Source organism: Diceros bicornis, chromosome 17 (assembly GCF_020826845.1).
Source record: "Diceros bicornis minor isolate mBicDic1 chromosome 17, mDicBic1.mat.cur, whole genome shotgun sequence".
NCBI classification, from domain to species: domain Eukaryota; kingdom Metazoa; phylum Chordata; class Mammalia; order Perissodactyla; family Rhinocerotidae; genus Diceros; species Diceros bicornis.
In genome coordinates, this window is record NC_080756.1 from 52727500 (window position 1) to 52799588 (window position 72089).

Below are 72089 nucleotides of genomic sequence, written 5' to 3' on the forward strand. Positions count from 1 at the left end.
TGGATAAAATCCTATCTTTGAGCTTTGTTTGCAGAATTGGAAAAACATGGTTCTGTAAATCCAGTTACATCATAAGTATTCACTTGGCCCTTCATTATCTGTCTGTTTCTCCCCGAACACTTTTTTTTTAAAATCACTCATCCAGGTAGGCATCGTGTGATTAGAAATTTCTTGGCGACTCTAACAATCAATCAGTGATGCAGGAGATAAACATCTGAGAACAAGAAGGATAATTTCACTTGTTAAGCAGGTTGTTCTTTTATGAGGAAAAGGTGATTTTCCTTTCCATGGATTACAACATCAGGAACTGAATGGTTTTGTTTATTTTAAAACATTAACTGCTTATACGTTATTGGTCTTGGGCAGTACTCTTATTTGTAGTATAAACATTTCATAAAGGTCAACTAGAATTTCAAGATGTTCTCAGGAACTCTGAAATAAATTTTAAATTTCTGACATTTAAAATAAACTATCATTAATTATGCAGCTGGAAATATCAAGAAAATGTTTTCTTATTGCTTAAAGAATTTGCAAAACAAGTAACGTCAAAACAACATTTCAACATTGCCTCAGATTCAACTCAGTGGTGCTAGGGAAATAAAGCAATATTGCCTCATGTCACCCAGCTGGAGTAGCAGAGGAGCCAGATCTTCACCACTCTTTCTCCTACTATAGGCTATCTTCTTTCCCTTTGTAAATGGTTTTCCTGTACAATTTTAACAATGTCCATGATATTAAATATTATCAACATGGTGTAATGATTCCCAAATCTATTATCCACATCTTTAACTTTTTTCAGAGCACCAGATTTATTAAACTGTCTACTGGGCATCACTTCTTTGTTGTACTGCAGTCACCTCACATTTAATACATGCCAAACTTTAATTATTACTTCGTTTATTTTGTCTTTCCTGTCTTGCCTAATTGCAACAGCATTCATCATCAGTGTCAGTCTCACCTTCTCTCTCTTCTTCGTCAGCATATCAAAACTGCCTCGAGTTCTAACAGAGTAAAAAAGAAGTGTTTCTTGAAGAGATATTGCCATTGTTCAGCCCTTACCTCTGTAACCTAGGATATCTTTAAGTAGACTCATATATGTTTCTCTTACCCTTATTTTACTCTCACTCCTTTCTGTTTTCCATGGAGTAGAGTTATGATGTTTATTGCTCTTCAAAACAACTTTCAAATTCCTTAGCACAAGAAAAAGACTTTTCAGAAGCCAACCACAACCTTTTTCAATAGGCTTATTGACTGTCATTTCACACCACACTTGTTTCTCCACCAAAACTGAACCTACTGTTATTTTTAAAACACACAATATTTGATTATAATTTTATAATTTTCTTCAAAAAGCTGTTACTTCAGGAACAGTTTCTTCAGTTTCCACTCTGCCTGGAAATGTCATAACCACGTTAACATTTCCAACTCAAAACCTCCTTATTAAATTCTTTTCCAACTTTTCCATTTATCACTTTAATGTGATTCCATTGAGTGTTGCTCATAGTTTCATTATAGTATGGTCTTTGTATCACATGGCGTTGCAATTTATGTTTCCATATCCTGCTGAGTGAACTATGGTAGGGAAAGAAGTGGTCTTACTCTTCTGTTTATCACCAGGACCTGGTCCAATACTAAGTCCCCTGCAACATACATTCTCATGGAGCCCTATAGTTCTTTCTCCTCTATAACACTTATCATGAAATTGATGAAATAATTAATTGGGAAAGTAATTATTTAGCCTCTACCTTTCCTGAAAGAATGATAACTTCAACAACTGATATTCATCTCTTCATCTCCACAATTTACCATACTTCTAGCAGATAGTGGGTACTTAATAAATATGTACTGAATGAATGAGTGAGTAGAGGTATTTCCATAGCAGTGAACACCAATAAGCTAGACAGTATTGAATCTGTCTAGTGATGATGATGTAATATCTATTTCTATTATATATCCCCTTGCTCAGCAGAAACCTATTGAGAATTTAGAACATAGTACATTAATCCATGTCCTTTTGTATTCATACATATGACTATACCCCTTGATCTTATTTAATTTAAGATTTTTAAAAGAAATTCTTCCTAACGACTTACTGCCTGGCTGATCCTATAAAAATTAATGACTTTTTCTGATACTGTGTTTTTCTTGTCTATAAAATGAGAATAAATAATACATTTAAAATTGTATTTTCTGAGGCTTAAATGAGATATTGTCAATATCAGCACCTAGCACACTGCCTGCTACATATTAAGTATTCAGTAAATATCCTCCTTCTTCTGCAGTTCCTCCTTTCCTTCATCTTCACTCTCTTTCTTCCTCCCTTTTTCCCATCTTCCATACCTCCTTCCCTCTCTTCCTTCCTTTCTTCCTTCCTACCTTCCTTCCTTCCTTCCTTCATTTCTTTCTTCCTCCCCTCCTTTCTTCCTTTGTCTACTAAAAGGTAAACTTTAGAGAATTGTGTCTTATTCATCTTCTTATCTCTAGAACCTAGAACTAATGCCGATACATAGCAAGTACTCAGTGGATATTGTTAGATTCATATCTGAATGTTCTGGGATAACAGCCCGTTAATCTGAAGACTATGTAAATCAGATAAAATTATTTGGGGGTATGTTAGTCAACTAAAATATTTAGGGGAAGAGATATCATGAAAACATGCTAGTTTCCGAGATGATTTAAAAGATTAGTGCATAACGTATATTTTTGTTAACAGTAAATTGCCTTGATTAAAGTTAAGGCAAATAGAGTCCTTTATTCAGCATAAAATTTTACATTTGGAAAATGCAAATATTTTAGAGAAGTTTCATTACTTTAGGTTTATTGGCCTTGGGAATAAAGAATCAATTGCTTTGATTTTATAAACAATATGCCTTTTGGTGCTGTTTGTCTTGAACGCTGATGAGTGAAAGCTGGTGAGCTTCAGTTGTTTTGGAAGCTAGTGATTTCATTTATCTTATGAGTATAGAAAGTGGAGAGTAGAGAGCGTTTCTAATAATAAGGCTGAGGGGCTATCAGAGGAATGGGTATTAGTCAAAAATAGAGACTACCAACTTGAGATTCCAAAGGAAAGAAATTAAATCATAAAACTGAGTGGGCAGGTCAACAATTGAGGATTAGCTCTGTACCAGAGATTTTAAGAGAATTGGCCTCCAATGCAGGCTTAGAGGAGGTGGAAACAAAAGTCCTAAATATAGGAATGGGGAATGAGCAATGTCTCAATTCTACTGAGAGAACACCATGGTCAGAGTTTTCATGAACACAATTCTGCACTGCAATACGAAATGTAGTCAACAAGGAATCCTTGTTCTCACACTCCCTGGGCCTCATAGCTGCCTGTATTTTCCTACTTCCGTTACACCTCCTCATCTATTATAGTTGGTTTTGTTGTCCTTTCCTTTGTACACGCTGTTGCAATGTTGCAAGCCTATTTCTAGAAGACTGAAACCAATTCCTGTCTTTCATTGCCCAATGTAACATTTTTCAAGCCAGACTTCTTAACTTCATCAATACTTGAAATGGAAAGGAGGTTAAAAAGACCAAAAAAACACAAAAATCAAGACAAATGGGAGAATTAACACACTGGAGACTGCCAAGAGATTACCCATTTCTTAGGTATGGATCATTTTTCTTGTAGAAGTGTTTTGCAATCAAAATGATAGTAAAGCTTTTTTTTTTTTGCCAAGAAGTGACTAGTATGAGTATACACTCACACATTTATTACCTTTTCTTTCATTTTTTCTTGTTATATTTAGTGTCAAAAAGGATATTGAACATTGTGAAGAAACCTCACTAAGAATATAATAGTAAACATTGAACACATACCAACATTATAAATGTTATATTCTGTATGAAATTATAAAAGAATACCTTAGTTTCAATTATATTTAAAATGAGCTCATGTTGAGATTTTTTTTTTTTGCATCTGAGTTTTAGCAACATCAAATATGCTACTTCTCTCAGAAGCCTGGAAAATTTACCTTGGGAATCGGAATGATAGCTCTTTGGAGAGGTATTTTTCTTCCAACTGCTAATTCCTATGTATTAATGCTTTTGATACTGAGGTCAGCCCTGTGAGTGAGGTAATAAATTAGACTGATGAACTCCTAAGGGTTACACAACTGCTTTCTTTGTTTTTGTCTTTCTTCCTGTCCAACCTGTCATGCTGATTCTAAAAACAGCAGCATCCAGTGAACTTAGGAAGGAAGCTGTATGTAAAGTGGCACCCCAGGGGAAGTAATGGAAGAGATTATCTAAATGTGATTGGTGGCCCCATGATACTTGCTCCAAAAAGTAGTTGATCCTTCATTGTGTGTGACTATAAAAGCAACAATATACAGAGAGAGGCAGAGTAGAAGGAAGCAAAGAAAATGGAGTGTTGAGGCAGCTGATTTTGAATAAGAGAGAGAGACCGGGACCGAGACAGAGAGACAGAGAGAGAAAGACTATTTATCTTGAAGTCTTTATTGTTCAGGCATTGGATAAAATGGTGCCCACCATTTTTCTGAGCACCTTTTTGCTTCATTTTACTGTTGCTGTGGCTTCAAAACCGTAAGAGAATATTATACTCTCTATTAATATTAAAGTACTAGCAAAGTGACCTTATTAAATACGTCCTGTGTTAAAATTTGATTATATTTTGCCATTTTAACTTCTGAGACTGCTGGCTTGCATTATACATTTTAAACAAGTGTGTGAAGGGAATTGACACCTTTTTCTTAAAATATATCTCTCCACATACTCGTTTATTGTAATACTGTCTATGAAAAATGTGTATGTTTCAGGAATATCTCAATAAGCTAAAATTGCTTTTTATGCATGCTCTGTATTTCTCCTACACTTGTTTAGAGTGTTGGTTACTTTCTTTGCATAGGCAATATATCCTATGGATCTCCTCTGTGATACAGAGTCATTCTACAGAAAAGGCTTGTCTCCACCTTATAAATCTTAATGAATCTGTATCCTTGAGTGTTATCTTAGAATATGATGGATTCAATACCACCATTTTTGACCAGTCAGTGGAAGAGGATAACTTCTATGCTTGTGCAAATTTCAAGGTGAGGTAATGAATTTGCCATTTCAGAGCTTAAGATGAGAAGATAAAATTATTACTCAAAAATTATCTTTAGAGAGATAACAAATCTTGATTTTGGATGAATTGTGGAAGCTAGGGAGGAAAATTGGAGAATTCCTCAGAGGCAAGAAATAAAAGGAAATTTTACATATGCAACAAAACTTGTGAAATATTGCCACTTCATTATATGGAGTGATGATAGGACATAGGTACTGTGTTTTAGGTAGTAGAACTGTTTAACAATATGAGGAAAGAGAATCTAGGTAAAGGGTTGCAGGATTGGAACTCAGGGCAACCAAAAAAGAAAATAGAAGGCAAGAAGACATAAAAATAAGTTTATTAGAAACTGTCTTCCTGCTAAATAAAGGAATTGTAATAAGTGATCACTAAGTCTCTTGTAAAGAAATAAGGGGATTACAAGGCTCTCAGCCTGAGAAGCCAAATTAAGAGATTATTTACAATCTTAATGCCTAAAAATAATTTTCCCATCCTCTGCTCTTTAACATAAACAGGTTTCTCAGAAGTCCTCGGAACAGTTGGCTTTTGTGACATTGTTGGCTAAGGGAGATACTCTTAAAATTTATGAGAGGAGATCTGTAGCACTTACTTCAGAAGAGACGGTAACCTTTGTGCAGACAGATAAACCCATCTATAAACCTGGAGAGAAAGGTAAGTCAATATTCATGTTTCCTTTGTATCGTTTGTTGACCTTAGGAACACAGTCTTCAAATTTAAAGCAATCCAAACACATCAATTTTAGTCTTAAATATATTCTTACTATTATGGCATCATGGATTTCTAGAATTTTTACTGACTGTCTAGGTCAATTATGAAATAGTGCCCTCTAAGTCCAGTAAGTGAATGTGTTGCTTTTTAAAATTTTGCATGCCACTTTCACAGTTTATGAATTTTAGTGACAGGCTTACATTATACAATGGTTATAAGCATGGGATATGGAGCAAAATTATTTGTTTTGAATTGTTGCTCCATAATTTACCAGTTGGGCAAGCTAATAAAACTTCTATTTAGACTCAGTTTCTTCATCCGTAGAATAGAGATAATAAGTGTCTCACTTGAAGAAAATTGTGAGAATAAAATAAGATAGTCAATGTAAAACAGTACCCAGCACACAGTAAGGACTCCAAAAATGATATTTATTATCATTATTATTATTAATACCAATAGAAGTAATCATAAATCTGATAACCTAAGCAGAGCCCTTCTATTTTCTTTATTATTGTTGTAAGTAGAAGGTAGCAGAAAGAACACCAAACTAGGATTCAGAAGGGTATGGTTTTTGTCTTGGCTCTGTTAATACATTATCAGCTTTGCCAAGTAAATTATGTTCTTTGAGATCTTTGGTTTTTTCATTTGTAAAATTAGAGAGTTGGAGGGCAGCATCTATACATTTGTTCTAATATTATATATTTGTATGATTTATTGAAAAGAATCAAAAAAATTCATATAGTGAGTTTTTGCTGCATTATATCATCTCTTCTAGACTTATTAAAATGCTGTGATGACAAGTATGTATACAAAAGTAGCTAAAATGTTTTTTTTGGAAATCTGCTAAAATTAATTTAATGTTTAAAACATCAATATATTTTTCCAGGAAAATTATTTTTAACTCCTATCATACATGTTCCACATTTGTCTTTCTATGACTAATTCTTTCACCAATTTTTAAGATAGCTCTATGGGCTTGTTAGGGTAAAAGTTTCTGGTGGTGACATCAGCTAATGTTAGGTTTGGTAACAACAGAGCATCGTCAACAAAGGAAACTACAGATAGGCAATAAGAGATGTTTCCAAATGGAACCCAGATCTCAAAAGGTCAAATCAGAGAGGGGAGAAGGGAGTGCAATATTCTATAAGAGCAAGGCAATTAATTTCTATGTCTTTTTACAAGAAATCATACCTGAGAGAGAAATAAGAAAAAAAATATTGTCCTCTCTTTCTCTTTTTTTAGTTCGAGTTCGCATTGTGACACTGGATACCAAGTTCATACCTATTGAGGATCTGGTGAGTTCAATAATTTCTAATGGTACAATGAAATTTAAACAAATTAAACAAATCCATTGCTACATAAAGTGTCATCAGGAAGCTTTCCATAAGTATGGAGATAGGTTCCAACAAGGAATACCATATAAGTATAGTTTCAATGCTAAACATCAAATTTAAACATAAAACTTTCCTTTATAGTGAGTTGATTTATCCATCTTTGGATCTTTTCATCATATAAAGAAAAAATGGGTTGCATGGAACCTGCTTTCCACTTCCCAGAAGAGGTTTGGGATCTCTTTGACATTTGGGGTTTTCTTGGCATCTTTAGCTACAGAAATTTTGTCCTCTGGGAAAGAAAGGGCTAAGTCTCAACACTTAAAAAGTCATATAATTTTGTAATGAAATATCTGCAAAGAATACAAAGAACACATTATTACAAAATTAACCTGCATTTTTTCCCTTTTCAGTTTCCTTTGATCACACTTCAGGTAAGAGATCTGCTTTTTCACACCCATTATTTTAAATATTCAGATAAACAGTGATGTGTCTAGTTTTCATTATGCATAGTCAGAAATTAAGATATCTGAAATAAGGGAAAGAGAAATCTTTATATGCACACACAAGGAAAGGCATCAGATGAAAATCTAAATAAAGGGCTGCCACTTGAAGTGTGCTGTGTGGCAAATGCAGTCACATAGGTTTTTCATGGAAAATAAAGATTGTGCTCTTTCTAAGGAAGGTTTGTGTTTAAAATTGCTTATTTTGGGCTGCTAGTCCTTCTCAATGGTAATTTAGCCACATCTTAAGGAAACAGAAAACATAAATCACCTAAAAATTTAGAAAGAAGCTAGAAGGTGATACTATTATAAAATAGACTCTTTGTTTTCAGAAAATAGTTACTAGAGTCTCCTTCTACCAGTTAAAATCTCTAGTGTAGTGTAGGGGCTTTCAAATTTATTTGAAATCTTATGCAGGTCACTAAATAATTTGTATCAGTCAACTCCAACATATGTATTTTAATCTTTACATACAATATGTACCATTATTATTAACTAATTCTAAAGGTTAATACACTGAGATATAGGTTCATCATTAATGATTATGTGTGTAAATACATACTTCAAATAGTCTTCATAATTTGAATGTTTTTTACTTTGTTATATGAGTGACAAATAGCTCATCTTTCTAGTGGGATAAATAGCAGGTCAACCATTTTCATATTTTCTGCATTATTAGTAATCCATAAGTAGGATTATCTTCACTTTGTAATTCAGTTAGTGCTGTGTTTCACTGAAAGCAACAGAAAGCTTAACTAACATTGGTTTAAATGAGTAAAAGGTTTATTGTTTTCACAAACCACTACATGTGAGTGTAAGTACTTCAGAGTTAGGACAATAACAGCATAACTTTACCAAGGACCCAGGCTTCTTCTACTTAACCTCCCTGCTATCTTCAATGTGTTGTTTTGTTTTCAATGCTAGCTAAGTCTGATTCTTTTAGAAAGAATTTCTACCCAGTAAATTTAAGTACTTATGCTTAAATTTAATTGGCCAGAACTTGGTAACATGGGCTATCCTTACTTAAAGGAAATCTAGAAAATTAATTTAGCTTTGTAGACTTTATTGTAGAGGAAAACAAAAAAAATCAAGTCAGTAGTGAATAATGTTTTTGGTTCTTTGTAGAAATCTTTTTATGAAGATTTCTTTAATCACAACTGGAAGATATCAGTAAATTTATTGATCCAGACTCATATAAGCTCAAATATGCTAAAAGCAAATAAATGAGAAAGGGTGGCATTACCAATCCTTTTTCATTGTAGAACTTCCACTTAACAGCTCTTGCACGCAGTGTGTAATTCACGACTAACTTACTTACAGACCAAATGTTTATTTTACAGATGTTTATTTACCAAATGTCAGTACCAGTGACAACCTTTATAAGCATGGGTTAGGATAAATATCTCCTTGTGCACCTGTTGCTATGGGTCCACTCTACTTTGGAGAGCACTACTCTGGAGTGTGAACATTGAGTTTAAATTCTATATGCAGCTCTGGTTCAGAAAGATCAAAAGCATTAGTGATAGATTGTTTTTTCTTATCCTTTTTGGGCTTAAGAGAGATATACCTTAAGATTAAATTTGAACACCTGAGGAAGTTATGTAGTTTTTACAATTTGAAATGTTATTTCGATAAAATGGTAGAGCTTTTTTACTTCCAATAACTACAGAAAGTACCCACAATAGGGAAGGAAAGGATAATACTCTCATATGACGTCTGTTTTTATTTCTTCTTTATTTTCTAGGATCCTCAAGACAATAGGATTTTTCAATGGCAAAATGTGACTTCTTTTCAAAATATTACCCAACTCTCATTCCAGTTGATTTCAGAACCAATGTTTGGAGATTACTCTTTTGTTGTGAAAAGAAAATCAGGAAAGATGGTGACACACCAATTTACTGTTGATAGATATGGTAACCAACTGCTACTTATGGTTGTCCTATATAAATGAAGAGTTCAAAGGACTACAAAACAGCCTTATGTTAGAATTAGGCAAAAGTAGGTGAAGCTTGATTTGGTTTTCTGCCATCTTCCTTTCTTGGCCTTTTCTGCTTTATTGTCTCTCCTTTCTTGCTCCTCACTCCTTACCCTGTATCCTTATTCTGACACCTGCCTTTTCTCCCTAGAAAATATCTTGTTTTCTAGAATCCAGACAATCTTCTAGGAAGGATCTAAAGGATTACAATAAATAAAATATGAAGTTCTGAGAATAGGGAAGAGAAAAGAAAGGGGAATAATTACTCATTAATGAGACATCATCACTCACTGGTGCCCCACAGAATCTGGGGCAATTGTAAAGCAGTCTATACAGAAGCACACATAGGAAAATGTGCATGGAAGCATATTTAGTTACATGATGGCAATAAGTTTTGCTTACCGGTCATTGTGGGGCCTGAAATATATTTCTCTTTGTTTCCAGTGTTGCCGAAGTTTGAAGTTAAGGTCAGTGCGCCACAAACAGTAACTATTTCAGATGATGAATTTCAAGTGGATGCATGTGCTGAGTAAGTATTTATTCAGGAGATTTGACTCCACAGGTTAATACAAGGCTCAGAGACAGAGAGAATCAGAAACGAGATTAACCATGTAACTTTAATTATTTATACGCTTACAGTAAAATTATTAGAGAAGTAATGAATTCTCATTGTAGAATATTTGAAAAATATAAAGAAAAACATAAGAAATTACCTATAATTAATTATACCAACTGCCATTAACATTGTGATTTATTTTCCTCTAATCTTTTATGAATATTTTCTACAACTGCAATCATACTTTTCTACCCACTATAATTAAGAAAACACGTCTCCATATTATGCCAATCTGTTCATGAATTCCGATTGCTTGCTGCATAGACATATCTCTGTGAGGCTATACCACATTCACTTAATGATTCTTTTACTATATAACGTGTAGGCTGTTCTACTTTATTTTCCTAGTAATAAATAATGTTACAGTCTATGTCTTTGTGTATAAGTGTATAAGAAGTAGCTTTTGAATTAAAAATTATTTACTTAAGATTTCCAAAACTGAAATTACCAAATTAGACAGAATGTGTAACACTCTTTTAGTCTTTTGATTGCCAAATTGCTCACTAAATATGTTGTGCCAATGTACTATTTCAGCAGCTGGTACAAGAGTACCTGCCTCAGTGAATCTTCACCATCATTGGGTGTTTTCATTAAAAAAAAAAAATGAAAGAAAGAAAAGAAACTTTTGAGAATGTTGTAGTGGGAAAAAAAGGCATTTTATTAATTTAATTTAAATTAATCTGAATCCTCTTTAATGTAAAAAAATTCCTCAGGATTCGAGAAATTTTGATTTTCTTTTTGGGAAATTATTTCTAATGCTTTTTATCTTTTTTTTAAAGTGTGATTCCTTTTCTCAAATCTCTAATAATAATAAAAAATAGCTAATATTTATTGAGTGCCAATTACTGTGCTAAGCATTACATTTTTTATATTCTCACCACAATGCTATGAGATAGGAGCTATTATCATCTCTATTTTACAAAGAAAAATAATAAGACACAGAGTATTGAAATATCTTATCAACATTAATGGAGCTTTCTGATGGCAGAACTAGGATTTAAACCTAGGCTATTTGGCTTCAGAGCTACTCTCCTAACCAAGACCTCTGTTTATATGAACAATTAAAAATATTAATATTGGCATATTTGTTAAACACCGTTTATTTAATTGATGATATGAAAATTACTTGCTTTGAATATTTTCAGCAGGATATTAAAGATACATTGGGTAGAGAGCCGTTAAATAAACATGCGTGGGTAGTGCTTGAGGATGCTACAAAGAATCTTGGAAAACAGTTTTTAGTCTTCTTTTTTTTTTTTGATAGTAGTTAAAATGTTCTTTGGACTCTAGGAAAATAATCGTAATATTTTTCTGAGTTTCAACGAAGAATAGCTGAATGCCACAATTTCGTAAATATAATACAAGAGAGATTGTAAATTGTCTGTGTTAAAAATAATGGGAGAATCAATATAAGCTTGAAGAAATCCAGAATCCTAAACTGGCTTCACTAGAAAAACCCTACACAAAGCCAAAATCGTCTGTGGGATTAACATCTGCCCAATGGTATCCTGCCCAATGGTATGCCAAAAAAGTCCAATACATATATAGGAAAAACAAAATATTTATCAAGTATCACCTTCATAAAAGACTGGCTAAGCTAAATGCTGATATGATATTGGGACTTCTTGAAACATCTTTAACGTTATATTCTACTTAGATTTGACATCAAATAGTATCTCAATATCAGCAATAATAATATTCTGCAACAGGACCATGCGGTTGAGACAGGAGCTATGCTCCCTAGCTGATTATTTCTGGGCCGGCCATGAGAACACAATGAATGAAATCAGTATGTCTAGAAGTTAACATCGATGAATGAACTGCCTACCTCAAGTTGTATAATACTGTGTCTGTGCATTGTTTCTTTAATATTCCCTGGGACTTAGCTTGGAACACCTAGAGAAAACAGCAGCAAGTTAGATTATTTTAGCAATCTACCTCAGAGATGAATTAAGCTTTTAAGAGGGAAGAAAACTGGCCTGCAGGCAAAGACATTTTAATAAACTGCATTAGTAGCCACCAAAAGCTTTTCAAGTCACAAACGAAGGGAGAATGTTTATTCTGACCTGTATGAAAATTTAAGCTATGTATTTCACAAACATATGTTAACCTGTAGATAATACTACGATAAGAGTTTTATTTTGTGAATAAAAGACAGTAAGAAGAAGCAATAAGATAATATGTTCAGTTATAACATTTGTGGCCTTATCTTAGTCTTGCCTCTATTTTACATGTAATTGATTTTTAGAGCTGACCAATGATTTAGTGTTTTGAGTTGAATCAAAATCTCAGAAGCATTAAGAATTTTCAAATAGAGACACTAGTTGAGTGGAAAGAGCATGGACTATGGAGTGAGGAAGATCTGAGTTTGAATTTCAGTTCCATCAGTTAGAAAGTGGAGAAGTGAGTTACTTGATCTCAGTTTACTAATCTGTAAAATGAGATAACATACCTACATCTCATGGTCACTGGGAAAAATAAATGAGATAATGTATGTAAACACTGGATATATACTTATGTCCAACAATTAGAAAAAATGTATTATAATCAATAAATTTAACTATATTCAGTTTTACTATATACTAAGTTCACATTTGTTATCTGTCTTTCTAAGTCTTAGTGGAAGGAGTCCTCAAATAACGAAAAAATTCAAATCAACTTTGTTTGCCTTTGATTGAAACTTTTAAAAACTTGTGGTTTTTTTGTGTTTTAGGAGAAAATGAGATATTTATTTAACTCCACCCCATTAGACATTATACTTTTGGTCAAAGCATGTCAAGCTTATGCCAATCTCCATACCTTTTATATTTATTGAGAAGTAAAACGAGATTTTTGTTTAAAACATTAATCTAGAAGTACTTCAAGGTCCTGAATAATCCAAGTTTTATTTATATACCTATATATTTTCTGCTAAAGGAGAAAAGCCCTGCAAATAATTTTTATAATATTTCTATCAGATTACATATAATTTTAAAAACTCAATTTAATCATTAACTCCTATTCACTGAGAGTTTAGATTCTACATTACCTTGAATTTGACTTTTAAAAAAGCAGCTGAATCCTTCTAATAGATCAAATGCCTAATTTAACTTAAATTCTGTGGGGAAGACAGCACCAATAGATGATGATTCCTAATTGAATTTGGTCATTGGGATAGTCATAGTTTAGAGATTTCATACATAATTTCTGAAGAAGACCATAAAATATTACCATGATGTTGTTCATCTGTAATTACCAGTACACTTTCTCCCCCTAGGTACACCTATGGCCAACCAGTGCAAGGGAAAGCCCAAATCCGAGTGTGCAGAGAATTTTCTTCCTCTAGGAATTGTGAGAATGACAACAATGAAATATGTGAACAATTTATTGCACAGGTATGGATCACGATCTTTACTCCAAAAAAAAAAGTCTTGTTCATTTTCATTATTATTTTCTCTTTGGTTCCATTTATAAAAGGGACTTACTATTTTCATTTTGTGGATAATGGAGATTACAGCTAGATAAGGTGAAGAATGAGGAGAAAATACAACGTTTAACAACAGTCTCTTGTCCTCTAGGCCACGTAAATTGTTTTTTACCTATATGGTCATAGAATTTTTAGAATTTGAAAGATCTTATTGACTTCCTCGTTTCATATACTGTCTAGGTGACCTCCCCGACCTTTCTTTGGAGAATCGTTAATCATCCTTTAAATAAATGAATCCCTGATAGTGCTCACCATACAACCTAGAATTGTCCTTATGAAAGAAGTTCATGAAAACATCTGCAATTTACTTTTGTTTAGATTTGAAGTTTATTTTTGAAGCCACCATTTGCTTTCTTGATCTGTAGCATCTTAACTTTAAGTGAACAGCTCTGCCTATCTCTTTGAGGATCGTCTTTGGAATTAAAAGTGAAATTTGTATACACCACACAGTTTATATTTTAAGTCTGATTGTACTGAAGTTATTCACCAAGTTTGGTGAATATCCTTTAGGTAAATATCAATATTTGGTAAAGATGGGCAAAAACCTGTCTTATAGATAGGAATTGCAGGCTAAGAAAGGTTAAGTGGAATTCTTCCACATCAGCAGTACATTATCCCGTGGTGTGGTTATAATGTAATTTAGTTAACCATTTTACCAAGTGATGGGTGTTCATTCAGCTAATGTTTTATTGATTTCCCCAGTGTAAAAAAATAAACAATCTGCTGAAAGTATCTTTATATAGGTTTTATTTAAACGAAATAGATTCCTTTGAGTGGGTTTTCTGAAGCAAAGTAGATAGATAGATAGATAGATAGATAGATAGATAGATAGATAGATAGAATCATAAATCATTTTAATTTAGAAAATATTAGCATATTGTTGTCCAAAAAAATTTTAAACATTCAAATTTCCATCAGCAATATATGAGAATACTGTATTTCCCAAATTACTGCCAGCAATATATATAGGAGTTTAAAATTTTTGCCATTTCAATTGATGCAAATTTATTTTGTTTCAATTTGCATTATTAGTGAGTTTCAGCATATTGTCATATTTTAGTTATCAATTTGGGTTTTTTCTTTTGAGAACTCGATTATCCCAGTTTTTCTTGTTCATGTGAAATTGGAACTTTCTTTTATTATAAATATTACCCTCTCTCCTCTAAACAAATTTTTTTTACAAATATGTTACTTAAATATTGACTTTGTGGTATTTTTGGAATAATAAAGTTTCTAATGTATATGGGTTCTTAGCCTTAGAAAAAGCACTCAGCTGCCACTGTGTTGTATATGTAGCTATCTAACTATGCTTTTAAGATTTTTAAAAATTCTCTAATCAACATAAAATGTTTTTGATTATGTTCTAAAATAAGGAATTTTGTTTTCTTCCAGATGGACGTTCAGTTGTGTTAGCACCTAATCTTGTACAATATTGCTTTCTCTCTCTTTATTCTAAATCATGCTCATAAAAGTTTCATCTATTTTATTAACCTTACTCTGACTTTTGTTTTATTGTTTTCTTTCTAAAATTATTTTTGTGTTCCTAAAAATTTGTTTTAGTTTTCATCTTATTAATTCTTTTCCCTAAAATTTAGGTAATTTTGTTGGTTTTAAAAAATATGTTAGTTGCTTCTTTTTGTTAAAAACACATTCAGTGTTGTACATTTTCCTTTAACCAGGGCTTAACACCATAGATTTTGATGCAAAGCATTTTTTCATTGACACTAATATTTAGATTCTTATTGACTTACCTCATATTTTCTCGTTGACTCGAGGATTACTGAAAAATGTTTTTCTCTTAATTTCAAAGCAGTTAAGGTTCTTCTGATTACTTTTTATTATCTCACTTTAATTTGATTGTGTTATACTTAGACAAAGTAAAATTACCTTTTTTGTCATTTTCGTTAGTATAGTTGATAATTCAGAGGAGCATATACTCTGGAACCAGAATGCCTAGTTATCTACACCACCTTCTACCTGTGTGACCTTGGGCAGATTATGGAACCTACCTGTGCTTCAGTTTATTCATTCATATAATGGAGATAATGATAATGTCTAGCTCATATGGTAGTTTTTTTTTTTTTTTGGTGAGGAAGATTTGCCCTGTGCTAACATCTGTTGCCCATCTTCTTCTTTTTGCTTAAGAAAGATTGTCCCTGAGCTAAAATCTGTGCCAATCTTCCTCTACTTTGTATATGGGATGCCGCCACAGCATAGCTTGATGAGCAGAGTGTAGTTCCATGCCCAGGATCCAAACCCGCGAACCCCAGGCTGCCAAAGTGGAGCTCGCAAATTTAACCACTACGCCACTGGGCCGGCCCCTCATATGGTACTTTTGAGGAACAAATGAACTGATATATCCCTCTAACATTTTAAATTTGGAATTAATAAACACTTTTTATTTTAAAATATAACTAAATCTATATATCTCTAATTACTGACATCACCAATGAAACATTATCTATAGACTTTTCCTTATTTTGAATGAACAATTTTCCTTAAAAAAGTGTTTCAGTGTTACACATTTGAAGAGTGCTTCTCTTCCATCGGTCTTAGTGCCTCTGAAGATATGAAATTTGTAAAGTATGCATTCCCTCCTTACCTTGTTTTAATTGCTGAGGAAAACTCCCCCGCCTTTTCCTTTGTAATTCTTTAGTAATTTCAACAAGTTTGTGAGATGGAGCTGTGGGAGATCAAAATTTGGCCACCCTGAAATATATCTCTTTACCTTGATTGTTTTCTCTGAAGGACATTTGACCTCCCCCACTAACTGCCTAAAGAATTTGACATGGTGGCTCCTTCCTGGAACAGATCTTCCATCTGATGGCTGTAATATAATGTAAAATAGATGTTAGAATAGAAAAAGCACCAACAAGCCCTTCTTATCAGAAATTCTGTCTCTCTGGCCACATTCTCTGGATGGCCCTGCAAGGAGTTGCCAGACAGACATTTACATTCATAAGGGAAATCTCCATTTGTAAAGGTATCTCCCTTTCTGTTTGGAGAAGAGAGGGGGATGAGCTCATTTCTAGTGACTTATCAATGTGGAAGATGAGGCCTTGGGGCTGTATAATAAACCTTACTCTTGTTTACTGTGCTTTAGTGGTAATCTCCTGTAATTGACTCCCCCACCCCCAAAATCCTCCTTTGTCATTGGCTGAAAATGATATTTAAGACGAGAATTTCTGCTATTGTGTTGAGAAACGCAGTGTCCCTGCTTTCTCCCATGTATACATGTTATTAAACTTGGTATTATTTTCTCCTGCTAACCTGTGTTGTTGATTATTTGGCCAGCCAGAAGAACCTTAAGGGAAAGGGCAGAGGGAGATTCTCCCTCTTCCCCCGACAGAGCCATCGGGTGGTGGGGGGAAGTTATGTATCTGTGCTAAAACTCCATATTCTTTTATGACTTGAATCCCTAACTTTTTTTTGTTATACCTTTCCTTTGTTTTTCAGTTGACAAATGGTTGTGTTTCTCAAATTATAAATACAAAAGTCTTCCAACTCTACCGTTCTGGACTTTTCATGTCATTTTATGTCACTGTAACTGTTACGGAATTCGGGACAGGTAATGATGGTGTTTTATGCACAGCCTGGGGATACATGCAGCTCACTGGGGAGAAGTTAGCAATACTCGCTAACTACATATCAGGAATTGCTCAAGACGATAAAGTGGAGTACATTTGCCAATAGGTCAACATGAGGGTTGCTTTTGAATAAGATTTTCCTAATAATATTTAAAATAAAATTGTTATGTAAATGCTACATGTTTATGCTTTTGTGCTTGCATTAATCAGACAGAGGATCTTCCCTCTGAATTAGTAGAGCAAAACTAATAAGTTAGGTATTTCTTTTTAACTTTATGTATATCAGTTGATAATCAATTGCCAGGGTCTAGTATTTGATTTAACACAAGAATTCACAAACTGTAGCTAGAAGGTCAAATCCCGCTCCTTGCCTATTTGTGTAAATAATGTTTTATTGGAACACAACCACATTCGTTTACCTTGCTTAAGAGCTACAACAACAAACGTGAGTAATTGGGCCAGAGACCGTGTGGTCCACAAGCTTAGAATAATAGCTATCAGATCCTTTACAGAAGAATTTTGTCAACCTCTGATTTAATACAAACTGGGACATTTACAAGTAGAAATATTATTAGTGAGAAATTTACAAGATTGCACACAGTGAGTGCTCAATAAATATTTGTTAAAAGAATGAAAAAGAGGAAAGTGAAATTTAATTTGGGATGGGGAAAACCAGATTCAATTACTAACTATTTCTTGTTACTTAAAAATGATTAGGATAATACTATTTATAAAGTATTTTATATAAATATATTGATCAATATTGTGATGGCATTCATAATAGATAAGTTTGTCACATTTATGTTGGTACTTAGCTAGATGTGTTTGCCTCTGCTTATTACATGCTTTGTTGATATCACAATGCATTTCTATTTGTTTTGATATCAGATATTTTTCGAATCTGGTAAAAGTCTAAAAACATAGGTATCTTGCAGGCTAAAGAAAGGTTTCAGGAAGTGAAAGCCTTCTTCTTGAGATGTCTATAACATTCTTGGTCATAAAGAAAGTTACAAGCCAGAACTGAGTAGAATGGGAAGAGGAAGGAAATTAAGAACGCTTTTTCCTGCTTCTGATGCAAATATTTTCATATTAATTATATTATTCAGTTTGATGTATACTATAACCACATTCATACAGAGTAATCTGGAACATTCTCCAAAGCACCCATATGTCCCTTTCAATGTAGGACAAGAATATAATTCTGTGTATAGAAGTTTGCACATGTACCCTAAGCTGTTTGTTCTTTTGAAATTCTTGATCAAATGATTCATCCTCTCTGACACTGTTTTTTCTTTTCTTACAGGTGTGCAGATCAGTGAAAAGACTTCCATTTCTATCACTCAATTGCTTGGGAGTGTGAACTTTGAGAACATGGACCCTTTCTATAGAAGAGGAATTTCTTATTTTGGAACTGTAGGTTTGGCTAAAAAAATACATGTTCTCATTTCATTTTCTTGGATCATAGATTGCCTTTTGAAAATTTCTGGACACTTTTTTCCGACTTTCAGAACACATTTGCAGCATTACTGCATCTCATATACTGGAAAAAGTCCTAGGTTGAAAGAAAGTGATAGATAAAATTATAGCTGTTTCCATATTATATATTTATTTATAGAACATCTTTCTGTCTTATTGGAATTTAGGAAAATTCCAAATATATGATCACATTTATGAATAGAAAATTCTTTCTCTGTAGAAATGTGACATTTTGTATTTTAAGAATTAATGCTTCTTTTGTTTTTGGACAGCTTAAATTTACTGGTCCTAATAATGTACCGATGGTGAACAAGTTATTGCAATTGGAGCTTGCTGACAAACTTATAGGAAATTACACCACAGATGAGAACGGTGAAGCTCAATTTTCCATTGACACTTCAGATATATTCGATCCAGAGTTCAACCTGAAAGTAAGACATCAAAGAGCAGATGTGATTCCACAGAGGATTTGAATGTCAGGAATTTTGAACATTAGCAATCTCTTAAAAGACAACTTGTATTGAGAATATATTTTAACAAAGTTTTAAAATTGAGGGTATTTTATATGTTTGCTGGTCATTAAATAATACATGAGAATACTTATATGAGAGGATGAGATAATAGCCTATTATAATTGTTATAAATTCTCTAACACAATATTTTCCTCTGAGAAACTAGAAATAGCTCATGAAGATGATTTGGCTTTTTTCCGTTGATAATTGTATGCATAGATAGGGGAGATATGATGATTTCTCTGTCTCTGCATCTTAAACAGAATTTTGCAGTTAATTTGTCAGTGTTCAAATGTAGCTGAAAGACACAAGGCCTAAGGCCTTCTGACTTCAATTACGAAGTAAAAATAAACAATTCATTGTAGGCCTAATGAAATATACATACAATTATGGTCATGTTTTGTATACAAAAAGAGGAGAGTGCTATTATTATTTTACTTCCTATTTTACTTCCGATAACTTAATGTTGAAATGTCAGCTACAAGCTAAGATTCCCCTTTACTTTGAAGAGATAAGAAGCCTTCCATTCTGTGATAATTACTGTGCTTGGAAGGTCTTGATAGCTCTAAAATCCTTTGCCTTCTTTTGTCATATCAGGCCACATATATTCGACCTCAGACCTGTTATCTTCCCAGCTGGTTGACACCTGAGTATGTGGATGCTTATTTCACAGTTCCACGCTTTTACTCCCGAACCAACAGCTTCCTGAAGATTGTACCTGAACCAAAGCAGCTTGGATGCAATCAACAGAAGATTGTGACTGTGCATTACTTGCTGAACAGTGAAGCATATGGGGATGATTCCAGTATAAATTTCTTTTATTTGGTAGGTCTCAGTTGGTGGATTCTTGGATCTTGTCTAATTGTCTGCTTAGCACAGTCTAGCTTAAAATGTGTACATCAGTCATGCCATGTTAATCTGAGTGAGCCAACCTTCTCACTTTGCTGGTAAATACGATTGGATCCATTGAAAACAAACACAGAAACAAATAAACAAACACATAAAATGATCCAAGGCAATTTCAGTTTCCCTAAGGTTAACAAACTTACTATTCAGAATCTGCTATTTTAAGCATTCAATGGTAGCCCATGTCAAGTATTTATGACCCTTTGTGGGAGTAAAATATTAGGCAGATGCCAGGAAGTAAAGTGGAAGGCAGATTTTGATAAGCAATAAAAGGATTTAGCCCTTTTGGTTCTGTCCCCATATTTATCCATTTTTTCTCTATTAGGCACATTGTCTGGGGAAGAGAGAGACTCTCCCTCTGCCCTTTTCCTTAAGGTTCTTATGGCTGGCCAAATAATCAACAAGACAGGTTAGCAGGAGAAAATAATACCAAGTTTAATAACATGTATACATGGGAGGAAGCAAGGAAACTGCGTTTCTCAACACAATAGCAGAAATTCTCATCTTAAATACCATGTTCAGCCAATGACAAAGGAGGATTTTGGGGGTAGGGGGAGTCAGTTACAGGAGATTACCACTAAAGCACAGTAAACAAGAGTAAGGTTATTATGCAGATTTAAGGCCTCACCTTCCACATTGATAAGCCTCTAGAAATGAGGCCATCCCCCCCTCTTCCCAAAACAGAGAGGGAGATACCTTTACAAATGGAGATTTCCCTTATAAATGTAAATGTTTCTCTGGCAACTCCTTGCAGGGCCATCCAGAGATTGTGGCCAGAGAGACAGAACTTCCGATAAGATGGGCTTTTGGTGCCTTTCCTATTGTAACATTTATCCTACGTTATCTTTACAGCCATCATGATAGAAGATCTGTTCCAGGAAGGAGCCACCATGTCAAATTCTTTAGGCAGTTAGTGGGGAAGGTCAAATGTCCCTCAGAGAAAACAATCAAGGTGAAGAGATAGATTTCAGGGTGACCAAATCTTGATCTCCCACAACATTGAAAGATGAAAAGCTACAGACTTGTAACTTAAGACTCCTAATTAGAATCCTCTTCTGTCTCATTTATCATGTAAGCTAGTTTATCTTGGACGTATTGTTTAAATTCTCTAAGCCTTAGCTTCCTCAGCTGTATATTTGTAATTGGAAATAATCAGACTTAGCTCCTAGGGTGAGAAATATGTGTTGACTCATTAATCAGCCCCATGGATATCTCCATTTACAAGTAGAGGGACAGAGACAAAGAAGTGAAATGACTTGGCTTATTCAAAGCCAAACTGTCTAAACAATTTTAGAGCTTTATGGACCCCCTTGGACAGTGCATTGCATATTATTCAACAAGTTTCTAGTACATAATAGGCTCTCAATCAATTGTAGTCACTTTCTCTGTTATTTTCCAAGTTGTGCAAAGTCCATTTTTAATATTTGTTTGTTGAAGTTACCTTATCTTATGGAATAGAATTATCGTTAGATCATTCATTATGTAATAATGACATGATATCATGTTAAATAATATAGTATCACTTATTGTGTTTTTTTCGTTCTGCACAGATAATGGTAAAAGGAGCTATCTTCCTCAGTGGACAAAAAGAAATCAGAAACAAAGGTGTATATAATACATGCACTTTGTAATATGTACTCTCCTTCCATTTTTCTTTCTTTTTAAGGAAATGTTACAGTGATAGAGTCAAGAAGTTAGGAAGAGTGCTTAACATTATGATTTGTGGAGGGCAATAGTTAGCGTGGCCCAGGATAACCTACTAAATATTTTGGTGAAGGAGATTTCAACCTGTTTCTATTATTGCCAGGTTATCAATACATTATAGAAAAGTGATGTCCAAAACCCAAATACTGTTATTGCCTAAATTATGCTATCTTCTTTATTTGTACATATAGTTCTCATCATTTAATTTATTTACCTTTAAAGTAAGCCCAATTTGCTCTTTCTATTCATATCATTCTCTTTTATCTAAGTGAACCCAGTGAGCCAGGAAACTTTTGTCACTGTATCTGTTGATGACATCTCCTATTTACACAGCCTGGAATGGAAACTTCTCGTTCCCTATCAACATCAGTGCTGATCTGGCTCCTGTGGCTGTCGTGCTGGTCTACACCATTCACCCCAGCGGGGAAATTGTGGCTGACAGTGTCAGATTCCAGGTTGACAAGTGCTTTAAAAACAAGGTGAGGTTTCTTCTATGTCTTGCCTGTCCTAATTGAGAAGGGTGACCAGTTTTCTCCCTGTTACCTCCTTCTTATCTGACTACTATAACCTTTACACCGTAATCTCACAAGAAATTTCAGTATAATTAAATTATTAGGGAATCAAAGATTCACCAAATGGAATGAATAACTTTTGGCAGCAATGCTAATGCGGGGATGATAGGATGTTGAAGGAGTTGTTCCTGAAGGAGAGTTGAGGGTGAGAGTGGGCAGGAGAAATAGAGGCACAGAAATCTATGAAGATTTATTTGGAAAAGTTTGAATACATTCAAATTATTTTCATATAAAATTATCTTACTCTCATTCCTTTTCTTTCTCTACTTCAGGTTAGCATAAAGTTCTCTAAGGAGCAGGGCCTACCTGGCTCTGATATTGGTCTCTGTCTTCAAGCAGCCCCTGACTCATTCTGTGCGCTCCGGGCTGTGGACAAAAGTGTTCTTCTCCTGAAATCGGAAAAGCAGCTGTCAGCTGAAAGTGTAAGCTCTCTGCTGCCCTCATCGTCTTCATTTTTATCTGGACTCCTCTAAGTCTTACCTTTCAGATGATGTTTTTCCTTGAGATGGAACATGTTGACAATATCAAATATTTTCTTCCTTTGTTCCTTCACGGGTTATAATACTTTTCTTGGCTGACCCAGTACTCATAACAATGTATAAAATTCTGTAGATAATTATCAAGTTAGGGATTATATAACAATGTGATTTTAAAAAAAAATCATAGATGTAATCATATATATGGAAACAGAGTTAAAATATCTGTGCTGAAGAATATGCTTGGATACAGTCTGAAGTTATTATCTGCTAATGGATCTTATATTTTCGAAAGCATTTCCAGACCAGCAATTCCAGAATTTCACGTCAAAATTATTTTAGTTAATAACTGTTGGATATTTTCCCTTTATTTTTAACACAAGTATATATAAATATTGAAATGTATGATCTATTTAAAAGTAATTTAATAATTTAAAATTTTTCTTATTATTAAAATTATACCTATTGTCTTAATCCGTTTTGGCTGCTATGATAAAATACCACAGACTGGGTAGCCTTTAAACAATAGAAATTTAATTTCTCACAGTTCTGGAGGCTAGAAGTCCGAGATCAGGGTGCCAGCACGATCGGGTGAGGTCCCTCTTCCGGGCTGCAGATTTCTTGTATCCTCACATGGTGGAAGGGACAAGGGAGCCCTCTCAGGCATATTTTATAAGGGCTTTAATCTCATTCTTGAGGGTTCTGCCCTCAGGACCTAATTATCTCCCAAAAGCCCTGCCTCCTAATACCTTCACATTGGGCATTAGGATTTCAGCATACGAATTTTGAGAAGATACAAACAAACATTTAGACCATAGCACAGTGTATTGTAGAAACTGTACGAAATTCACAAAGGCATAAAGAAATAAATCTTTAAAATCATTCATAATCTTAACAATTACACATATGTATATTTTTTTCCTTTATTTTTATTTTTTTATTTTTTTGCTGAGGAAGATTAGCCCTGAGCTAACATCTGTTGCCAATCTTCCTAGTTTTTTTTTGCTTGAGGAAGATTCACCCTGAGCTGACGTCTGTGCCAATCTTCCTCTACTTTATATGTGAGTCGCCGCCACAGTGTGGCTGACGAGTGGGGTAGGTCTGTGCCTAGGATCTGAACCTGTGAACCCAGGCCACTGAAGCGGAATGCACCAAACTTAACCACTACACCATGGGGCCTACCCCCATATGTACATTTTTGTTGTAATTTTTTAAATCTCTTTGCTGAAGGCATATATATTTTACAAATGAGATCTCACTGAAAAATGCAATTTTGTATTCTGCTTTTAACATTGTATAGTAAGTCTAGTTTTAAATATAAAATTATAAAAATTAATTAGTACCTTGATACCCATTAATCATGACATAAACTATGTATTTTTTCCAATGTAAAACTTAAATACATTTAAATTTTTTATTGGAGCTAAGAAGCTTCTAACTGATTTCAGAATCTGGAGAAGCATCAATAAACAAAGAACAAATTTGTCTATAATTGTGGAAAATGTACATATACTTCCTTTTTCTAAGAGTTTCATGGATTCAGAGTAAATAGCTTCTGCTCATTCTTTCTACAACTAGAGGTAGCAAGGTCTTAGAAAAACTGCCTTGAGGAAAAACCATCAAGGGGCCACAAGTAGAAAATTCCAGAGGCATTTTGCCAGACCAGAGTATTCAACTGTCTCAGAATATAAGAGCTAAAAGAGGTTGCCTTAGTTCATTATCAATAGCCGTATTAACAGTATAAATCAAATGATGTTGTATAAATGAGTATATTCCAATTCATATTACTTATATGTTTAATTTTTAGCTTTAAATAATTTTAAAAGGTGTAAGAATTATACAGAGAACTCTCATGTACACTTGACCCAGATCCACTAATTTCTAACATTCTGCCACATTTGCTTTCTCTTTCTCACTCTGTCTTCCCACCACACACACACCACAAATATGAACACAACATTTAAAGAAATTTTCCGAACCATTTGAGAGTAGGTTGCATACCTCGTCACATTATTCCTTAATATATCAGTGTTCAGATTCTAAGAGCAAGGGTATCCTACATAACAGCAATACAGTTATCAAATTTAGGACATTTAACATTGATTCAATTCTTTGGATATAATCTGCCAACCATGTTCAGTTTTTGTCAATTGTCCTCTTTACCACATTTCTTTCATTTAGTACAAGATCCAGGACGAAATCACATACTGCATTTGGTAGTCAGCTCTCTTGAGTTTTCATTACTCTGGGACAGAATCTTTCTTTGTCCTTTATGAAGTTGACATTTTTGAAGAACACAAGCCAGGTATTTCTTTTTGCCTGATGTTTCCCAGCATTAGGTGCAAGTTATGCATCTCTGGCCAGAATACCACCTACGTGTTCTTGCTTAGTTTTCAGGGAATCACATCCAAGGCACACATGATCCATCTGCCCATCATTGGTGATGTTAATTTTGATCACCTGATAAAGATGTTTCCCTCTATCTCCAATGGCTATTTTCTTCCTTAAACCAATAACAATATGTGCTTATGAAGACTATTTGTACATCCTGCTCCTTATCAAAATTTTCTCTTAGATTTAGCATCCGTTGATAATTCTTTCCTAAATCAACATTGGTATGATAGTTGAAATATGGTGAGTTTCCAATTCTACCTCTTTCTCTTTACGTATGGATGCAGGCATTTCTATTTCTCGAAGGCTTATAATTCACTACTATCCTTAATTATTTTTATGCTAAAATTGTTCCAAGCTTTCCCACTGTGAGCATCTTGCAGTTGGTCCCTGTGTCCCTCGGACATGCCCAGATCATGTTTTTAGCGTTTGTCAGTTTTCTGGCACAAGATGTTCTAAGCCCGTCTTGTACCTTTTTTGCACTAGCGTTGAAAACAATTTTTCCAGGGAGGCCTAGTTCCTTAGACTATGGAATAGTATTTATCTAATTTATCATTTTTAAAAAATTTAATGGCTATTCAATTGATCCAACATCATCTTTGCTCTGGTGATTTGAGCTATTACCTTTACCATACACTATATTTCTATCTATAGTTATGTTTATTTCTGGACTTTATATTCTATTCCATTGGTCTGTCTATTAATGTGTCAGCACTACACTATTTGAATTGTAGAGGCTTTTAGGGTGTACTAATTTTTGGTAGGAATCGACTCCTCATCCTCATTCCCCCAGCCCTTCTATTTTTGTTTCCCTAGCTATTCTTCCATATTCAATCTTCCATATCAATTTTATTTTCAACTTGTCGAACTTGAGAAAAAAGTTTACTGATGTTTTTCTTGTGATTGCATGGAATTTATAAATTAACTTACCTGCATCTTGATGATAAGCTGTCCTAATTAAGAACAAGGAATGTCTTTTTATTTGTTCAAGTATACTTTTGTGTCTTTCATGAATTTTAGTTTTAAATAATTCTCTTTATATAGTTTCATGTTAAGCTTATTCATAAGCATTTTAACATTTTTATTGCTATTGCAAATGAGGTTTTTCTCTTCTATTATATATTCTAACTGGTTATTATTTGTGGATATGGGAGCTATTTTTTGCATAATAATTTTATATTTTGCTAACTTGCTGAATTCTTTTATTGATTGAATTAGTTTTATCAATGGTTCTCTAGAATTTCTAGACATACTGCCGTGGAGGTTACTGTAGAGGCAGTTGTCTTTCTTTTTTTTCCTAAGGAGTATTCCTCTATTTTTATTTTTTAATTTTGCCTAATTATAGTACAATGTTAAATTGCAAGGGGAACAGCATCCCTGTCTCGTTCTGGACTTTAGTAGAAGTGACTGGTAGAACCCGTGCCTGGTGCTTTTGTGTATGGTAGTTTCTTAATAACTTTCTCTATTTCTTTTATGGAAATTCTCTCTGTACTGGTGTCCGTTTTGGGAATTTATGTTTTCCTAAGAAATTAAGCCTTTTATATAGACTTTCCAATTGATTTTTATTGAAAAGTGCAAAGAAATCTCATGGTATTTTAAAAATATGTTCTCTGTACGAATAGTTACATCTTCTTTGTCTTTACTTTTTATTCCTCTTTATGTAATTTTTATCTTGTATATTTGTACTTTCTTTTCTTCCCCTTATTGATTAGTTAGTGATTTCCCTATGTTGTTGATTTTTTTAAAAATTAGGATTTTGATTTGTTAATGCAATATGGGTTTTTTGGTACTCTCCCACATTAATTTTTTCTTTTATCTTTATTATTTCATTACTGTTGCTTTCTTTTGTTGATATTATTTTTAGATTTTTGTTTAGAAATTTACGTACTTTTCATTTATTTGTATTGGTTTAGGTGTTAAGGCCTATGAATTCTTCTCTGATATCTATTTTTAAAGTATCCCATAGATTCTGACATGTAGCAATTTCATCATTATTTTTCAGAAATTCTATAATATTTGTGTTTAGCCTTTTACTGAAAATTTACTTAGTGGAACATACTATAATTTATATGTAGACAGGCCTATTTTGGAATTTTCTTTTTAATTTCAAGTTATATTGCCTCATGATCAGCAATATTTCTATTTATGGAGACTAACGATGCTTTTTTTTGTACTCAATATATCAACAGGTTCTGAGAATGCCTCACGTGTATTCAGAAGAATATGTAGTCTCTTTATAAGTTTGTTTTGTATCCATAAGATCTGATCATTTAGATCTTTTCTATTCTTATTTATTTTTTTAAATACACTTGACCTGTCTTGTACTGAGAGTAGTGTGTTAAACTATCCTATTAAGAGTGTTTCTATCTGTTTCTCCTTGCATCTTTGATGGTTCTGTTTTGTGTGAGTGGCTGCTGTCTTATTTGGTGCATAGATATTTGTAACTCTTGTGCCTTTATTATGAAATGAGGGTTTTAGCAGTATAAAGTGTCCTTCTCTATCTTATGTGATGCCTTTCGGCCTTAATTCTACTTTTTCCAATATAGGGAAAATTGCAACCTCTGCTTTCTTATTATTTTCACTTACCTGCCTTTTAGTTTTAATATTTTGAAATGTTGTGCTTCAGTAGTTTTTCCTTTGTATAAAGTAAAGCATTTGGGTTTTGCTTTTTTTTTTTGCTGAGGAAGATTCACCCTAAGCTAACACCTGTTGCCAGTCTTCCTCTATTTTTTACATGGGTTGCCCGCACAGCATGGCCCCTGACAAGTGGTGTAGGTCTGTGCCTGGGAACCAAACCCAGGCCCCCGAAGCAGAACGTGCCGAAATTAACCACTAGGCTACCAGGCCGGCCCCGGGTTTTGCTTTATTAAAACATCTTTTTCTTTTAAATGAGAATTAAGTCCATTCACTTCTACTAAATGATTGATATGTTAGGTCTCAACCCTATCATATTGTTTTTGATATCATTACTGTGCTTTATTTAAAATTACTTTATTTCTTTAGCTCTGGGTTATTTTTTTTCTTTGTTGTAGATGTTTTAAAATTTCGTCTTGTATTTAGCTCAGGTTTACTTTTTATCTTAGTGGTTATCTTTGTATTTATATCTTTTATAATACCCTAATCTCACTTTTTTTCTTGCCTAATCCTTAAATCTAGCCAGTCATTGTTAAGTAGCGTCCTTTGACTCCTTCCTGTTACCTACATAATAGTCGATAATCTTATTCTCCTTTCCCCTTTTCTCTCACTTTAAAGTTGCATCTTTCCTTCATCATCAGAACACATAATGTTTACATTCTATTTTCTTCTTCATATCCACAAAGCTTTGCCAGTTTCCTGTCATCTTTTGGTTGCGTAAAGCTCTTCCATACCAGCCTCCCGCACATGGGTATAGAACTCCCTGAATCTCACATATTCAAAGTTGTTTTACTAGAGCTTTGTTGTGGAAAGGACAGGTTATCTGGATATTAAATCCTTGGTTTTTACTTTCTTTAAGTTTCTTGAAAAGCCTACTCTACTATTGCCTTGCTTTGAATATTGCTTTTAAGAATTCCGACGTTAAGTGTAATTCGTTTGCCCTTGTAAATTATTTGATATTTTGCCTGAAGTCCTTGAAGGCTTTTTTTCCCTTTTGTATTTAAAATTTAATGGTTTCAGTAAGATATCTCTCAGAATTTATTGTTTAGAAGAAGTTTTGCCAGGTAGTTGGTGGACCCATGCAATGTGTAAACTCAGAACTTTTATCTCCAGAATTTGTCTTAAATTATAATTGTAAATATTAGTCTTTCCATTGTCTTTTTTTACCCTTTCTAGAAAAACTTTATGAATATGTTGGATCTTCTTTGCCTGCTTTCCAATTCAACCACTTTGCCTGTGACCCATTTTAATTCATTCTTTCTCCCATTTTTATTCTTTTTTCTTTTTTTCCTATGCTGCTGTATAATGTTTTCGTTCAGTCTATTTTTTCTTGAGCTCCTCATACTTTAGACTTTACTTCTGATACAATTTTGGCTGCTTGCTCTATTTCTGACTTCAATAAGTTCTCATTTTATTTCTTTCTAGGTTTTGTTCATTTCCATTCTTTTTTTATTGAATTTCTAATTCATGGTGTGTTTCTAAATACCCCGAATGAACGTTTAAAAATATTTCATTTGCATGACGTACTTTTGTATGGCTTTTCTCTGTTTATTTATTTATTTAGTTTGTTAGTTAGTGACTTTAGCAGAGAAGTTTCATCAGCTGCAATGTTTTGATTTGCATTTTCTCTTTTATCTTACAGCAGCTTTGCATGGAATTAATTTTTTTCCAGTTCTTGCTATTTTATGGATAGTGCTCATAGGTAAAGAGTGCCCTTTCCTGTTATAATGAAGTGCAATTTCTTTAATAAAAAATGTTGTGATAATGGAAATAAGAGTGGAGATATTGGCACATTTTATTTCTCTTTCGTTTCTGCAGTGTCCTAAATTTTATCCTCTTACACCCTTTCCTCCTTTAAGTGCCTTGTTTCCAAGGGTCTCCACGTCTCCTCTAATGATCTGATTATGTCCCACCAGCCATGCTTTTTGGAAGCTGCCACTTTTGGGCCCATTTATTTCAAGCCTCTTCCCTGTGTCCTATATTGGGAACTATCGAGTCCAAGGACTACGATTCATATTTTGACAATGTCATTCTTTCTTTTATCTGGAGTTTATTTGGTGTGTATTTCCTCTAATTTCTCCATGTCAGTCTCCTCTATTTTCACATAGTCTTTTAAGCTTTCTCTCTTCAGATTTCCATACCCTCAAATTTTCAACAGCAGTGAAAGCTCTGTTGGAATTTTGTGTTTATTTTTCTACTAGCAAGTAATTTGAAGGTCATGAGATTATCTGTACCCTAGTCATGTTAAAGACACAAGTCATCGTGTTCTTTACTTGTTATTACTTGTTCTTTTTGATTTTATGTTTTCTTTGAAGGATATGTAAGAAGATTTAGAATCATTTTCCTCCAGACCTGAGAGTCCTATCATTATAATTGCAATGAATTGTCTGTACACTAGCCCTTGGATTAATCTATAGATCTTCAGGCATCTCTTTCTTATGTGCTATCCTAAATCCTGCACCAAAGCTGAAAGGTTCTGTGAACATGGCATTGATCGCCTAAAACAAAAATGAAAGTTTCCTCTTCTGGAAGAATAAGTTGACTCAAAAGTGTTGGGTTAAATGTAATGGCTATGCTCTTAAAGAACAGAGCAAGAATAAATAGTATGGCAAAAAATTCGCCAATTTTGTAAAAACAGAAGTGCCTAAAATCATTGGAAATCATGTGATTTTTCTCACAGGTATACAACCTGCTTCCAAATATAGAACTACATGGTTATTTCTATCATGGTCTCAACCTTGATGATGGCAAGCTAGACCCTTGCATTCCTCAGAAAGATATATTTTACAATGGTTTATATTATATACCTGTAAGCAACAACGGGGATGGAGACATCTATGATATTGTCAAGGTAAGATCACTTAAGATTTTAAAAATTCTTTCACCTCAAGTTTAACTTTAGTATTCATAGTGCATACCTATGTTTTATTAATTACATAGTTTTCTTCCTATTCCTTGAGATTGGTGTCAGTAATCTGCTTAAAGAGCACTCAAAAATTGTCTTATAAAAAGGAGATACTAATTTTTGTTGATTTTGTCTCTTTTGTTGAAAATAAATTAAGTGGCAGCTGAAATTATAAAACCTCAAGTTCAGAGTAATGAGACAGTCTCCAATTTATTGCAATAAATCTTATGCAGAAATCATCAAATCAAGAGACTAAAATATAGGCTGAGCTCCCTCAAAACCTAGGCTATTAATTAGACATGCTGAGGCCTCCACAAAAGGACCTTTATAACTGAAGTCACAGATGTAGAAGAAAAGGGGGATAGAATTAGACACACTGTAGTTTAAATCCCAGGTCTCCAAATTACTGACCATGCCTTATGTGTGTGTGTGTGTGTGTGTTTGATGTTAATTAGGGTAATGATAGTGCTATCTTGTAAGTATTTTTCCCTTAGAATTAAAAGGAGAATGACGTAAAATATGTAGTAAAATTTTAGCATATAATATGTGCTAGATACATCATAGTGATTATCATTTTTCCTCTAAGAGATTTTCCATGCATCAAATAGAAATGACTTGACTTCTAAAATACCAGACCCTTACTAGCAGAGGAAACATATATATTTATCATCTATTTATCATTATAATATAGCTGATAGGCCTTTTTTAGGTTTTGTAAGAAAAGAATGCACAACTTTTCTTTTGTTGTTTGTTTCTTTGAAGGATATGGGTCTGAAAGTCTTTACTAATCTCCATTACCGGAAACCAGAAGTATGTTCAGTGGAGAGGATGCCGTTGGTGAGGCCATTATATCTAGGACCAGGAGGCTCTGCACCGATGTACAGTGTCCCATCTAGAATTGCATTGGGTAATCTAGAATTTTGTATCTGGGAGATGGCCAAAGGGATTCATAGAATTGGGTGTATTTGGGATAAAATTATAAAAAATTGAGATTTTACATGTGAATTATGCCATGTTTTTGGTTGCAAATAGACATCCTGCAGTTGAATAAAGCAGAATAAGGTAGGCTGGAAATGGTTTTGGCTAAAAGGAAAAATTGGCTTCAGATATGAGAGGAAGTTTATTTTTATTGGTAGAACACAGTATCAGAAGTGTATAGGAGTAGGCGATGTGTGATGATGCAGGAGGATAGTCATTAAATGTGAGTATCAAGGGCCGGCCCCGTGGCTTAGTGGTTAAGTGAGCGTGTTCCGCTACTGGCGGCCCGGGTTCGGATCCCGGGCACGCACCGACGTACCGCTTCTCCAGCCATGCTGAGGCCGTGTCCCACATACAGCAACTGGAAGGATGTGCAACTATGACATACAGCTATCTAATACTGGGGCTTTGGGGAAAAAAAGGAGGAGGATTGGCAATAGATGTTAGCTCAGAGCCGGTCTTCCTTAGCAAAAAAAGGAGGATTAGCACAGATGTTAGCTCAGGGCTGATCTTCCTCAAAAAAAAAAAAAGTGAGTATCAAAAAGGAGAATGAGAAGCCCTTAATACCCATATTATGTGCCGAGTTCAAGGCCGAGGACATTTTGATTCTCAAATAGCCAGACAGGTGGCATCAGAAAAGTGTGTTCACTAGTCCATTTCCTATTGGAAGGACTGTAAACACAAAACTCCGCTGTAGTCTTAGATGAATAAGGTAAAATTAGGCAGATTTCCAATACAGAGATTTAGTCAGGAAAGCAAAATGAAACTAGGCCATCAAAACAGAACCAAAATCAAAGCTGTATTCCAGATCTGAAAATACTTAATAACATTCCTTAAATCCCTCTGGCCTAACATTGAGAGTAGTCCAGTAATTGAAGTGGGGCTGATCCTGAAGTCGGGTATCAGAAACTCCACTTAGGAAAAATGAAAGTCCTGACAGCTTTATATGAGAGTAGACTCCATGAGCATTCAAGAGGCCCCATAGAGTCCAGAAGTTGAAACCATTTTGAAGTCCTAGTCAAGAGGTTGAAGGTATCTAGTTTTCTGCTACTAGATTAAACCATATTTAGTAAACTTTATCAGAAACATCTAAACTTTTTAATATCTTTGAATAAAATGTACTGAACCCCAATCATTCATGTTAATCTCTCCTTTCTTCAGTTATTCATTTATTAATTCACTCAACAAACATTTATTGAGGCCAGGAACTGAGTTACGTATTATAAATACAGTAGCTTACTGTATACTTTCCTAGAATTTTTAGTCTAACAGCAAAACAAGTAATTCCAAAAACCTGGGAAGACTGCATTAAATGGAAATAATATGAATAGAAGAGACTTAAATTTCTCAAGGGCCTATTATGTCCTCCTGGAGGAAGTAGCATTTGTGCTGAGACCTGAAAGACGAATGATAATACATCACAAAAAGAGTTAGAAGGGCATTCCAAGCGAAGAGGAAAGCACTATGAAAGATAAAGTTAGAAACTAAAAGCACTTCAGAATGGCAGAAGGTATGGTTCAAGGATGAGCAGGAGGGATAGACAGACAGATCATGAAGACCTTGTAAGCCATTTAAAGAGTCTGGAACTCATTCTAATGCAATAATGCATTATTACTACCGGCAAGTTGTAAGCAGATAATCCAATATGTGTTTTTAAAAGCTATTTCTGGCTACTCTGTGGAAAAGGGATTTAGATTTGAGCTAAGACTTTCTGTATGAAATGTTATAAATGCTAGTAATTAAATTGAGAGACACAGGTGTTCGGACTACTATAAAAAGACAGTGGAAACAGAGAAACATGGATGGATATGAGAGTTATTTTTAAGCTGTTTTCATTTGGTCAGTTATGGGAAATGCAGGATAAGGGGTGGTGCCAAGGACAATTCTTAAGTTTCTGACTTGGGTAAGTGGGTGGATTTGCAACCTTTCACGGAAATAGGAAATACTGGAGAGAAGCAGGGGCAGGATATACAGTAGTCCCCCCTTATCTAAGGGGATACGTTCCAAGACCCCCAGTGGAAGCCTGAAACCACAGTTAGTACCGAACCCTACATTTAGTGTGTTTTTTCCTATACATCCATACCCATGAGAAAATTTAATTTATAAATTAGGCACAGTAAGAGATTAACAACAATAGCTAATAATAAAATAGAACAATTATAACGTTATACTGTAATAAAAGTTACTATAGATCCTAGCAACCTCAGCGTACAATTTTTTTTCTTTCTTTATTAAGTTGAGAACTTTCACCTTTTCACTTACAGGAACACTTTGTGGCTTCTCTTTGGTGTATCTGAATTGCCAGCATCACTACTCTTGTGCTTTGGGGCCATTATTAAGTAGAATAAGGGTTACTTGAACACAAGTACTGTGATACCCTGACAGTTGATCTGATAACCTGATAGTCGATCTGATAACCAAAATGCTGATGCTCAGATCTCTCCCAATATTAGGGTGAGATGTACATCTATTGACAACGAGCCCCAGGAGCAAATCCCTATATCGCTTCACACTAAGCATGTGTGGTTAAAGACATAGATTAGAGGTGTGTGTCATTCAAACACATATTTTTATTCTTCCTAAATAAGACATTTTTCTTTTAGCTAGTGGAGTCATGGAGGAGAATTTTAACCCCGTAGAACAGGCTATAACGGAAACAGTAAGAACAAACTTTCCAGAGACATGGATATGGGACCTCGTCAGTGTCAAGTGAGTTTTTAACAGTTTTCTCTCCTATGTGACTTTATTTCTATTTCCTTTTTGTTTTTATTTCTTAAACTTTATTTCTGGGTATATAGAGCAGTACCATATTTGTAAAACATATAATACAATTTATTTGTATGTACTGACCACATATTTTATTTTCTTATCTATTAACTTCACACAGATGGATATGAGCTGCCTCAATTTTTTTGAAAATAATGTGGTGTTTAAAGAAATGTGACATTTTTAAGGTTAAATTTTATAGGAATCCAGCTCTCAAGATTTTTATTTAATTCCCTGTACAAACGCTATAACTCATTTTTAGCCTTCAGTTAACGCCTTTTTGCTTCCTCTGGACTACATTTAGCTTCCTTGTTTAGACAAAGAATGCATTTTGCCAATAATGTTTCCTTGTAGTTCCTCAGGTTCAGCAAATCTTTCATTCCTCGTCCCTGACACCATAACCCAATGGGAGGCAAATGGCTTCTGCGTGAATGGTGATGCTGGATTTGGCATTTCGTCAACAACTACTCTGGAAGTCTTCCAGTCTTTCTTTGTTGAAATGACTTTGCCCTTTTCAGTTGTTCGAAATGAACAATCTGATTTGATTGTCAATGTCTTCAGCTACCTGAATTCATGTGTAGAGGTAAGTTGTTCCCTTTGATCTGGAGACAAAATCTAACAAGGCCAAAAGATTACTTGATATTTTTCTTGAATATTGCCATATTCTTTTTATTCTCAAATGCAAAATGGTACTATAAAGTGATAAGACTTGTTTCTATATTCCTTAAACAAAAACAATTGCTTTAAATGACAGCAATGATTTAAATACTGCTTTGAGAATGTCATTTTGTAATGATGTGTGTTCTACCATATTTATCTTCTTGTGAGAGGAATCATTTGGTATTTTTTATTTTCACTAACTTAAAATAAATACAACAGAATTTTCTCAAGATGGGAAGAGGAATAGTAACAGCAAAGTATTTAGAGTGCCACTCTCATTTCCATGACTGTTTTTTTTCAGATATCTGTTCAACTGGAAGCGTCTCCGAATTTCGAGGCAAATATCAGCACCCCCAAAAACAATGGCAGTGAAATTATCCAAGCTGGAGAAAGGAAAACATATGTCTGGACTCTTAAACCTAAGAAACTAGGTAAGCAGCTATATGTCTATGCCAATCTTTCTTGGAAAACCAGCCTATTTTTACTGCCTCCATTTATTTTCCTTAAATCTTCTATACAAACATAATTTTCTCCTTCACATTTTTAATTCTCCTCTTTTTGAATTCTCAATTAAAAATTCTATTTTTATAATCTAATTTCTGGTTGCTAATGTTTGTGTAGAGCAAAACCACCCTTCATAATGTGATTGAAATATAATTGCTAATTATATAACCTGTCAAATACATACGTCATATCTCAAATGAAGGCAATATTTTCATTAATGCTGCCTAATTCCTTCACTTCCCACCTGCTCCTTCACCTATCATCAAGAACCTGTGTGACCTATACAAAAATTGCTTCTCGATCACAATGATTGCCAGGATTTGCAAATTTGCTAAATATATTATGAGACACCAAAAACTTGGGTGGAGATCAAACACTGAGAAGAGTATTGTTTCAGTGCATATATTGCCTGCAATATAGAAAAGTAAATTTGAAAGTATCTTGTTGAAAATATAAGGGAAGGGAAAAGTTAAAAAGAGTCTAGTAAACAGAGAGTGCTAGAATGGCACAAAATTATCACTAATTTTAAAAATTGTCCTTAAAATTTCTTTTACTTCATGTCCCATAGTCAGTATTATTTTAGCAGCAAAGAGTATATTGACGAGATCATTTTAGTTCACCTGTTATGTTGGTCTGCCTAAGACTAGTTTTTCTATTAGATTTTAAGTTTCTCAATTTTTCTAACTACACAAGGTCTTCAAAAATCTTACCCTGTCAATTGAGATAGAACACTGCACTGATTTGCATAGTTTTACGGCATTAAGTGGAGGACACAGTTCTAAGAGTGCAGCACCAAGATTTTCTAAAAAAGAAACAAAGGAAACAAAACACACCAACAAACATAAAACAAGAACAGTATATTGGTTATATATATTGGTATATAAGCATACAGGTAATACTAAACAAAAGAATTATCTTTTTCAATCGTCTAATTTTACAAATAAGGAAACGAGATCAGTTTTATGTGACCTGTGATATCACAGGGAGTTAAAAACAATGGATTCCTTGCTAGCACTTGATTTAAATCCAGTGTCCTTTCCACTATGTCGTATTTTACTATTTTTATTTGTTTGATCTTGGGAAAAGTTAGGAGCCCTGGTTATCTGATGTTACATCTCTATATTGTCATATGTAACCTTTATAAACGATCAATATCAAGGAGTTGGCTCAGTTGGCTTTGCAGAATATTATTTTTCCTTAAAATTTCTTAAGTTCTAAATAAGTAAGTGAACCACTTATTTAATATAAGGACTCTTGAAATAGGTAAAAGAGATTATCTTCAGGCAGGAGAAAGAGCAAGTTATTTTGGTCTAAGCATAAATATGATGATAGAATTCAGTTAATCTAATGCAAGATATTGCTCAGAGACTTATCATTTCCCATTACAGACGGGGCCACTGCTCAATTTAACTTATATTGAGGAGTTTTTTCCAGGTGAAATCAACATCACTGTAGTTGCTGAGTCCAAACAAAGTAGTTCTTGCCCAAGTGACGCAACTGAGCAGCAAAATCTACACTGGAAAGATACCGTGATCAAAAGTTTGTTGGTAGAGGTACGTACATGCAAAACTATCAAGCTCTTCCAGATACGAAATAGACAGTGTCTAATAGGTTAAATATTAAAAGACATTCTCCTTGAAGAGACTTAATTAATTGACCATAGTTACTTTTGACACAAGACATGTCATTTTAAATGAATTAAAATAGCAATAAAATTCATCCTTTAGTTAATACTTGACCCGGGATAGAACAACCTAACAGTTGAAATAGGCTTCATGATTTTTTGTTTGCTCCTGACCGTGATGTTTCCTGTACACCTATTCCTCTTCCCTCCCTTTTTTTCAACTGAGTCTCAGATCCAAGAGACAAATCTACTTGTCATACATACCTGCGTAGTTCCCATCATCCTCAGAATGAATCAATGTTTGTCAGTGGAGCATTCTCACCTTGCCTCTTGGCATATTTCTACTCTGCAAAACACTTTGATTAATCTACTGGAGACTCTAGACAGGATCAGAGGAGTTGAGAGTGTCTCTTGATGATGTTGAAGTTATCTCTGTCTGAATTATGGGAACACAGGGCCTAAAATGAGAATTGGTAACGTACAGTGACTTCCAGATGTAAATAGAAGGGGACCCTAGATGGATCTTCTCCCAGGGACAAACATGTGCAAGCCATGCCTATGTGGGCTGATGCTGGGTTACTTTCCCTTCATGAAAAGATGACCCAGATTCATTATTTTATGCTTGTTTTTGTTTACTTTTTGACAGCCTGAAGGTATTGAAAAAGAAATGACTCAAAGTTTCCTTATCTGTACAAACGGTAAGAAGATCTTTGTGGTGGTCAAATCAGTCATAAAGAAAATTTCTCCAAAAGATCAATTTATTTCCTCTCCTTCCACATTAGTCCACTTGCCATACTGAGTACCTCAGTGATTTCATTCTAAATACCTAATGGAGGATTTTATTTCATGCCCTCTCTTCATTGTGTAATTTTAGCAAACAAAAAGTATATTCAGGAGATTATTTTTTAGTTCACCTATGACACTTGTCTGCCTCGACCTATTTTTCTCATCTTGTATATTTTTGGCTCCTCTTGTCATACGATTGTGGCACAATAGTGGACAGTGGGAAATCAAGATTACGCCCAAAGAGCACATAATGTAACCCTTGCTTTTGTATACTTGGGATGAAAGAACCCATAGATAAATCACTGCCCCTCAATCGTCTCTGTATGGCCATCACGAGTATTGTTTTATCTGGTTGATGATAATTTGATTTTAATGCCTAGTAGGAGTCTGCAAGCTTTACCTTTTGTGTGTGCTGTTTTATACATCATAGTCAGTAGTTTCTTACATTTTTTTTTTAATACACAAATAGTTTAGGCACTAAACTAATGGAGAATAGGGGCCATTCTCTAACACATAGATTATATACCATTTTCTGAATGTATTGTTATTCTAAACTAGATCAAAACTTCAATTTTATCTCTTCTAACAAGCAATTTGTAAAGTAAAAATAAATAATGGCATTTATTTCCTAATATCTTTGTCTCACAAATCTGCTGGTATTGTTTATAAAATGAAACCATCACATTATTTATTTTATTGATATTTTATTTCCAGGTACCAAAGCCTCCAGGCAGATAGTTTTGAACTTGCCAAACAATGTAGTAGAAGGATCAGCCAGGGCCTTTTTCACTGTTGTGGGTAAGTTGGTAAAATTTGTGTTTCCCAATGATTTGAAAATCTTGATTGAAGTAATCTCAAAAAAAAAATCCTTAAAATAACAGGATGGCAAGATTTTCTTAAGCTATCAATTGCAGAGAATTGTTGTTGAGGATTATCCTCTATGCTTATCTCCATATGGGATCTCAGGGGATTATAAAACCATTTTCAAATCTATGTCCCTAGGAAACACTTGTTCTGGTAGATGATAACTGGTGTTTAGAACACAAGGGTTTTATTGTATCCCATTAATCTGAATTGTTAAATTACCCTTTGGAGAATCAGAATAAACTTTGCTTGTTAAAGACGCTGGAAATTTCCTCAGTAATAGGAGAAATTTGTTTTACAGCAAACTTCTTTGTCTATCATTAAAATGAACACTTTTGGGGAGAGGATGGATTACAGTTTATGGTTCAGTTATAGGTCAGTTTCTCAGAAAACAAACAAGCAAGCAAACACACACACTTTCCTAACTTGCCCCTTTCTCTGGTCATGAGATTTTCAGAAATATTTTTCATACCAAAAACCCCTTTAACTTCACCTATTGTTCCTATCCTTTCTTTAGAATTACTTCATGAAAATTGTCCTTGTTTCTACCTTTTAAATTCAATTTTAAATATTTCCTACTTCCACTATGCCTCTTTTATCTAGAGTTATTAATGCTGAGATACCAACTATAAGCAATAGTAACTTTCTATTTTCCCAATTTTTAGGGGACATTCTAGGACTTGCAATGCAGAACCTGGAGAATCTTCTCCAAATGCCCTATGGATGTGGAGAGCAGAATATTGCCCTACTGGCATCTGATACCTATATCCTTGACTATCTGAAAGCTACTAAGCAATTGACAGAGGAAGTTAAATCTAAGGCTATCTTTTTCTTATCCAACGGTGAGAAGATTTAAGTCATTTTCTGCCTATAATAGATGAAATCAATTATTACTAATACTAAGATGTCATACAGCTGTTACTATGAGGTAGTCTCATGGGGAAAAAGTGGATCTGAACTGAGGTACTCTGAGTCCTAGCTATGTTTTTGGTTTTTGTTTTTTTTGACTTCAGTATCCATATGGTCATTCAGTTTCACAATTTAGAACTGTAACGTTGCAAGTTATGAGCTGTTTTTTTTTAATGCCCAACATTTTGCCAAGCTACCTTGTTTGTTGTTGTTATTACTAATAGCAGCTATAAGTGGTTTATTTGTCAACTTCTGTATTTGTTTGCTCAGTTGCATTCCATCTCAATGAAGTGATTGGATTTATATGTTAAAAAAAAAAGGGTGTATAAACCTTGTAAAAGGTGATATTAAGGAAAAGTCCAAGGGTATAATTTCTTTGGCTTTTCTTTTCAGAAAGATAACAGTGAAGTAAAATAACCTTAAAGAAAAGGTATTAAACAATTAGTACGTACCAATTATTGAGCTAGGCACAGTCACATGTAATATCTTATTTGTCATTAAAACCCTATAAGGTAGGAGTTATTTTTTTCTCACTATGGATAGAGAACCTGAGTTTCAGAAATTAAAATTGAAATGGTCATCCTAGTAATTTGTCTAACACCAAAACATAGGGCTTGCACTATACCATTCTTTTGCTTCTGTCTTACATTAAAAAAATAATTTCCTACAATTTTGTATTTTAGGTTATCAAAAGCAGTTGTCTTTCAAAAACTTTGATGGTTCATATAGTGTGTTTTGGCACAGGAATCAAGAAGGAAGCATATGGTGAGAGATGAAAATTTTACTTTAAATAATATAGGAATGATCTGAGGAGGACTTGTGAAGGAGTGAAGGGAGTTGAGTTCAGTGGGGATTTGGAAGCACAGTGGGTTTCAGAGTGAATTTACTGAAGTAAATCAGATAAAATTAAAATATTTGATTATTCCAATTCTAATACAACAATATACCTAGAGTCTTATGGCAACTTGCTTAGGAATCTTGTCATTTAATGAGATCCTCCTATGCTTTCACAGATTGTTCACTCCATAGAAAATGGTGTTTTCTAACAAGTCAACACTTGTTAGAGTCCCACGTAGACTCAGGAGAGTAAAACTAGAAGTCCCCAAAGCATTTAGTTACACCCATTCTTTCTACACGTATGGATAACTGATGAACTATATAGCAAGAACTTTGTGTGTAAACATGCTGAAAATTACATGCTGTTATTTTCACATATTGCTATTCATGATATTTTACTGGTCCAAAGGAAAGAGTCACTATCCATGAAGACATTGCAGTCAACATTAGTCAAATTAGGTGTATCCATTATCTAAAGGGAACAACGGTGATGAACTGTTAAGTAGATGACATCATCATTTCTTTCTTCTCTAACTTTTGTGTAACTGGAATTTGCATTACAGGCTCAGTGCTCTTACTTTTAAGACATTAGAGGGAATGAAGAAATATGTTTTCATTGATGAACAAGTTCAAAAACAGACCTTGATCTGGCTTTCAAGCCAACAGAAAGGAAATGGCTGCTTTAAAAGTGATGGCAAGTTTTTCAACAATGCCTGGGAGGTGAGAGATTAACAGAACTAGGCTTTCCTTGCCTTTTTGCATTGTCTACCTTCCTCCCTCTAGCCTATCTGGAATATGAATATTTTTCTTGTGACTCTTACCCCTTCTGAGTCTGCTGTAGTCATAGGCCTGTGGTGTATTGGTCAACAGCATCATTCCTGCTGTATGCATATCAACCACAGCTTAGATATAACTCCTCATGGGTCTATTGTGTGCCTTACTGTCTTTAGTCCTTCCATAGATCTAGTCTTCTTCAGTAGGATAAACCAGAAATAGGAGAGAGGGGAGAGAAAGAGATGAAGCATTCATAAATTTAGAGTCAGACAATTTAAGGGAAGGAGGCCTTGATTAGATAATTGACTCCTATTTATGGATGGCAAGAAAGTTCAGGGAGATCATCTACCAATTTACATCATTTCAATGCAGCACTCTTCCAATACCCCTCAAGTTAAGACATGAAGGCCTAGCTTGCCCTACGTCAAAATCCAATGAGACGAAATATGTCCTTGACAGTACCCACTCCTTCTCTTTCCCTGTCCATATTTAAGTAAATCACCATGCATTCTCCCTTCATTTTGATTTCCCTTCTTTGCAGATAGCTGCTCACCTCCATCCCATCCTCTGTGTGCTTTATTCCCCCAACCTTTGTGTTTCCCATTGGAAACACAATCCCAGATCAAATACTTGAGCATGCCCTGATAGCCCCTCAAATATTCTGGGCCTTTCCTCTGTATCCTTCTTAATCACTGCTCCTATTCTTGGATTTTGGAATGTAAAGGTAATCCACTTCAAAATATGTATGAATAGCAACTCTGTTAATTCTCATGTGAATTGTTTTCAAATTGCTTTACTATTATGCAGTGTGGAAAAATATCTTTAAATTATTCCAAACCTAATCTTCACAATGACAGGAGTGTAATGGAGAAGAGCTCTTGCTCCTATGTAGAAAAATGAGAAATTTTTCATGTTCTCTTCTAAAGCATCTTCTCTACATTTTTCTTCTTATTGGATCCATTACTGATCATTACTTCAGTTTCTTTGATCTTATCCAATTCTTTTCCCATAATTAAATGTGTGTGTGTGTCTGTGTTTTGAGTTGAGAGGGAGTAAGAAGCAAGGAAAAAAATAAAAACTTACATTGCAGAGGAATAGTGATACAACTTGTTATAATTGAAATGTGCTCTGGACCCTCACATCTTATTTTAGTGTCCACCATCCACAGTTACTTGCACCTTGAAAACTGAGCTCCTCAATAATACTTGTTTTCTAAAGAAGACAGAGGTCACTTTTTGCTTAAATAGATAAAATGAGAGGTTTACGCTAGATTAGGGGATCCCAGATGCCACTTGAATGCTATTTGCATCAGTATTACTAGAGCACCCATTAAAATTCATTTCTCGGGGCCAGCCGGTGGCGCAAGTGGTTAAGTGAATGCGCTCTGCTGCTGCGGCCAGAGTTTCACTGGTTCGGATCCTGGGCGCGCACTGACACACCACTTGGCAAGCCATGCTGTGGCAGTGTCCCATATAAAGTGGAGGAAGATGGGCACAGATGTTAGCCCAGGGCCAGTCTTCCTCAGCAAAAAAAAAAAGAGGAGAATTGGCAGATGTTAGCACAGGGCTGATCTTCCTTGCAAAAAAAAAAAAAAAAGAAATTCATTTCCGTGTATCTTATTTCCTGACTTTTTAAGTCCAGATCTCTTATGGATACTGATTTATTTTATGCTTAAGTTCCCTATGGAATTTTTATGCACAGTTTGCAAACTGCATAACTTAATAAATGTTTTTCTAATTTTACACTGTAAGAATCTACGATACCCGACTATTGTAACCTCTTAGGATATTTTTCCAGAGATGTTCAGGAAGCTTCATAGCAACTTTCTGCTTGACTCCATCAGAAATTCTTTGCTTGCTTTTCAAATTATTACTAAATAGAATAAAATAGGGTCATATGAATTGCTTAGAATTCATCCTTAGTACCGGGCCACATAAGTATGATTATATATGTCATTAAGTATACTTGAGATTAATTGTAACATTATTGTAACATATAACATATATAGTAACATATAACATAAGATTATAGTAACATTTTATTTCATTACTATATTGGGTCTTGATGGATTCTTGCTCAGATAGCACAGTTATTAACAATTTAATTTTAAAATTACACATTTTAGGTGTTTTTATGAATAATGGTATTTTTTCCGGTGTTTCTTTCATACCTAGTTTCACTTCAGAAGCATAGCTGTTCTTGTGCTCTACTATCCTAAATGACTCATTGTTCCTTTGTGCTTAGGGTGGAGATGAAGAGGACATTTTACTCACTGCGTATATTGTTGGAGCGTTCCTGGAAGCTGGGCTCGATTTAACTGTATGGCTTCTCATCATCTTTTAGTTTCCATCAGCTGAATGCATATTAAATAAACTATGGATTCAGAGTGATTTGAAATTCTTAGACTGAATGAAACATCAAGAGAACACTTAATTCATTACCACTCTTTAACCTGATGCTAATCTGACTTTTTTGATTCATAGAATCCTTTGATGAACACTATTGAGATTTTCCTTAGGGAGAATATACATATGTAGACATACACAAGATTTTCATACCATTTCAGGTATTTACATATCTCCGGAAGTTCAGCCATGAATTTCAGATTAAGATCTAAGTATAGCCATAACCTAGTATTCTGTTTGTCTAATCCATTCAGTGTGTAAACATTTTCAACTTAAGTGTGATTCGTTTTGGCTACCTCCCAATCCAAAATTCAGATTATCTGATTGCAAGATCTATTCCTGAACTAAGATACCAGGAATTTTCAAGGTCATTAGTATATCTCTAAAATCATCAATATAAGTCTCTATTTAAGGCATTAGAGTAAAATCTTAGGTCTAAAAATAAATTTGTATACTTTGCCACAGAGAAGAAATTTATATTGTTAACTAAAATATGACTTATCAGATATAGAGACTGCCATTTTCATCCTACTTAAATTTTATTTCTCAAATACTAAAAATTCATTAAAAATTAATTTTGACAATATTTATAAAATATAGTGCATATGTAAGTATATGAACAGTTTGTATGTAAAGTATACTTCAAGGTTATATAATATACATTATAAAGAGTGATTAGTTTAAATATTCAACAAGCTTGGAAAATATTCAGGTATTATTTTAAAATATATTCCTCTTCTTCATGACTAGTTTCCTGCTCTACGAAATGGGCTCTTTTGCCTAGAGGAGGCATTGGAAAATGGCGTCACTAACGGCTATCATCAGGCAGTTCTAGCTTATGCTTTTGCATTAGCTGGAAAAGAGGAGCAAGTGGAATCCTTACTCCAGATCCTGGATCAATCTGCTACAAAAATAAGTAAGTATCATTATTCGCTTTGCTAATGGAGGTGACCTTAAGAATAAAGTGATGAAACTTACTTAGCAATTGTATAGGAACCTTCTCTTCAGTAGTAGGTTTCTATTTCTCTTATCAAACTTCTGAGTGACCCTTTATCTTTAAAGAGCATTATATATTTTCTATTTCCTTCTTTCTCTTTTCTGCTAGTTTCTTCTCAAATGAGTGAACTAAAGGAAATCAAGCATGGTAACCATGCCATAGATAATAAAAACTGCTTGTGAAATTTAATCACATACCACTTTTGACCTTAGGAAGTTGCTATTTGAAGCTGTGTTAGTTTGCCAGGGCTGCCATAACAAAATACCATGAACTCGGTGGCTTAAACAACAGAGATTTATTTTTTTATGGTTCTGGAGGCTGGAAGTCCAAGATCAAGGCATTGGCAGGTGCAGTTTCTTCTGAGACCTCTCTCCATGGTTTGTAGATAGCCGTCTTCTCCCTCCATATTCACGCAGGTTTTTTCTGTGTGTGTGATTCCCTGGTGTCCCTTTCATGAGTCCAAATTTCCTCTGCTGATTAGGATACCAGTTGTATTGGATTAGGGCCTGCCCTAACAGCTTTATTTTACCTTAATCACCTCCTTAAAGGCCCAGCTCCAAATATAGTCACATTCTGAGGTTCTGGGGAGTAGGGCTTGAATATGTGAATTTTGAGGGACAGAATTCAGCCCATGACAGAGGCCAAGAATGGAATTTACATTATTCTTATGTCTAATCAGTTCTCTTTATAGGAACTGTGTGAAAATTCTTCCTTTTTCTCAGATAATGTGATATATTGGGAAAGAGCAAAGAAACCCGAGACGGAAGCATCCTCATCCTTTATTCCTCGAGCACCTTCTGCTGAGACTGAGAAGACTTGCTATGTGCTGTTGGCTGTCGTTTCCCAGAAAACTCCTGACTTGACCTATGCTAGTAAGATTGTGCAGTGGCTTGCCCAACAGATGAATTCCCATGGAGGATTCTCTTCCACTCAGGTGATTGCTGTGGGTCTGACATTAATAAAAATATGTTTAATGCAAAAGATGCTGTTCTACAATAATCAAGATAGCAAAGATAATCACAGAAAACACCTTCTGAGATGAAGAATAGTTGCTATTATAAATCCTGTTTTATTTGGTCAACAATTATTTTTGGGCAGTTCTTGTGTATCAGGCACTGTACTATGAATTCTCTATATACAAATGAATAAAATAAGGCCCTTGTTCAAGGAATCTATGCCTGATTTATATCTCCATTTACACAGTAGAATAGAATGTAAGTCTAGAAGAGACTGTTGTCATAAGCCCCAGTGTCTTGGCGATAAGTTAGATATCTGATGATACTATGGTCAAACTACATATCAACCAGGAAGAAATATTTCTGTCTATTTTTGTGGTCTACACACTGGGAAGAGCAAATGAAATGAATAAATAACAGAGGAAATGGATATGAAAGACAATGATTTATGACTTTCCTTAAAAATTTTAAATGCAAAGAAATGCAGTTTTATTCCCACAGGGAAAATCTTCACTTCCCTCCTTACTTTCCTTTTTTCAATCTTAGTTTCTGAGTGAAACCATGTGTCGGTGACTCTTGCAACATCCTTTCCTGAATCTGACTTCCCTTCTTTGAAGATAATTGGGCATAAGCATTGTCCAAGGTAGCGAGAGACCAAAAATTTCTAAATTTTTTAGAAAAGATTTGGCACTATTTTCAACAGCAGAGATTATACTTTATGAAATCCTTTAGAAAACTAAAATCTAATTAATATTTATTGGAGAAAATTAATTTAAATGGCAACAACTAGCACAAGCAAAGATATGTTCCTATAGTTTAGGATATTGCTTCTTGGTGTTGCTGTTGATCTGTCTTAGGAATATTTCTAAGGACTGATTTAAAGTTCACGGTCAAATGATGACTGATACTGCATCATAACTGAGCTTGGATTGTTGCTTGTATTGTTCTGTGCAGGACACTGCCGTCTGTCTCCTTGCCGTAACCCGCTACATGAAGCTCACATTCTCTAATGGTCAAAACACCGTCACCTTTAGTGGTGAAGAATCCAGTGAGACTTTCCAGGTTAACAGTGACAACCGCTTGCTAGTCCAACGTTCAGAACTAAGAAAAGTGCATGGACAATACACAGTAGTCGTGGAAGGACAAGGTTGTACATTTATCCAGGTAATAGAAATCTACCTGAGGCAGAGATGAACGTTTGCCGGTAAAAGAATCAGACTGTCTCTTCAGTTATAGATGACGTGTTATTTTACCATTTTGCGTATTTCCATGATTATCTCTACTCTTTCTCTCATTGATATTTTCTAATCAATAGCTGAAAATGCAAGTGATTTTACGAAGAGGTACTTACCTTTAAGTATAGCTGGGTAACTGAGAAGTTTCTTGAGGAATGTCACCATCAGAGAGCATTCCGATATTTTCATTAAATTATGTTAAAGATTCTTGTGTACTCTGAAAACTAAACAATTATATTTAACCTTATTCGCTGATGGTAAAGATGTAAAATAAAGTGTGAAGTAATAATGGAAATAGAGAAACAATGAGTCGTTCAGTTTTTACTACAGGATAAATGAATGGATTTTCTTATAATCTGCTATGCTTTTTAGGCCACCCTAAGGTATAATGTGCTTCTACCTAAGATGGCATCTGGATTTTTCCTTTCCTTGGAAATGGTAAAGAAAAACTCTTCAGATACGTTCCAGAGTAATTTCGACCTGACAGTAACCCTCAGGTAAGTGTCCCATTTTGATATCAACTCCCAGGTAGAGAAAGGGTAACATATCAAAAAAGTATTATTTTAAACAGTAGCAAAACAACAAAATATTAAGGATGGTAACCATAATGAGTTCATATGTTAATGGTGATATTTCTGTAGCATAGTCACTTTATAGCTCTCTGTGTCCATACCACAATTAGTATATTTTAAACTAAATCAGAGCTAGAATTATGCAAGTATAATTTGTACTATATGCAAGTATAATTTGAGAGCTTCTGCCACACTGATATTCCAGCATGCTTCCATTTTTTTGCATGGAAGTACTGTCAGTTTTGGACAATGGAGTTACAATTTTTCCTCCTAAAGATATGCACAGGGGGGCCTATAGGAGAAAAACCTACAAATGTTTATTTTATAACTGTAAAGAGCAAAATTTTAGATTTTTGTTATTCAGAGTAGAAAACCAAAATAATCCTCTTGAATTAAAATATAATTTATAGATGCCAAAGAGTTTTAGCCTTGGTTAACATGTGGAGAAATACTGAGTATAGTTAGTTTGGGGGATTTTATTTAGGATTTCCAAATGAAAATCTCTTGAGCACTAGAGCTAAGATTAGAACTAAATACATTGTTGAACTCTTTAACTTCAGGTCCCAGCAATTCTATACAGAGTCAGGGACATAGCCTAGAAGATCTCTTGGGGACGTATCTACTGTACGATTCTGCCAACATCTTGCTTTCTAAACAAAGATCTCCTTTAAGTGTTGTGCAATCTAAGGTCAACATAAGTATATGTACTATAAATTTATAAGTTTGTCTATAAGTTCTGACTTTGAGGCCTCAGGTAAGATTAAAAGCAGGGTTTGGGGAGATTCAAGGTCCAGATAATTTATTCTTTACTCCAACTTCCATTGCTTTGTATTATCTCCTCCATTATCACTCTAGGTGTGCCTGTTCTTGGATGTCTGAGAATTGACTTTCTTCAGGTGTTTCCTCTTCAGCTTTTTCCTTTCCTCCGCACTCATAGCCAATTGGTATCTATGTACGCACCACGCTTGCCATAAGATAAGTCATTTTCCCAAACTGATGTCTAAACTAATGTTTTGTTTTTAAATTTCAGATATACTGGAATTCGCAATAACTCCAATATGGTTGTTGTTGATGTAAAAATGCTCTCAGGATTTACTCCAGTCATGGCATCCACTGAGGAGGTAAATAAGAGAAGCTTAATCTTGCAGCACAGAAAAAGAAATAGTGTATAGATGAAATAATTCACTGGCAAACCAAGCCATGTAATTCTTTAAACAAACTTATGCAGAGTTCACATCTTTATTTGCTGTAACACTGGAGGGATGGAGTTCTTAATTTATAGCAATTATTAGTCATTATTTCCCATAGTTCATAATCTATTTCTTTATTTAGTTTCTACTTGTGTTTATGAAAACATCATGGCACAAGAGAACATTCCATAAAATAGATTCCTGACAACTGATTAAATAAAAAGCATGAAGCATTCAATTCTGGAATGGTACCCTTTAATATCTATCCCCCATCCCTCCCTGCCAATTTCTTCAAAGCTTGAAAACAATGGCCAAGTGATGAAGACTGAAGTCAAGAATGACCATGTTCTGTTCTACTTGGAAAATGTAAGTTGAGCAGTTTTTTTTCTTCCATGGCTTTCTTTTTTTCTTCTGAGGATAATCAGATGCTTCTATTTTGAACGATATATATATATCTATTATATTATTATATATGTATTATTATATATATATAACAGGGTTTGTCAAAAAATATGGGAAATTAAAGATGATCACTGTTCTTCAGTCCCACTGATAATCTATCTTCTCCCTGTTACCTCTAATGTTATTTCACATACACCTTGGCTACCTTACTAGATGATTCTCAAGTTTAACAACATCATTTCCCTGTTTTTCATTTCTCATGGCATCTAACATAGTCTGGTCACAGAATAGATGTATAATTCTTCTATAGTTTGACTTGAACTCCAACGAAGGCTGGCATGAGTTTCAGAGTCATCCTTTCTGTGTGTACACCACTATCATTCACGTAAATGCCTACATTAATTCTTTCAACTAGACTCCTTGCACCTCAATATAAACAGTGGAACTTAAAATTTTGTATAATTTAATGTTACCTAACTCATTATTTTGTCATTATGTAAGATATTGATACCCTAGTTCAATTTAACTGGGTAAATTGTGAACTTCTGGAGGTAATTTGCTCAGTGATTTTATTTTTGCAGACCTGCTCTGATATATTTATAATTTGTGTCTTTATAGGTTTCTGGTATAGCAAAGAGTTTCACTTTCTCTGTTGAGCAAACCAACCGTGTGTCCAACATTCAGCCAGCCCTAGTCATAGTCTACGATTATTATGAAAAAGGTAGGCAAGTAACAACCATGTCCTAAAGCTACTGAACATGCTATTATATCTAAGATTCCCTGAGCTACTAAATTTTCCAAAATCATCCTTCAAAGACTAAACAATGACTCATTTTACTTTATATATTGATGTTTTTTTTACTCCATGCTATGTCTTCTGACTGGGCCATTTTCCAGTTACCAGACTTTTTCGACACAGAATCCTTGGGCTATAATGTGAAAGAGCTCCCTTTTAACTTGCAATACAAACTATGCTAAGCTTCAGGTTATTTTATTATTATTGTTAATGCCAAGACTTACCATTTCATGCTACCTCTAAGGACTTTGATTTGAGATGGGGAGTGGGCAATATTCTGAAATGTTATAGGAAAATCTTGATAGATTAGGTTCCAAAAGAACTACTAAAATGTAAAGACCCTAAAAATTTTCCCTGGAAGGTTGGTGCTATTAGTTTCTTGTTGAATGTCATACAAAGTTGTCAAGACGTATTTGAATTCTGATTCTGTCATTTACTAATTGAATGTATGTCATCAAGTGCCTTAAACTTTAATAGGATATTTCTGGATTTAGAAAATGGAAAAGTGATTGACTCTCTTGCAAAATTATTAGAAAGATTCAACCTATGTATCTATATCGTCTGACGTAATCTTGTTATAGAAAGTTGGAGATTTAATAAAGATGAACTTTTCCCTTATTTTCTAGATGAATATGCTTTTGTTTCTTACAATATCAACAATGTTTCGGTTTCCTAGTGAGACAAAACAATGCACAGGACAAGGTAAGGAAATTACATACATTGAAAACACTGAAACCATTGAAAAGACATCTGATAAGAAAATGAAAACTTAAAGAAGATAAAACAAGTGACTCAGCAAAGAGGTCTCTGGGACTTCACAAGGTTTAAGTAGCTATGTGTACGAGATGAGTGGTCTGATAGTCATTAAGATTTTATCAATTTCTTTAAAATAGCTTTAAAGAATTTATAGCTTATATGTGGCTTTTATAAGTGTCTCATTAAAAAAATCTCTCATCTTTGTTTTATAAATTGATAGGTCATTAAATATGTAGATACATATGTTTACACACATTCATATATGTGTTATATGTGTATGTGTATGTATTTGTGTATGTACATGTATATGTATGTTTGTTTACCTATATCTATATATTTATTTTATATACTTATACACATTTATTTATCGTTTAAACTATGTTTTTAAATTCCAGGTAGAATGCTATTTACTTTGAACAAACTCACTCTTCTGTATCAAACCTGGAAGAAAATCATGAACCACCTCACATCCTGAATAGTCTGCAATATGCTGTGACTTCTTATCAGATTTTATTTCTCTATTACTCCATTAAATACTATGATTTTGCATCTTACACTATGATTTTCTTTTCTTTCAGTACATCATTCATAATTTTTATCCTAGAAAACTCATGGCTTTCTTTGATAGCAACTCTAATAATTTGTTTTATTGTTGTCAATTCTGAATTCAAGTTTTTAGATAGTATGGTGTACAGAATATGGAATCTTCCAACATCCAGACAAAGAGAGAGAGAAAAGCAGGGTCAGTGGAGGAGGAGGGAAAGAGACAAAGTTCAAAGGGACTCCATATGAGCTCAAGATAGTAAAAGAAACACACAAACACGAAACACATGGACTCTTCTCAGTGAAAGATCATCAAAGAATAGGGGGAAAACGTACTTAGAAAGTCACAAATTAACTGATGGATTTATAGAGGTCATGTACATGATAGAGAAGATAATCAAAGACATTTTATCTTTTTAAAAATTATTTTATTGTTCTGAGCTTATCACTTATTACTGAAAAGCAATAATCAATGTTACCCTTTGCTTAACGTAACACTACTGTTATAGCAATGAATTAATATTGAAAAGATGGAGGCAGGAAGAAACTGGAAAAAATAAGGATGGAAATGAAGACAATTTCTCTACTGACTGTAATACAGGCTTCTGACTCTGCTGAGCTACTGCTACAGACAAGAAAAAGCTATAGCTAAAGCTAACTCCAGTTGTGGAGTTAAAAATTTGGAAACAGAGTGTCCTAGACTCTACTAGTGTCCAACAAATTAAAAATATAGTGTTTTAACAGAAAATGATTAGACTTATTTTTTCTTGTAGTCTCCCTGCCTGATGTACACTGCTAATAGTGCCTAAACTACAACTGGACCCCTAATAAATGTTTCTTAATTGATTTATCATAGATAAACTGCTGGTGTCAGTCCATGTCTGGTGCTACAAAAGTTTATTTCACTGTGTTAACAATTCCTTTATACCTTCTCAGTTCTCCTATTTTAACAAAACATGGCACATCATATGTAGATAAGACATCGGTACTCATATTTTTAAAAAACACCCCAGGATCTCTAGATATTCAAGGATTCTACTCAAGGAAAACGTGACTCTTCTAGTTCATTTTGTGCTAAAGTTTCAAGAAAAATGGAGGGAATTTACTTTTTTTTGTGAGGAAGATCAGCCCTGTGCTAACGTCTGCCAATCCTCCTCTTTTTTTGCTGAGGAAGACTGGCCCTGGGCTAACCTCCGTGCCCATCTTCCTCCACTTTATATGGGATGCCACCACAGCATGGCTTGACAAGCGGTGTGTCAGTGTGCACCCGGATCCAAACTGGTTCGTCGGGCGGAGCGCGCGTACTTAACCGCTGACACCACAGGGCAGGCCCTGGAGGGAATTTACTTTGTGGTAAATAATGTCTCCTTGTGGGAAATGTCTTTTTTTTTTTTTTTCACCTAAGTGAATAATCAATTCTCAGTCCTCATTGTATTTGGCATGTATTCAATAGCCTGCTCACATAATGAAATTGTTTCTCAAATTATAAGCAGGCAAGAGGGCATAGCGAAGTCGGCTACTTGCTGTACCTCAAGGCACAGAGAAAGTCTGTGACTTAATGTTTGCATTTGCAGAATTTCTTGGTGTCACAATGAGTGTGGGAGGTAAGAGGGAACTGAGATTAAAATATTTTCTAAGGAATGAAAGACTGTAGACGAACAATACAGCTCCATCACGTGCCCTTTTCATCGACAGCTGTCTCCAGTTTATTTTGGACAGAAAGCCACAGTCATTTCCATGGTCCAAATTTTAATAGAAAATGGGGCATAAAGGGACATTCCAGTTTAGGAATATTGAATGGGAAATGTCAAGCTTGATGTGATTGCTGTGTGTGTGTGTGTTTGTGTGTATGTGTTTAAGAAAAGGTCTTTAGTAAACTAGACCACCATGGACTATTTCATGGAGGATGCATAGCTTTGGTTTGGGTGAGGCTTGTGTTATCAAAGCATCTATGGCACTCGCCCCTCTTCCCCCTCCACACTAAAGCACTTGGACAATGGGGATAATTCATTCCATCTATCATGTTCTTATATAGTATTTACACATTTTTTGCATTTTGAAATAAATTGCTTCTACATTTAACTAGTAACTGAAATACTTAACACTTTTACTGTCTTCTAGAAAGCTTACCGTCTTTGGCCTCTTCTTCATTTCATCAGCTTTGTCTTAGTTCTCTTTTCTTTAGTCTCAGCCTCTTTCCCTTTATTGGTTTTTCTTCCATCATCACGTAAAGATTTTATTTTTCTCTCATAATGCACGCATTTTCCTTCTCACTTTCTGGATACTTATTAATCTTTTTTGGCTCCATTTTCTTTTCCCAAACATTAAATAGTATTTTTCTTCACGATTCTAGCAAGTTCTCTTGTCTTCTCACTATACATACTAAAAATCCTGTGATTTAAATTACCATCTGTATTTTTATGATTCTCAAATATATGCCTCTTTATCTACATTTCAGCCCCATATATCCCACTGCCTACTGTACTTTACCTGAATTCCCACAGGCAGCTCAATAGGATCCATCTTCTACCCCCAAACCAGCTTCTGTTACTGAGATCCCTATCCTATTGTGTGATGATGTCATCACCTAACAATTATCTAAGTATCAACCTTAACTCCTTCCCTTTCTCATCTCTCATATTGTATTAATTACGGTTGATAATTGACCATTGTTGATCGACCTACTGAATGATTCATTGATCTGCTTGCTTTTGTCTACTACTGCCACACTGCCTTAGTTCAGACCACCAGTCTTGAGTGCCTATATGTGCCCCCAAACTCTTCTGGATGCTTGGGCTCTGTCAATGAATGAAAATAATAAAAATGCTGCCCTGTGGAGCTTACATTCTAATGCGGGAGAAAAACACTACATGTAATGTAATCAAACAATATACACAGACATAAAATCAACATAATAGATAAGCAAAAGATAGGAAATTAGAAAGTGATAAGTGTTATGGAAAATACAGACTGTAGAGATGGATAGGAGGTTCTAGAATGCCCAGGAGATGGGAACAGGGGAAAGACTGAAATACTAAGTGGGAGATTTAGGGTCAACTTCACCGAGGCAGTGAGATTTGAGCAAAAGCTTGAAGGAGGTGAGGGAGTTACCTACATAGATATCTGAAGGAAGAATATTCCAGGCAGTGGGAGCAGCTAGACAAAAAAGTAGGGGGTGCAAATGGTGGAAGCACGTCTTCTGTGTTCAAGGAGCAGCAACTAAGTCAGTGTGTCTAGGATAGAGAGAGCACAGAGGAGCGTACAATGGTAGGTAAGGAGATGGGTACCCTAACAGGGAGCCAGATCAGGCAAGGGGTTGAGGGTCACTCTTCGGACTTTAGCTTTCACTCCAAGCAAAACTCAGAACCAATGCAGCATTCTGGACAGAAGAGTGACCTGATCTGGTTATGTTTAAAAATGATCATGTGGGTGCTGTGTTGCGAATAGGCTGTAGGAACACAAGAGTCGAAGTCAGGAGACCTGGTAGAGGCTATTGCAGTGATCTGGGCAAAAGATGATGGTGGCTTAGACCAGGGTTGTGGTAAGAAGTGATCAGATTGTAGGTATATTTTGAAGGTAAAATGAGTAGGATTTCCTGATGGATTGGATATAAGGAATGAGAAAAAGAGTAATCAGAGATTATTCCTGTGCTTTTGGTCTGAGCTATTGGAAGACAGAATTGCCTTCACCTCAGCTCGCTGTGATTGAAGTAAGTTTGAGACGGAAGATTAGGAATTCATCTTTGGATAGTGAGTTCGTGATTTTACATACTCAAGTGGAAATGCCAAGATGGAAGTTGGACAATCAGTACAGGACTTTGGAAGAGAGCTTTGGTTAAAAAAAAAAAAATTGGGAGAGATTAGCACACAGACCATGGATGGGAAGAGATCACTCAGGTAATGAGTCTGTTTGAAGGGGAGAATCAAAGACTTCTCTGTGAGGCACTTGAAGGTTGAGAGGTGTGGTAGGGGTGAGTTGAAGAAGAATCAGTAAAGAAGACTGTGAAGAAGAAACCAGTGATGTAAAATGAAAACAAAAACAGTGTGGTATCCTGGAAGCCAACGGAAAATATGTATCAAGGAAAAATGGGTGATCAACAGTGTCCAGTGCTACCGATTAATCAAATAAAATAAGAACTGAGAATTAATCATTTACTTACTTGGAAAAGATATTACCCACAAAGGAACTTCATCTACCAAAGTAAATTGCATTCATTCTTCTTGAACCTTTAGCACAAGTGTATTGGAAGAGTCATTTTTTGGGGGAGGAGTGGATTTTCTTGAACCTCCCAGGTGCCTGGGGTGTTAATAAAATTTATGGATGAGGATGTCTTACCTAGACCAATTTAATCAAAATCTCTAAGGCAGTGGTTCTCAAACTTAGCATGCATCAAAGTCACCCAGATGATGAGATTACTGAAGCCCACTCCCAGGATTCTGATTCAACAGTTCTAGGTGGAGCATAAGAACTCATATTTCTAACAAATTCCCAGGTGATGCTGGCACTGCTGGGCCCAGGACCACTGGCTTGGGCATCAAGGTTATTAAAAGCTCCCCAGGCATTTCTAATGTGGAAATGCAGTTGAAAGCTCTGCTCCAGAACCTTGCTACTCTGAGTGTGGTCAGAAGAGTAGCAGCATTGGCATTGCTGGGAGCCTGTTGGAAATGCAAAATGTCAGGTCTTACCCAAACATACTGAATCAGAATCCACATGTTAATCAGACCCTCAGAGGACACAAGTGCATATTAAAGTTTAAGAAGCCCTGCTTAGACCATCTCTGAATTCTTCTCTTAAACACAACACATGTTGGTATGATAATCGTTCATGCTGGTCACTGATCTTGGAGAACCCTTGCTTTCTCCTTACTGTACCAAAGAATATTTCAGCATTTCATCTTGCTCACGACTTTCTGTATCTTTCTTCTTCCCCTTCCCTCTGATACAATGATTCAAAATAAAATAAGTTGAAAAATGCACCTTTCTGTGTTTGTAGTTGCTCACCTAAGAGCCTTCCCATTTCTGGTTAAATTTAGAGAATTTGTGTTTTGCTCTGGCCTCAGGGTGCTTTTGGATGAATCATATTTTTTTTAAGCCAATCACGTTATCACAGTCCCGACTGACAGCTATTGGTGTCCACAGGTCAGATTCCCTGGAACACAGACTCTGAGAGGGAGGTTTGTGTCTAGGGGGTTCATTGGGGAGGACTTGAAAGATCAAAACCAGTGGAGGGTAAAGGAATTAGAATTGTGCAGACGGAAGAGTTGAACTGCAATGGGTCCAATGAAAGTTTCAGCCCGTAGGGAGTTTTGGTGCTGGAACAGTCTTTTAGAGTTCTCTGACATTAAGGCAGGAGAGCCAGGTCTTTACCACCACAGCACCCTTTATTGGATATCGAGCTTCCCCTAAGGAGGAAGGTGCAACTTGGGTGAAAACTCTTTCTGATGCTGAGGGAAATTCTCAGAGCTGAATTCATCTGAAAGCCAACAGCCACTCACATTCCTAGCAGTGAAGTTACGAGTATTTCTGCCATGGAGGGGAGTATCTAAAGGACACACCACAGATCACTACTTGGATCTAACAATGAGAAATACAAACCAAATCTGACTGAGGATTTATACAGAGGTATTCCCTGGTACAGGATCTGGAATATTTTGCTCCTTGGTAGAAAAAGAGAGAGAGAGAGAGATTCAGGAGAAAAAAATTCTTTTTCTTCTGACTTTTTTTATCCAGATTGAGATATTATTGGGAAGAATTAATCTGTGGTAACTTCAGGAGCCAAACTGTGACCAAAAAGGAAATAATACTCATACACCAAGGAATAGAGCAGAAAGAATGGAAGAAACTCCTTGATGCTTTGGTGAGCTGCTGAATCGATGCCAGAACACCTTCCTCAGAATTTGTGCCAAATGAGATAATAAATGTTTGATATTTTAAAGTCTCTATTAGTTAGGCATTCTGTTATTTGCCGTTGATAAAGGTTTTATTATTCTTTTTCTTTTTTCCTTGCCTCTTTTTTCCTATCTTATCTTTATATAGAACATGTGCTATCTCCTTTTTCAACTTCTTTCTAAATTACCAATCCCAGGGCAATCATTTTGGACAGAGGCCAGTACAAGTGCCTGGCTGACATGACTCATCTATTGTCCACAGTAATGTTCTTCATGACTAGAACTTTCGGGGTGGGGGGGTGGTGTGTGTGTGTAATATTTAGTTTTAATAGGGATTTATCCACTTAGTGTTTTCTTTGTGTCAGGTACTGTGCTAATCACTTTAAATATGTTAATTTATTTAATACTGACAACAAGCTTATAAAGTATTGTTATTATTATTATTCCCATTTACAGACAAAGAAAGAGAAGCATAGGGAATTTAAGTAATTTGTTTCCTTTGGGATACAACACCAGTGTAACTTTTTTATGTAAAGGTGTGGCATTTACTGCAAACTTTTCCCAGCAGGGTGCATTCATTCCCAACCGCACTCTGCCTGAAAGACTAAATCTGCCTCTGCTGGTAAAAAGATTCTGGAAATTTTTATAACTTGCTGTGACAATTTTGATGCCAAAATCAAAACAAGTTTACAGACACCTTACTATTCTCAATAACGTAACTCAGAAGAGAACACTGGGAGCTTGCTACCCTAGACACAGTCCCACCACAGGGACACGCTCCTGTGGGCCTTCACACAAAGAGAGGTCTGAAAGGAGAAGACAGACGAGCATGGCTTTACCACCTACTGCTGAGGTTGTGGGGAGAATGCTCGACAGGAACAGGCTCTGCAGCGGGAAGAACAAGTTCTCGTTTTTGTCGTGACTCCGGGTAAGTTCCTGGCAGATTCTCCTGGGCCCTTTAGCCTCTATCTAAAAAGAAACATTGCCTGACACTGAATGTTACACAAAGTAATGACAGCCAAAGGTTGCAAAACGGTTAAAGTTCTTTCCAGAAGTTTTATATTTCCTTAATGTAAAAAATTATAAATACCACCTGAGGAACCATACTTTAAAGAAAATGAAGCAGGAGCAGCGAGAAGGACAGAGGACAGAACAGAAGTCATACTCAGTATCGGCTGTGAAACCGAGAATACATTTGCACTAAGACCAGAAACATAATTCACTCTTTTTCTTTTGTATTTTTACTTTTCACAAGTACATATTACCTACTTACTTTTTAAGAGTATATATTGCCTATATACTCTGCAGTTATTTTTCATTGTAGACAAAGGTGGGTGGATATAAAATGTCTTTGTATGTTACATATATGAACATTCATTGGAAATAAAATGACAGTATCTATTAATAATGTTATTGCAATATATTCACAAGATACACAGACTTGGACTTATGTCTTATTTATACTTTGTCTTGACAATTACTGGACTCACTTTTTTGATTTCATAAAGGAGACCGTTGCTGTTTTGAAAACATTTTCCATAAAAGGCATCCCAAAATCCATTCTTGACTAAAGCAAAGATTTTGAAATTAGGAGCATTGATTTAGCTTTTGTATGGACCTGTTTCTAGTAGTAACTGTAAGGAGGCCATATCCCAACACTACACTTTCCTAGTTCTTGATGAAATGTATCTCTGCTTTATAGGATGAGGAAATGTACACTGGGAAGTATGTGAATTCGAAAAAGGGGGATTTCCCACATGCTGGAAATGTTACACTAATTTTGCCTGACGGAAAACACAATCGATCATTTTCTCCACACCCTTGACTTTACTAATGATATCCTTCCTTTCTAATAAATGATGAATTCTTTTCCCACCATAGAAGGGGATTTTCCACGCAATGGACTGAAAATCAAAAACAACTGTTCTGCATTCTCTGTGGAAATAATATTCTTATTCATTGGCTTTATCCTAAAAAATTTGTGTATGTCTGTGTTCTTGTGTACATATCTATTTCTGTTGTTATTACTATTTCACATTTAAACAGTTAGATGACTTTTACCAAATTTAGAGGATGTGTTAGGGAGATACACACACACACACACACAAACACACACACACAAAAGGTCTACTGTGCAAAATTCACTTTGGATGTCCTGGGAGGACATCTCAAAGCAATAAGCAATCATATTCTCAATCAGATGTAACTGAATCAGAGGCAAGTATAAATAATATTAAAAGAATCATGCTGTAAGAGAAAATAAACCATAATTCCAAACATGAGCCCCAGATAGAAAATTATAAGGAGAGATACTACAAATTTTAGTTACTATTTAGCAGTCTAGAGCATTCTCATATGGGTGAGTCAATTTAGTGAGCTCAAGGGTGGACATATATTTATCAGAGGGTTATGTATTCAAATATTTAATAATTATGATTGTCTCCACCAAATCAGATAGATCAGATTGCATGTGTGTGTGTAAATATACTCAATTTGCCCTACAAAGGAAGAAGCGTTATGCGTTTTCCCTCTCACTCAGCAAATTTAAACGTTTATAGTAATTAAATTGTTTTTGAAATTTCACGTGTTAAATTTCCTATTATTGATGTTAAATTTAGACTTTCAAATTGTAGTGTGTTAATAAAGTCTTAGAAAGCATTTGACTTCCAGATATGCCCCACTGATGGTATGACTTATGTTCTGCATTTTAATTAATAAAGATATTCTAGGGGCCGGCCTGGTGGCATAGCGGTTAAGTGCGTGCGCTCAGCTGCTGGCAGCCCGGGTTAGGATCCCAGGCGCGCACTGATGCACTGCTTGTCAGGCCATGCTGTGGCGGTGTCCCACATAACGTGGAGGAAGATGGGCACAGATGTTAGCTCAGGGCCAGTCTTCCTCAGCAAAAAGAGGAGGATTGGCATGGATGTTACCTCAGGGCTGATCTTCCTCACAAAAAAAAAAAAAAAGATGTTCTAAATGTAAGCACATGCCTGACTATTTGAATGTTCTTCAAATATCAAGTGTCTATTTTAGAGTCATACCTTCAAGTGACTGTTATGACAAGGGGCAAAGAAATGCCAAGGAATCAAAAATGGACAAATAGGAAAAGAAATAGATTTTGTTGTTGTTTTTCATAAGGGTTAACATAAATGATCACCAATCTGAAATTATTTCCCATCTGTGATATAAAGAAGTATTAGATTAAAGGTATAAAGTTCATAATCTTAGTTAAATGAGTGGGACCAATTTTCTTTAGGTTTGGCCAAAACCTTCGAGATAAAGAAGAACACAATACCAGGCTGTCTTTTTGGAAAGAGATAGGTGAAACTACAGTAAGAAGCAAAGGCAAACCAGTGCTTCATTGAGTTAACCATACCCTGAATACCAAATGATGATTGGCTTTAATTTTTTTAATTCTCTGGAATGTGTAACAGTGGGAACCCAGCAGAAGACATTATTAGTAGGAAGAATGCATCTTTCTGCATCAAAAGAACTGTCTGATCCTTATATGGAAAGAGACACCTCAATAAATCAGTTTTTGCTTTAAAAGTTTGAGGATCAAGAGTGCTTACTTCAAACACATCAGAAGATGATTTCAGAGCATGGTCCTCTTTCTTGCTAGAAGAATTAAATTCTCCTACTTTTCACTCTAAGAATATAGTTAGTTGCACATAGAGGCAAGCTTCTATGGAAAGTCTGAAACTGACTAAAAGCCACAGGTAATTCAAAGGGTGCTTGCATTTACCAAGTATTTAAAAATAGTATTAGTATAGTATAGTGAAATAGTATTATTCCTCAAAGGCCTATAATATTCCAGCCATTGGAAAATAAACCATGAATAACTACACAGGAAGTGCCGTTAAGAGTCTCATAGCCAAGTGCAGACAACATAAAAATAAACATTTGTGGTATAACATGACATTCTGTAATAGAGTTGTGTACCTGAGTTATGGGAGTTTAAAGTAGCACCAGCTAATTTTATCTGGAGATTCATGAAAGTTTGAAGTGAATCATGAAGAACAAGGAGGAGATACATACCTGACAGAAAGGAAGTCATGGAGGAAGACATTCTAAACAGAGGATTTAGCACATGTATAATCATGGAGAGCTAAAGCTGTGTGGCTCGTGTAAGAAATTGCTAGTGTTTTTAGGGAAAAATCAAAGAGTGTTTGTGGGCAAGTGGTAGGTGCTAAAATTGAAAAGGTAGGTAAGAACCTTCTTAAGAAGAAATTTGCTAAGGAGTTTGGGATTTATCCTGTAGGTAATTATGGGCCATTAAAGAGCTTTTAAAGAGGACATGATATAATTAACTTGTATTTTAGGGAAGAAAAGAGTTGGTCTATTGGCAAATAAAGAGTTGGTAAAATGGATTTCTTGCTGTTTTCAGTAAAAGGGCAATATTAGAGGCGAAGCCCAGCAGAAGACTCCTTTGTGATACATGATGACATCACAGCAATCATGAGATTATCTTCTAAGAGTTTTTTATAGCATAGAGACAAAGTCACACAAAATACTTGGCAATATTCTTGGAAAGGAAAAGAAGAAAATGCAATGCAAAAAAAAAAAGTAATGCTTCAATGTCCTGCCAGAATACCTTTATTTTATAAACCACTAGGTCTTGATAAGGCTTACCTCACTCCACTCAGATTCATCTTTACAAGTTTCCCTAACTGTGAATAATAGACACTTTCTTTACCTCTCAGAAGTCCTCTTAAGTTTCTGAAGCAAATTGCTCCACTACTTCCCTGAGCTATGTTTATCAAGGAATTATAAGAGGTGCAACCTTGGAAAAGTAATGGAGGGAGGGCAAGAAGTAAGAAACAAATGACTAAAGAACATTCTGTTGCATTCTTTCCAAGGAGTAGAAGGTGCCAGTTGACCTTATGTTTACATAGGTGATTGTCTATCTCCATTTCAAGGTAACAATCTAGGTATATCTTTAAGATGGCAGCTTCTCTTGCTAAAAATTAATAAAAGGTGCCACTATATTATGTCCCTTGATATATTTGTGAACTATTTGAGGTAATATAAGGTAACTCTTATAATAATAAATGTTATTAGTTATTATTTTTCTTATCTTCATTTTATAAACGTTTGAGGTCTGGAGTTAATTATTTTCTCTTCATTTAGAATATTGTCAGAGTACATTTGGCATGCAAAAATATATTGCATAGAAAACACAACATCAATAATTACCAATAAAAAAAATACATGATAATAGTTGAATTTTTTTCAATCAGAGTTTCCCTAGGTCACCACCATTATTTTTGAATTACTTCCATTGTAACAACTCTATGAAACTATTACTAACCAGAAATGGGCACTGAGTTTTCAACACAGATTTAGCTCACAATCAGGAAATTAGTGTAGTAAGATACAAAATCATTTGCAGTAATTGAACTTACTGAAATGAGGTTTAATTTGTACTTGAAAGGTTCACTCACAGGTGTCATATTTTAAATTCAGGAACTGCTGATGCAAATTTCTTTTATAAATGAGATGGTGATAATTCAAATTTCACATCTATTGACATGTAACAGACATGTACTGGGAGATGACTAAAATTCAAAAAAGGTATCCAATTAGGTTACAAGTGTTACACTTTAACAATGACAAAAGGGAAAGACATCATCATCACGGTGGTGCAAGAGGATTCCTTTGTCTCTCTCCTTCAATTACAGAAAGTAAAACATCCGTAACCCAACAAAGGCTATATTGCCCGACCCACCAGGACCACAGAGAGATCCACACATTGGTACATACAAAGGTAGATGGATTGCAGCACATAGAGGAAGCAGAGGCAGAGCCCAGGATCCTGGACCCTGGCTGTGGTGGCTGAGCCAGCTACCTCCAGCCCCAGAGAACTCAGTGGGCAGCAGCAGAGGCATATGTGTGACTCCAGCCAGCCAGCGTCTGTGGCCATGGGAAGCAGAGCAACAGTAGAGGTGGATCCCTGTGATCACAGGCCCTCAGTTGTGGCTCGGAGCCTGGTAGCAGTGGTGGAGGTACACATAAGACTCAATCTCCCAACTGCAGCAGCACCCGTCACCACAAGGTAACAGGGAACAGCTGAAGCAGGTCCAAGTGAACTCAACACCCTTCCAACTGTCCCCTTCCTCAGCCACAGTGATGGAGCTTCCAATCCAGGCGTCCCATACATGGTGGAGGCATCAGCCATCCCTGTGTCCCCAGAGGTGAAGCCAAAAATTGCAGCAATGGCAAGGCATCAGTGACTCCCAGAAGTGCAGGCAGCAATGATGAGAGTACTGGCAACAGCCCAAATAGAGGTGGTGGAGTATGGAACATGCAGATCCTCAAATACAGCCAGAGGCAGCACCAGTAAGAGAAACCAAAAACTAGCACTATAGTGACATCTACTGAAAAACAAAAGAAATGCGTCTAATCTCCAAGCAGTTGAAAAGATTGACTCAAAGCAAACAAAGCTTGATTTCAAAATATACTACAAAGCTATAGTAACCAAAACAGCCTGGTACTAGCACAAAAACAGACACACAGATCAATGGAACAGAATCAAAAGCGCAGAAATAAACCCACACAACTATGGACTGCTAATTTTCAACAAGGGAACCAAGAACACACAATGGAGAAAGGAAAGTCACTTCGCTAAATGGTATTGGGAAAACTGGACAGCCACATGCAAAAAAATGAAAGTAGAACATTATCTTACACCATACACAAACATTAACTCAAAGTGGATTAAAGACTTGAATGTAAGACCTGAAACCACAAAACTTCTAGAAGAAAACATAGGCAGTATGCTCATCGACATCGGTCTTAGCAACATATTGTCAAGTACAATGTCTGACCGGGCAAGGGAAACAATAGAAAAAATAAACAAATGGGACTACACCAAACTAAAAAGCTTCTGCACAGCAAACAAAACCATCAACAAAACGAAAAGACAACCTAACAATTGGGAGAAGATATTTGAAAACCATATATTTGATAAGGGGTTAATATCCAAAATATATAAAGAACTCATACATCTCAACAACAACAAAAAAACTAACAAGAGAATTAAAAACTGAGCAAAAGACATGAACAGACATTTCTCCAAAGAAGATATACAGGTGGCCAACAGACACATGAAAAGTTGTTCAACATCACTAACTATCAGGGAAATGCAAATCAAAACTACAATGAGATATCACCTCACTCCCGTCAGAATGGCTATAATTAAGAAGACAGGAAACAACAAGTGTTGGAGAGGATGTAGAGAGAAGGAAACTCTCATACACTGCTGGTGGGAGTGCAAACTGGTGTAGCCACTATGGAAACCAGAATGGAGATGCCTCAAAAAATTAAGGAGAGTACTACCATATGATCCAGCTATTCCACTGCTGGGTGTTTATCCAAAGAACATGAAAACATGAATGCCTAAAGATACATGCACCCCTGTGTTCACTGCAGCATTATTCACAATAGCCAAGACTTGGAAGAGACCCAAGTGCCCATCAAGGGACAAATGGATAAAGAAGATGTGGTATATATACACAATGGAATACTACTCAGCCATAAGAAACGATGAAATCCAGCCATTTGTGACAACATGGATGGACCTTGAGGGTATTATGCAAAGTGAAATAAGTCAGAGGGAGAAAGTCAAATACTGTATGATCTCACTCAAAAATAGAAGATAAAAAGAACAACCAAAAAAAACACATATAGAGACAGAGATTGGATTGGTGGTTACCAGAATGGAAAGGGAGAGGGAGGGGGGCGAAAGGGATGATTAGGCACATGTGTGTGGTGATGGATTGTAATTAGTCTTTGGGTGGTGAACATGATGTAATCTACACAGAAATCGAAATATAATGATGTACACCTGAAATTTATATAATGCTATAAACCACTATTACTGCAATGAAAAAAGAATTTAAGTAAAAAAGTGTAATTAAATTTATAACTTAAGGTGAATGAACAGCCAACAACAACAAAAGAAGAATCTGGGAAGACATCATAGAGGAGGTAACCCTTTATCTAGGACATGAGTGATGAATGGGAGGAAGTAAAGGAGGCACATAAACCAAATGGGTGGAGATTTGAAAGGGACAGGTGAGTTGACACGTTAGGCTAGAATTTGGAGAAGAAATTTTCAGGATGTGAAAAACAAAAATCCAATTATGGCAAATCACACATTTTAATGAGAATTCCTCTACTTCTCAGTGTTTGTTATAATTATGCATGGTGTATTATTTTTACCAGGCTCATTAAATTTGTTTACAAGTCATTTGCACAAGCTAAACCTTACATTTATATTGATAACAAGGCCCAAACCCTTATTTGGCTCTTAAATATTCAGAAATCACATGGCTGCTTCCTAAATTTTGGCAGTCTTCAACAGTGCTTTGAAGGTTCTGATGAAATTCTATCTTACAATTTTCTATTCTTACATCATGATCATTTAGTGAATCCAAAGCACCACTGAGATATTTGATAGAAATCAGGAAACTGGCATTTCTACTAATATAAATTATCTTGAAAACCATAAACTCTTTTTTTCATAGCAAATGGAACATTTTCTTTCCTTCAGTAAGATTAAGACCTCTAAAAGATTCTAACAGTAGTTGTGGTGATGGGGGTGGGGGCAGGACTACTAGTAAAAATACGAATAGGAGTAGGAATAATAATAGAATCAGCATAATTACTAATAGTTTAATGCTTTATCATTTAAGAACTTGCTTATTAATATTGCTTCATTATTAGAATTCAATTTTTTTGGCACTTGTTAATATCACTAATGTAAGGGTTATTGCATGAATTTGCCTTTTATTTCTGATTTTTTCCTAAACCTACATTTTCTTCATAATTATTAAGGCAATACTTATTTATTGAAAGTAGCTCAGACAATTTAATATAAAGAATCAACCAAAATATTATTCATATGTCGACAACTCAGAGATAACCATGATTAATCTTTGGCATATTTTCCTTCAGTCTTTTTCCTATGATATATAAAGATAATTGGGATTATCCTGTACTGGGGATTTTAGTCTGCCTTTTTTGAAATCTATCATTATATATAATGACTTTGCCGTATCATTAGAATAATTTAAAACATCAGTTAATAGCTTTATAATATACCATCATCTGGATAAACCATAACTTGTTTATTACTCTTTTGCAGAGCTTTCAATAAGGTTGAATAAAGTCAAAATAATGTTATATAAACATTCCTACACATAGATATGTGCCCGTTTGTCATTATTGACTTAGGATAGATATCTATAAGTGAAATTTTTAAAATTCTGAAATAATGTCACCAGATTGATTTTTAGTCAATTTGTGCCAATTTACACTCCCATTACGTGTAGAATATCTATCTGACTTGTAACACTATCACTAGCGTTGAGTGAGCATTGTAAGTATAAAAACAAAAATCTTCACAAATATAAGAGCAAAAAGATGGTGCTTCATGACTGTTTTGGTTTCCAGGACAATGAGTTCAGAAGACGAATATTTTTTATGTGATTATTTTCCGTTTGTATTTTCTCCTTTGTAATTCCCCTTTAATCTTTTGGGGCTGCTTTGATTTTATTTACAACTAATATTATTGACCTAGAATTTATTTCAGTGTATTTATAATCAATATATAATTTATTTCTATGTTCTAAATAGGTCACCACTTATTGTAAACCTCTTTTTAATTAATGCTGTCTGTCCCAACTGATTTTTGAGGTCAACTTTATTATATTGCTTGCTATGCTTGCTAGGATTTCTTTCTTCTCTACCTGTTCTGTTGAATGACCTGCCTTTCTATATTATATTATGCTCTTTTAATTATTGTAATGTTATAGCATGCATTTTTCTTGCTACTTTCTATATTATTTCTAGGTTGAGGATGAAGATGAGAGTTGAGTTAGAACTTTGCAGAGCATTCTGTGCCTCCTTTGATTCTAAACACCTCCTTAAGCCCATAGCTATTTTTCAAATTATGTTCCTATTCCTATAAATTCCCTGTATTTTCATTTTTAGTAAATAAAAAAATAAATTTTAAGTTATGATTTTATTTATTGAAATCATATTTATCATTTATTTATTAGTTTAAATAATCATGTGATTTATATCATTATAACACATAGTTATATAATTTATATAATCATATTTGTTTATTAAAGTCATATGTCCTGATTTTATAAACAGTACCTTTTGAGGATATGAAAAACCCCACCTAAAAAATGTGGAAAGAAAGCAACCAGTCTGAGTTTTCACAATATAAAACATTTATTAAAAAGAAATGTATTCTTTTCTCTGAATTCCATGGGACTGACATGTTACCTTTATGCTTTATTCAGGGAGAAGAAGATAATGAAATCTCTCTCACTGCATATGTTATTAAGGCATTGCTTGTAGCTCATCATTCAATCTCAGTATGTGGCCTACTGGCAACACCCATAACATGTTTCTTGCAAACTCAAAACATTTTACAACAACAAACAGTAATAGGAACTAGAACTATATGTTTTTAGCTACCGCAAAATAATGCTGAATCAATATCCTTCTTTCTTTCTTTCTTTTTTTTTTTGTGAGGAAGATTAACCCTGAGCTAACATCTGCTGCCAATCCTCCTATTTTTGCTGAGGAAGATTGGCCCTGGGCTAACATCTGTGCCCATCTTCCTCTACTTTATATGCTAACATCCGTGCCCATCTTCTTCTACTTCATACGGCACACCACCACAGCATGGCTTGATAAACGGTGCCTACGTCTGTGCCCGGGGTTCCAAATCTGCGAACCCCTAGCTGCTGAAGCAGACCATTTGAACTTAACCAATACGCCACTTGGCGGCCCCTCAATATCCTTCTTAATAGTCAAATCAAACCTTGCGGATGGAACTACGGAGAAATTAAAACATACACACTGCACTTGTCCTCTGAACATTTCAGCACAGCAAGATTCATTGCTGATTATTCTTCAGTGACGAGAACATCACTGCGTGTTTGCACATTTGTGTTTGTGTGCACAAATGATTTTTTCTTTTCTTTCTTTTGCAGTTTGTAGCAATTCAAAAGAGTCTCTGGTGCATAGAGACTGCTTCTAGGGAGAAAGCTACAACTACCTATGACAGGCTCCCCTGGTCTACACTTTCAGTTTAGTAGGCTATGAATACAAAGGAAACTCTTCTTCAACAAGCTGAGCAAAAAGCAAAGAAAGTAGATGAGTGCCTTTGACCTTTCCAGGAGTCACATGTTGAATAAGTAGAATGGTTAGCAGTGGTATAATTATCATCCCCTCATGTTTCTTAATTTTTCATTCTCAGATGTGCACTCCCTCAAATATCCACCATCTGACCACACACGTATATCCCACGCTTTGACCGCAGACACTACTGAATTCCTTTTGCTTTTTTGTCAGGTTGCTCAGTGTACCAGGAATTGGAATAGGGGTCTTCTATGGAAGGATCATCCTCTTTCCACCACCCTCAAGCGTCCTCTGCAGAGATAGAGATAGCCAGCTATGACTGTTGGCTCTTCTCTCCAAGCCATAGCTGACTTCAGAAGAGCTGTCTTATGATTCTGATGGTACAGTGAATGGAAAGCAGCCAAATTCCCATGGGGGTTTATACTTCACTAACGTAACTCTGCATCCTTTTAAAATCTCTGAGTAGAAGAAAATTGAGCACTTGCTGCATATTCATGGTGTTGGTGCTTGAATTTATATATTACATTTATCCAATTAGATGGAGTTTTTGTCACTATTAAACTTATCGTTTTTTAATTTGATATCTTTTAGGATTTTTGAAGATTGCAGTATTTTAACCTAGTAACAATCTCAAAGTACTTATTCAAAAGATAATTTTGTTTTAATTTTTAAAATGAGAATTTATACACTAACCTGCTAAAATTGCTATGTAAAATTAAAGGCTGTGATTTTATCAGAAAAAAGTTATATCAGTTTGCATTGTCATCAACAATGTGGGGTTTTTTTCTCTATATAACTTCAAAATCATTTGTAAAATCTTTTCTGACCTGATAAATAAAAGTAGTAACTCATTCTGTAAAAAACAAATCTCCATGGTTTGTACTTAGATAGAATATGCTTTCATTTTTAAAAGTCCTCTTTTATTTAACATGTTATGAATTGCCTGGTCCTATCATTTGCACATTTCCTAGGGGTATTGATCTTTTTCTGAATTATTTATAAGACTCCTGAATACAGTAAAGATATTAGCCTTACTAGTGCATGCAACATACCCTTGCCAATTTTCATTTCCCTTTCACTTTTTATCGTACTTTAAATATACAGATTATTTTATTTTCATTTTCACTTACTATAATTACTCTGTAAGGTTTCTCACTTTAATACTATGCTAAGAAAGGACTAAACACAAAAAATATTATATAAATATATAGTCATCCTTTTCTGTAATTTTATGAATTAATTCATTACATTTCAATTATTAATCCATCTAGAATGTATTTTGATATAGATGTGTGACAGAGTCCTAATTCAGTATTTTTAAATAGCCAGCCAGTTGTCCTGATGTCATTTACTTAGCAATTAATTTCCCCAATGACTTGAAATGCTGCTTTTATTTGATAAAGTTATATATATATTGTTATCTTCTTAGCCTTTCTATTCTTTTCCACTGACTTTTGGGCTTGGTTATATGTTTTAATATCTAGTAGAACAAAGCCTGTCACTCATGATTCCTAATGGCCCCCTGCAAATATATAAACACAATCAACCTCAGTCCATATCTAGTCATGCAGATCTCAGCACTGGTACTAACATTTACCTATATGTTTTGATGCAGGTCCAAGAACTGTGTATTATAACTTATTTCTTCCTTACTCATACTCTTGACATCCACCAGTAAGACCTGTCATTTATGACTCCAAAATCTTTATGATAAAGTGATAGCACATTTTAAATATTTTTTTTCATTTGCTTAGATCTGTTCAGTAGTTTCCCATTACACTTCAAATAGTAAATGAATGCTTTATCCTGGTGTATGAGATTTTGCATCAATACGTCCCTGCTGCTCACTCAAATATCATCTTATTTCACATTCCTACTCTAAACCCATTAACCTCTTTCAGCTCTGACAATACTCAAGTGGAGAGAAGTAAACTAAGAAAATACATTGACTATTGCCAAGAAGTATACAAAAATAAGTTCCAATAGTAAGGATAAATATGCTCAGAGAGAAAGAATAAGGTAAATTTTCTTTATCAAATGAACTTTAATAATAACAATGGTTTCAAAGGTAGAATAATAATAACAATCACCTAAGAATTTGAAGATATTTCAATATACATAGATGTGCAGAGAATGAACTAGTTCTTCTCAAATATATTTGTTAAATGTTTGAAGAAGAAATTATCGTCATTTTTTCCTCTTTATCTCAGTAAAAAACATATATAAAAAATATTAAGGGATGAACAAAATCAGAGAAAAACCAAATAAAAGTAGAGATAATCCATGTTCATGGATAGGAAGATTCAGTATTGTCAAGATGTCAGGAAGAATGATGTTATCAAGATGATAACATAGGTCTCTCCTGATTTCCTCCTCTCAGGAAGACCAAGAAGCAACTATCCATAGACAAGACTCCACTGTGAAAATCCCAGAACCCCGTGGTGACAATGAAACACCCCTCTGGACAACAGAGACCGAAAAGACTACGTTAGAAGGGTAAGAGCAGCAGTTTCACTTTGACTGCATCACCCCTCCCCCAGGCCAGCACAGAGCTGCACCAAGAAGTTCCTCCTGGGCCTACGGATTCTCCAGCGGGACAAAGAGAGCCCAAGGTAGACATCCATTTTTCCCAGCATTGTGAGATGATTCCCAGGAGGACCACTTGTGTCTTGCCTCACAGGGATCAATGGAGGAATCTGTGGGGCTTGACCACTAAAGATCAGATGGAGATGGCGAAGAGGGGAGAGGCTTACAACACCAGAGTTCATATCTTGACAGACTGCATTCCTGCTTGCAGCAGCACCTGACCAGAGATCCCACTGAGAGGCTCTGCCTACCTGCAGAGCCAAGCCAGTGCCCCATCTGGCCAGGAAACTTGGCTGGCAGGTCTACCAGATTTGAGTCCTCCAGCCAATGGGCCATACCATTACTGTAGTCCATTCTATACCTTTGCCTAGGAAGGGAAACAAATTTGCAGCTGCACCCAGCTAGTGAGCATAGCCTCCAGTCTTGCCCCATCAAGTAGCATGGCTACAGATGCCTGGTAGCTGCAGAACACATCATATGATCCATCTAGGCAGGGAAGCAAGTTTGAAGTGCTACCCAACAGCCTGTAGTCTCACCCCACTGGGAAGCCTGGCTACAGACACTTGGCTGCTACAAAGCACATTCTATGGCCCATCCAGGTGGGGAGCAAATTTGCAGCCCTGCCCAGCTGTTGAGCATACCTTCCAGTCCCACTGTATCAGGAAACATGGCCACAGACACCTAGCAGCAGCAACGCAAGTCCTATGGTCCATCCAAGCAGGGCAGCAAGTTCAAAGCCCCAACCAACTACTAGGCATAGCCTCTGGCCCTGTATAACCTGTTAGCCTGAACAGAGACCCTGGGAAGCCTCAGAGCCCAACCTACAGTACTGATGTGAATTAGAGTCTAGCCTACTATCTTGTCTGGTTGCTGACAATAGCCTGCAGCCTTGTCCAGGCAGAAAGTCCAGCCAGTGACCCCACCAAATCATGGAGCATAGCTTATGACCCCAGCCATATTTTATATTGTGTATCTCATTGGATACACAATATAAAAAGTATGCAAATAGTAAAATCAATAACCTAAAATGTGAGAGGGGGAGAAGTAA

The 72089-nt window shown here is 35.2% G+C and overlaps 1 protein-coding gene and 1 long non-coding RNA gene across 2 annotated transcripts; one reads left to right on the plus strand and one right to left on the minus strand.

The window, feature by feature from the left end:
- Nucleotides 1–4436: 4436 nt before the first annotated feature.
- On the plus strand, nt 4437–52226 carry LOC131416360 (ovostatin homolog 2-like). The gene is made up of 36 exons (XM_058558835.1): nt 4437–4548; nt 4871–5054; nt 5584–5740; nt 7040–7092; nt 7542–7562; nt 9376–9544; nt 10051–10135; nt 13479–13596; nt 17145–17256; nt 18579–18688; nt 19024–19182; nt 19861–20088; nt 21720–21774; nt 22207–22352; nt 22718–22867; nt 30627–30797; nt 31614–31758; nt 34433–34538; nt 34950–35178; nt 35557–35686; nt 37194–37312; nt 38030–38081; nt 38884–38967; nt 39699–39875; nt 40626–40707; nt 41343–41499; nt 43798–43872; nt 44709–44874; nt 45678–45889; nt 46866–47075; nt 47519–47643; nt 48749–48839; nt 49206–49274; nt 49929–50031; nt 50733–50808; nt 51258–52226. The coding sequence occupies exons 1-35, from the start codon at nt 4484–4486 to the stop codon at nt 50780–50782; spliced, it is 4365 nt and encodes a 1454-aa protein (XP_058414818.1). The 5' UTR covers nt 4437–4483; the 3' UTR covers nt 50783–50808; nt 51258–52226.
- On the minus strand, nt 22756–23510 carry LOC131416361 (uncharacterized). Its single transcript, XR_009222590.1, has 3 exons — nt 23467–23510; nt 22926–23051; nt 22756–22834 (listed from the first exon to the last, which is right to left on the minus strand). It is a non-coding gene; the product is annotated as an uncharacterized LOC131416361 (long non-coding RNA).
- Nucleotides 52227–72089: the final 19863 nt, after the last annotated feature.

Bases quoted from the DNA above. Each gene is read 5' to 3' on its own strand.
- LOC131416360 (XM_058558835.1), top strand. From the start codon at position 4,484: ATGGTGCCCACCATTTTTCTGAGCACCTTTTTGCTTCATTTTACTGTT. The intron at 43,873-44,708 runs GTATGGCTTCTC...CTTCATGACTAG, and splicing joins AAGCTGGGCTCGATTTAACT to TTTCCTGCTCTACGAAATGG. The intron at 47,644-48,748 runs GTAAGTGTCCCA...TTTAAATTTCAG, and splicing joins GACCTGACAGTAACCCTCAG to ATATACTGGAATTCGCAATA.